Genomic DNA, 72,089 nt, shown 5'->3' on the forward strand with positions numbered 1-72,089 from the left:
TCAAACAGATAGATTTTTTACCTATTTTCAAAATTCAAATTACAATAATATCTTAAATTAATTTTAAAAATTCAAATTAATTTATTTCTGATAATTAGATTTGAAATATGAAAAGTAAAAATCAAAATACAAAACTACACAAAAAATTGGAAGTTAATTCCATGAAATAGCATGAAAAATCGAAGAAAACATAAAAAATTGCAAGTGGTACGGACATTATGCATTGCATACTTCCGCGCGCGCTCACTAGGTGATGTGCCGAGAAATCTCGGCGCAAGGCTCACCTTGCATGATTTCCGCATGCAGATAAGGAGTTTAAGACACCCCTGGGCGTGTCGCTCGGACAAAGCCCTGTCCGAACACGCAGCTGACCGAGGAACACTCGGTTCCGCACGCGTGGGCTTGGGTGATCAACATATCTTTTTTCAAATCTTCAAAAAATCATAACTAATTCAATAAAATCGATATTGAGTTCTGTAAAAAAGTAAATTGCTTAATTTTTTCCAAACTATCCAATAAAAATAATTTCAGAAACAAAAATTCAATTATTTTTCACAAAAATTAACAAACATCAATCAATCATCATATAACACATAGATCAACATGAAACCATCCAAATATATACAAATCGTTTAAAGTCCAAATTTCTTGCAAGCAAATCAATTACCATGGGTCTGAGGTAGTTGTTGGAATTTATTTTACCAGGATCTTAGATCTACTCACAAGTATGTTGTTTAACATCCTAAATATGAACTTTCTAAAACGATAATAAACACATATAAAGTTAAGGAAATCTTACATTGGTTGCAGCAAAATAATATGTCTCCTTCCACTCAGATCTCTAACCCTTGTATCCTTTCTGTCGCAGAGTATTATCAAGATCTGAGTCTGAATGTCCTTCTCTTTAATTTGGATTCTTCACGATCTTCCAGACTATGATTGAGGTACCACTTGCTGTGTGTGGGCACTACTCTTTCACTAGGGTAATTCGAAATTGTGAAGAGGAAAAGAGAAAGAGGAGGATCGGCTATAGAGAGAATGTAAATGGCTCAGTTTTCTGAAAAAAGGCTGTTTCCTGAATTATTGAATAATCTTTTTATAGGCAACTACTAGGTTTAGGTTAGTAATTAATTGGCATTAAAATAATAAAAATAATAATTGGAAAAAGCTATTCAAGTAGCTGGCCATGGTGTTAATGGGCCTCACTTGGAAATTTGCAGTTTTCACAATTCTCATTTCTATTTTCTCAAAAACGCCAATTTTCCAATTCTAACCATTTAAATGCCAAAACTAATTATTTAATAACTAAAATAGATTATTAAATAATATTGTCATTTAACATAATTATTAATTAGACATATAGAGTCTCTTAATTAATAAATAAACCTAGAATCTCTTTCCTTTACAATTTCCCCCCTGCTTAGTGAAAAATCACAAACTAGACATAGTCTAAGTTTAGAATTATAATTGATTAAATATAAATCAATTATTGAGTCTTACAAGCAGTATGGTCTCAACTAGAATGGGGACCATGGACCTATATTACTGAGCTTCCAATAAGTCGAACTAAATTTACCAAGTAAATTCCCTAACTTATTAATTCCTTGTTGAATCCACTCTTAGAACTTGGAATTGCACTCTCTGATTTATATACAGCGCTCTATATGTTCCACGATATAGATACGCTATCTCATTTAACCATCGTTATAATCTTAATTTGATCAAAGATCCTCTATATAGATGATTTACACCAAGAAGGGATAAATTTACCATTTCACCCCTCAATGTATTTGGCCCCTTCAAACACTTAGCTACATGCATGTAAATGATGTTTTAGTGAACTAAGATATAGTCACTAAAACAAGAGCTCATCCATTTACTTCTATTTAGCTAAGCTCGAAGGGAATCATCACTTGACTTCTATACACCAGTAGAAGCTATAGATTCCATATTTATGTTCAGCGCTCCCACTCAGTCATACTATCATGTTCCCAAAATATACGTATCACCCTGACCCAAAAGTAGGCTTAACTAATAAATCAAAGAACATGAATAACACTCCTGAGATTGAGCCTAAGCATTTAGATTCTTTTGATTTAAGATCAACTAGTGATATTGACTTGGAAATATACAACGGTAAGTTTATAATATCTTGACTAAGTTCAATATCGGTCCAGTCTAATGTATACTCCATACATTCAAAATTAGTATACTTTACCAATGTCCTGGAAAGAACATCAAACTTACTGCAATTGTAAGTATACTTCATCGTTGATTATCACATCAGTGTAAATCACAAATACTGATGAAATAGGGACTTGGTCTTTCAAATCATATAATCACAATCACATTCCACTGTGTTGACAATACTGTAATTGTTAATAAATATATGTTCTGGACTTAACTGATTTTGTGCATATATTAAATATAAATATTAAACCATAAGCATGAAAAATACATGTTAACATAAATCACTTCAAATCTCTCAAATTGATAACTAATCAGATTGTAATGGGTTTTATTTAGGGCACAAAACCCAACACCTAGTGCATGTTGTACATGGGTTGTACTTCTGTTAAGAACGCTCTTAATGCATATGGGCCTTGTAACTAGGTGTATGGCCACCTAGATACAAGTCGGTACTATGTTATATGTTTTGTACTTTTCTTACTGAGTCTATCAACTCACAAATATGTTTTATTTGTGTAGGTAAGGGAAAGGCAAAGGTTGAGTACCAATGAGTCCAGAGCTCGAGGACGGTTGTACATATTAGGATTGTTAAACCTGGAGAGTTCAGTCTCACGATGACTGGGGCCTTTATTTTGTAATCCCAAAGCAACATGGTTATACAATGTATTTTGAATATGATTGTAACTTTTAAAGACAAGATCCCGACTTTTAAGCACCTTTTAATGTTTATAAAAGTTCAAAGTTTAATGAAAAGTTTAAATTTGACACAATTTTTGAGAAACCCTTTGATTAGCAAAGGCGTGCACAACATGTAGAAAATCACTGTTGCGTGCCTAAGCAAGTAGGGCATTACACCGAAGGACAACACTACAAGGAAGGTTGATCCTAAAATTCTTGGAGCTTAAGAACCTCATAAGGACTAAGGGAAAGGAAAAGTATACGAAACTTAAAAGAAGGCTCCTCATGCTGAACAACAAAAGAAGTCTAAATCTTTTAGCCATCCTCAACAGAATAAGAAATGAAACCAAGTTTCACTACAGGATGACCAAATAGATTCTAGTGGCAAAGCTGCGCAAAAATACAAATCTAATACCAAAGCAAAAAGCCTACTGCCCGGTAACATACAAATAACATACGATGATTCTGTTAGTCAAAATGATGGTGTTGAAGAGGTGCATCCTTTGTCAGATAATAACAGTGGAAGCCTCTCCACACATGATCTTAAAGAAGACTAAATGCCAACGAAGAAAAGGCAAGAACAGAGAAAGGCAGACCTTGTGGAGATGAAATTAGGAACCATATCAATGATCGAGTTCGTAGATGAGAATCTTCAGACAATAAACTCAGTGTTTATAGCACATAGTCGAAGAGTTAATGAAGCTCACAAAAAAGATCTCCCAGAAGCAAAATGGAATTGTATCTAATTCAAAAGAAGAGTAAATGAAGCCATGAGTGAAAAGAATTATTAATGCACAATTACTGGAGGAAGAACGGACCTCAAGGACCATCTATCCAAATACAACCAAATGATGCAAGTGGCTATGGCCAGTGATGATGCAAAGTGCCTCTACTTTTCACTAATTCTGACAAAGTCCACAAAAGACAAGTGGAAAAGATTATCTCCAAGATTCGTCTGTAACTAGAGAGATCTACAGACTATGTTCAAAATGTTGGAAATTATTTTACCAGGATCTTAGATCTACTCACAAGTATGTTTATTAACATCCAAAATATGAACTTTCTAAAACGATAAATTAAACACATATAAAGTTTAAGAAACCTTACATTGGGTGCAGCAGAATATAATGACTCCTTCCGTTCAGATATCTAGCCCTTGATTCCTTTCTGTAGCAGAGCATTATCAATATCTGAACCTGGATCTCTTTCTCTGAATCTTTGATGCTGAAACCTCCTTCTTGCTAAAAGTCTTTCTTCACGATCTTCCTCACTATGATTGAGGTATTGCTTGATGTGTGTGGGCACTACTCTAATCACTAAGGATTTCGAAATTCAAAGGAAGAAGAAAGAAGAAGTGGTAGCTAAAGATAGGGAGAGAGAAGGCTCAGTTTTTCTAAATCAGAAGAAGTGTTTTTCCTGAAGCCTTCACTATCTATTTATAGCATTCCACTAGGGTTAGATTTGACTTATATGGCATTAAAATAATGAAAAAATCAACTTAAAATAGCTACATAGGTGGCCGGCCATACACTTAGTGGATTGGGCCTTGCTTTTTGCAATTTTGCAATTTTAACACCTTTTGTATCTGATTTTCTCAAAAATGCCAATTTCCTAATTCAATCATTTAAATGCCAATTCTAACTATTTAATAACTATAAACAATTATTAAATAATATTGTCATTTATCATATTTATTAATTGAACCATACAAAGTATCATAATTAACAAATATGCCCCTAAACACTCTTTCTTTACAATTTCGCCCTTACTTAGTGAAAATTTCACAAATAGACATAGTCTAATTTGAGAATTATAATTGATTAATCAAAATCAATTACATGAGTCTTACAAGCAATATTATCTCAACTAGTGGGGGGACCATGGGTCTATATAACCGAGCTTCCAATAAGTAGATCAAGAATTTAGCACTAAAATTCACTAACTTATTAATTCTTCGTTGAATCCACGCATAGAACTTAGAATTGCACTCTCAGTATATAGAATGCTCTATATGTTCCACCATATAGACACATCATTAGTTATCCATTGTTATAATCCTAATTTGATCAATGATCCTCTATATGAATGATCTACACTATAAAGGGATTAAATTACCGTTACACCCTACAATGTATTTATTCCTTAAAACACTTGACCCCGTATAAATGATATTTCAGCTTATGTGAAATGAGTACTCCACCATTTATGTTCATTTGGTCAAGCTCGAAGGAGATCATCCTTTGCTTACTATTCGCCAGATAGAAGCTATAGATTCCATGTTTATGATAGCGCTCCCACTCAATTGCACTACCGTGTTTCCAAAAAGTACGTATCACCCTAACCTAAAAGCAGGCTTAACTAACAATTCAAGGAACACGAATAGCCTTTCAAGATTGAGCCTAATCATAACAGGATTAAGATCATTTGATCTAGGATCAACTAGGCGATATTGACTTGAATAGATTTTACGGTAAGTTTAATTAAATCTAAGTCAAAGTTCAATATCGGTCCCTTCCGATGCATACTCCATGCATCCAACCTGAGCCTTACTTTAACCAATGCTCTGGAAAGAACATAGCACTTCTCCAAATGCAAGTAAACTCTGTTGTAGATTATCATATCAGTAAAACCCTATGTCTGATAAATCTAGGAAACTTTATTCACATAGTCATGTTTACTTTCCAATATGTTGACGGCACAATAAACAGGATCAAGTATGTGATAAGGGTTTCAGATGAATTTATACATTATGTACATATAATCATGAAATAAATCATGTGAACCATGCAACATTAAATGTTATTTCTGATCTATATTAATAAGTAAATCTGATTATATTGAAATGAGTTTTATTTAGGGCATAAAACCCAACACAAAAAGCAATTCATAGCAGCTAAGGATTTCAACTTGGAGGTTAGTTCCATAGCTAACATCAAGCAACTACAAGGAGAAAGCCTCAAAAGTACATTCAACGTATAATGGATAATGCTGCCAAGATAAAGTTTACTAATGATATGAAGATGGTGGCCTTAACGTTAGGAGAAATCACTATATCTTTGTTGGGGGACAAACTTGAAAGATTAAAAGCATATTCATTATCTTATTTCTTATCTAGAGCCCAAAGATTCATAAATTTGGAAGATGCGTATGCTCAGGTTTATGGAGTACTTCCATCACCATCAACAATCACTTATACAACTTAATCAACTGCTTTGGCTATTTTACCTTCGACACCTAAATTCACAACACCAATTGTCTATGGATTTGCTACTTTTACACAGCTAACTATACATTCAAGTTTCTTCAGCTTTGGAGTGGCACAAACCTGATATAATGTCGCTCCCAAAAAAATGAATCAATAGAATGAAGCACAAAAATCAAATGTAAGTAGTTCTTGGGGCAAAAGAAGTTCAAAAGTACCAAGTTGGAGCAAATCTGTGAAGAAAGGAAAAACCCAAGAACCAAGATACTCTGAGTACACAATCTTAATCGATATTTGGGAAAATTTATACAAAGCTACTAGCAACATGGTACATTACAAAAGGCCTCCACCAATGAACAATGATGGAAAGCAAAAGAGGGACCCTAATAAAAAGTGTGAGTACCATTTTGGTATTGTGCATACAACAAACTAATGTGACTATTTGAGGGATGAATCGAAGGATTAGTTTGCAAAGGCCACTTATACAACTGGGCATGAATTCCAATCGTCTATCTCAAACAACTAGTAACACAAGGACACGTTTCTATTCCTAAACAGCCAAGAGCTCTAAATTCTCCTCAAGGAGTAGGAATCCAACAAGCTTCTAGAATACAAACTCCGACTATATATGCCGCTTAGGAGGTACAAAACACCCCAGTGGCAAGACATGTAGTTGCTCCTAGGCCTAGAAATTCACACCCACCTGGAGTTGCTTTACCGACATTAGATGTGTTGGAATATTTTACAAGGATCTAGATTTACTACCATGTATGTTATTTAACATCCTAATATGAATTTCTAAAATAATTTTAAATAAACACATATAAAGTTTGAGAAACCTTACAGTGGGTGCAACAAAATTAAATGATTCTTTCCGCTCAGATCTCTAACCCTTGTATCCTTTCTGTAGCAGAGTATCACCAAGATCTGAGCCCGATTCTCCTTCTTGTTGATTGGATTCTCCACAGTCTAACATACTATGATTGAGGACCAACTTGATATGTGTGGGCACTCACTCTATCAGTCAAGGTATGAAAATATGAAGAGAGAAAGAGAGGGATAGGGTTTCGGCTATGCTATAGGAAAAGAGGCTCAAAATTTTACTGAAGGAATGAGATGTATCATCATCTTTTCCCTTAAGCCATCACTACCTATTTATAAGAAACCACTTAGGGTTAGGTTAGATTTAATTAGCATTAAAATATTAGAAAAACGAAAGTGGCAAATCCCATACAAAGTGGCTGGCCATGAGTTGGATTGGCCCGACTTTGCAATTATGCTATTTTCTCATTTTTCCATCTTATTTTCTCAAAAATGCCAATTTTTCCAATTTAACCACTTAAATGCTGTTGTGAAAATTGTATACGCAAGTGTACGCAATCATAACAAGTAATAAAGTGATAAATCGAGTATCATCTCCACAGGAATTGAAAATTGGAAATTAATTTATAAAACTAATTACTCAAAAATTGGTTTTAACAAAAATAAAATAAAGTGTTGAGAATATGTAAAAATTAACAAACACAAACTGTGAGAAAAATAAGCTAGAACTATTAAATTGGCCTAAAAATGCAAAGTTGATATAATGGTGCAAATGAGTATTGTTGTAAATTGATGATGTCAACTAGGAATTTAAAATGTCATAATCCTTTTTCCAAAGTAATTATGGTTTGATTCTCTAATTAATTAGCATATTCCTATGCCCAATTAATTTTAAGAATACCAATTTAAGCACAATTCCTTCAAGTCATACATGGTAAATAACATATTTCTATGCCATTTACAAATCACACTTTTCCAAGGTGATATTCATGCATCATTCAAGCAATTCCAATAACCCTATTTTTTCCAAAATCAAGATTAGCTACTACTTACTAATGGTGATCAAGCAAAAGTAAGCAATTGCACAATAAACACTCTTGAATGAACAAAATCAATTCACTAAACATAACAACAAAATATCAAATCAAAATTTAAGTCAACAAAATAATTCTAGCAAAATAAAAATTAACTCATAATAGATTGTGCAAAAATTACAAAGTTTAAAAGAAAAGAGAGATAGAAATAACAACCTATTTGGAGCTTGTCACAATACTCCAAGTTCCTCTTCCAAATTTCTCTTCTTCTTCCTTTGAATAATTGCCAATCTCCAAAATAAAAATGCTAAATTAAAACCCTAAATAAAACTCTCTCTCTCTCTCTTTTTTTTCTTTTTCTTTTTTCTCATTTTCTTCTCTTCGGTGTGAGGAGTAGCAGTCCAGCCGCCTTTTGCTTTTTTTCCAATCACCCTCCTCTTCTTTTTTCTATTCAATTATATGCATATATGATATATGCCTAATCCCTCTCTCACCTAGGCCCAATTACAAAAAGAAAAAAAATATCAAGCCCATTTTCTTTTTTCACTTGTTTTTTTCTTTTCTTTGTATATTTTTTTAAAACTTTATCACCCTAAAAATATATCAGCCTATTAATAAATACAATGAACTTTTGAAAAAAAGATATTTGGGTCTTAATTGGACTTTGGTAAATTAATCAACTACATCAACCACATAATTCAAATTGTTCTCTATTTTGACCATTTTGACACTTAATAAGTCCAAATTTTACACTTGATCTTTTTTAACAAAAATACACAACATTGAGATTAACACTTATAAAATGAGAAACTAAATAAAATTGATAAAATATTACAAAATTAATTACAAATTAATCTAAAATACTAAATTAATATTTATTGCAAAACTAAATAAAACCAAATAAAAGTTACTAAAATAAACTAAAAATACTTGAGAACAAAGCTAATTTAATGCCTAGAAAGATGTAAATAACTCTATTTTCATGGAGTTATCACACCCCAAACTTAAAACTTTGCTTGTCCTCAAGCAATAAGAAAAGAAATCATAATCAAAGTGAAACAACAAGCAATATGACACTAAAGTTGGTGATCTCCAAATTTCCCTTAAAGATTGATTAGTGAACATAACTTAGAGAAAAATAAAAGGATTGTCCAATGATTCTGAAAAATTTAAGCACAAGTTTCATTCCAATTTTGATTACTCCAAGTGTGTGTGTGAAATGCCTTTTATCAAAATATTACTTGCAATTTAGATCAATTTATGTAAATATGAATTAAGCACAAAATCTCTAAAGTGACAAATTCTCATAGGTTTATTTTTCATCTCTCTCTCCACTAATGTAGACAAACACAAAACCAAAGATCAAAAGGACTTTTTCAAGCTTGTAATGTAAGGCTTAGGTGAAAGTGGTTAAGAGAAGTCATTTTTGGCTCAAATCACCTAAAAGCACCTTAATTTTCCTAAGACCAAAATGAGACCTCACACTTACTTCCTCAAAGAATATCCCACAAAAAATTTGAGTATTAATATTTCCATTATTTATTGCCCCAAAATTTTTCAAAATAATGTGCTCCCAGGAGTTATAGCAATGCCTTAGCATAACATTTTTTTTCTGTGTCTCTGCTCCAGAATGCTGAAGCAATGCTATAACACCTGAGACTTCAAGCTTCTAAAAAAAAATCCTGCTCTTTTTTTTTTTCAAGGGGTGGCACACCTCAAACTTAAGTTTGAACACTATTTCTTTTTTTTTTTTCAAGGGGTGGCACACCCCAAAACTTAATTTTAAATATTCTTTTTTTTCACTTTTTTTTTTGAATAACTAACAATACAAATATAATAATGGCAATATACACAAAATATGGTAACTCTCCTCCAACTTAAAATTCAACATTGTCCCTAATGGTGAGAATAATAAAGTACCACAATGAAAACACTCACCCAATTACCACTCTACCAAAATTGCACCCCTCCCATCCCCTTCATGACACAACAAACAAACTCTTAGAGTAATAAGGTGCTCAAAAGGTATATGGTGGAAAAATTTGTATTTGGCTAGGCTTAAATGTTGTAAAAAAAATAAATAATAAAGGGATCAATTATGCTCAAAGGGGGTGACTAGGGATAAAATAATATCATGGTTGGCTAGAAAGGCTCAAACGGTTAAAAAAATGGCCTAAATCATGTCCTTGGTTTAGTGTAGTCTAGGATTTCGCCTCAAGAGAGAATCAAACAAATTCTAAGGCTTGTGAGATCACAAAATCTTATATTTACACAAACTTTCACCAAATCACACACAATTAAATGATCAAGACATTTGTGCTCAAAATCGGACATATCTCAATCAAAATGAAACTAGCACAAGAATTAGTCACAAGCTCAAGCAATATTTATATTTTTCAACAAGCTATGCACACTATCAATCATGTATTAGAATGCGGAAAATCACCAAACCAAGGCACATATGCCTCAATTTTTTTTTTTTCAAACAAGCAAAATAAAAGAGAAGAAAAATAAAATATTTAGTTTCCCAAAACATGTTTAAGCACCAAATTCTCAAATATGTGTAAGCAAGTTTAAAAATAAATAAAGAAGAGTTAAAGAAGAACTCCCCTAGTCAATGATGTGCAAACTTGATTGTGTCAACCTCCATAAGTGCGTCCAATTCCATTTGACTTTATGCTTGCATCTACAAGAGAGAAAAAGAAAAGAAAGAGAGAAAAAAAAACTACAATGCACTTGTCAAAATCATTTAACATTGCATATTTATTGAATTTAAAACAAAACAAAGACAAAGTTTAGAAAACTTGGGTTGCTTCCCAAGAAGCGCTTGATTTAAAGTCGTCGGCTTGGCTTTTTGAGAAGCACTTGTCAAAGAGCGGCTTCCGCCCATAGAGAGTGGCATATGCCCTCACAAATGGGTCTTTGTTGTTGACGCCCTTAAGCTTGGTGAGATATGAAATTGAATAGCCCAAATGTTCAACTTTTCTTGAATTCGATGAATGCACATGATGGATGCCAAGGTACCATGCCAATGGTGGAGGAGGTGGTGGCCAAAAAGGATCTTCATAAACATAATATTCCATTACCATGAGCTCTTTGACTTGAGGAATGCAAAAATGTTCTTGCTGAATTTTTTCAAAAACTGGGCAGCAATAAATGTTGACCAACTTGGAATGATTGCTTCCTTATCTTTTTTTTCACTACTTTGGATTGAAGTGAGCTCTTGTAATTGCTCAAAATTTTCCCAAAGTATCTCCAACTCATTACCACTCCTCAACATGACATTTTCACTTTCTTCTTTCTCCCTTGAATTTTTCATACCAATACCCAAAGTTAATTTCATGGGATTTAACACACAACTCATTGACCATAAGCTCAAGTCGGTTCTCCAATTTCCTCAAGGATGAAGCTTGGCTTTGAATTAAGGCATCATTTTTCGCCATGAACTCCATCATCAACACCTTAAATGAGTTTGATTGAGCCATTTGATGAGGATTTTCTTCTATGTTGAACTCTTGTAAATCTTCTAAAATCTCATTATTTGGTCCTTGAGTGTAAGTGTCAAAATTTGGCTCCAAATTATTGTAGTTGTCCTCCAAAACATGGTTATTGTTTGGACAATTACAACACCATTTGTTGTACTCCGCCATGTCTTCCAACATCCAATAGGCTTCATTGATGGATAGTTGGTAGAAATTGGTGGTACCATCTCCTCTTTCTACCCATTCCCTTGTGCTTGGATTCAACCCAATTAGGAAAATTTCTAATTGACACTCTTTGGACAACCCATGATATGGAAATCTCATTAGAAATGCCTTGTATCTCCACCATGCTTCATACAAGGGCTCCAAGTCATGTTGAACAAAATTCATAAGGACTTGTAGATGAGACATCTCAAGACCTTGCAAAAGAAACCAAAACAAGACAAACAAAGCGTAAAATAGAACAAGGAAAATAGAATGAACAAATAAAAACTAAAAAAAAACCAAATTGATAGTAATTAAGTTCCAAAAATAAAATTTCACTAAATCAATCCCCGGCAACGGCGCCAAAAACTTGTTGGGAAAATTGTATACGCAAGTGTACACAATCGTAACAAGTAATAAAGTGATAAATCGAGTATCGTCTCCACAGGAATTGAAAATTGGAAATTAATTTATAGAACTAATTACTCACAAATTGGCTTTAACAAAAATAAAATAAAGTGTTGAGAATATGTAAAAATTAACAAACACAAACAGTGAGAAAAATAAGCTAGAACTATTAAGTTGGCCTAAAAATGCAAAGTTGATATAATGGTGCAAATGAGTATTGTTGTAAATTGATGATGTCAACTAGGAATTTAAAATGTCATAATCCTTTTTCCAAAGTAATTATGGTTTGATTCTCTAATTAATTAGCATATTCCTATGCCCAATTAATTTTAAGTATACCAACTTAAGCACAATTCCTTCAAGTCATACATGGTAAATAACATATTTCTATGCCATGTACAAATCACACTTTTCCAAGGTGATATTCATGTATCATTCAAGCAATTCCACTAACCTTATTTTTTCCAAAATCAAGATTAGCTACTAATGGTGATCAAGCAAAAGTAAGCAATTGCACAATAAACACTCTTGAATGAACAAAATCAATTCACTAAACATAACAACAAAATATCAAATCACAATTTAAGTCAACAAAATAATTTTAGCAAAATAAAAATTAACTCATAATAGATTGTGCAAACATTACAAAGTTTAAAAGAAAAGAGAGATAGAAATAACAACCCATTTGGAGCTTGTCACAATACTCCAAGTTCCTCTTCCAAATTTCTCTTCTTCTTCCTTTGAATAATTGTCAATCTCCAAAATAAAAATGCTAAATTAAAACCCTAAATAAAACTCTCTCTCTTTTTTTTTTCTTTTTCTTTTTCCTCATTTTCTTCTCTTCGGTGTGAGGAGTAGCAGTCCAGCCGCCTTTTGCTTTTTTTCCAATCACCCTCCTCTGCTTCTTTTTTCTATTCAATTATATGCATATATGATATATGCCTAACCCCTCTCTCACCTAGGCCCAATTACAAAAAGAAAAAAATATCAAGCCCATTTTCTTTTTTCACTTGTTTTTTTCTTTTCTTTGTATATTATTTTAAACCTTTATCACACTAAAAATGTATCAGCCTATTAATAAATACAATGAACTTTTGAACAAAAATATTTGGGTCTTAATTGGACTTTGGTAAATTAATCAACTACATCAACCACATAATTCAAATTGTTCTCTATTTTGACCATTTTGACACTTAATAAGTCCAAATTTTACACTTGATCTTTTTTAACAAAAATACACAACACTGAGATTAACACTTATAAAATGGGAAACTAAATAAAATTGATAAAATATTACAAAATTAATTACAAATTAATCTAAAATACTAAATTAATATTTATTGCAAAACTAAATAAAACAAAATAAAAGTTACTAAAATAAACTAAAAATACTTGAGAACAAAGCTAATTTAATGCCTAGAAAGATCTAAATAACTCTATTTTCATAGAGTAATCAAATGCCAATGCTAATTATTTAATAATTAAAATTAATTCTTAAATAATATTTTCATTTAATATATTTATTAATTAGACTTAATAAAGTCTCTTAATTAATCAATCAACCTTAGAATCTCTTTTCTTCACATTTAAGTGATTGCTTAGTGAAAATTCATAAACTAGACATAGTATAATTTTAGAATTATCATTGATTAATTAAAATCAATTAACTGAGTCTTACAAGTAGTTTGTCTCAGTTAGTATGGGGACCATGGGCCTATATAACCGAGCTTCCAATAAGCAGACCTAGAATTTACCAATTATATTCACTAACTTATTAATTCCTCATTGCATCCACCATAGAACTTAGAATTGCACTCTCAGTTACATAGAACGCTCTATATGTTCCATGATATAGATACGTTGTTAATTATCCATTGTTATAATATCAATAATCAATAATCCTCTATAGATGATCTACATTGCATAAGGATAAAATTACCGTTACACCCTTTCAATGTATTTTATCCTTAAAATACTTGGCCACCTATAAATGATATTTTAGTGAAATAATATAATCACTAAAATGAGATCTCAACCATTTATCTCTATTCAGCCAAGCTCAAAGGAAATCATCGTTTCACTTCTAAATACTTATAGAAGCTATAGATTCCATATCTATGTTTAGCGCTCCCACTCAATTGTACTATCATGTTCCCAAAATGTACGTATCACCCTGACCAAAAAGTAGGCTTAACTAACAAATCAAAGAACACGAATAACACTCTTGAGATCGAACCTAATCATGTCATGATTAAGATCTTTTGATCTAGGATCAACTAGGTGATATTGAATTAAATAGATATTACGGTAAATTTATCATATCTAATCCAAGTTCAATATCGGTCCCTTCCAATGTATACTCCATACATCCGATACTGGTAAACTTTGCCAATGCCCTGGAAAGGACATAACACTTATCCAAGGTGTAAGTATACCTTTCGCTGATTGTCATGCCAATCTAAATCCAGTGAACTGACAAATCACGGAATTAAACTTTCTGAACATATAATCATGATTACATTCCACTGTGTTGACAACACTATAATCGTGAACAAATACATATGTTCTTGACTTAATAGAATTTATACATTAAAGATAATCATGAAATAAATCATGTGAACCATGCAACATAAAATGATTTCTAATCTTTATTAATTAGTAAATCTGATTACATTGAAATAGGTTTTATTTAAGGCACAAAACCCAACAAACTCCCACTTGCACTAATATACAACAAAAAGTGCAATTCAAATAATCTCAACACCTTGATATCCAAATCAAGTGTAGTATGTAGTATTCTCTTCGTAATAGGATCTGACAGGTTGTATTGAATACAACCTTTCCTCCACCATTACGTTTCCTTAATCACAAAATTCTTCATATTGTGAAATGCCTCTCTATATGTCTACTCCTCTAGGGATACTGGATTTTTTACTTTTTGGCAACTACTTTTGCGTTAGTCAAGAAGTAACACTAGTAGTTAATAAATGTTGGAACAATGCCAAAAAAATATAGAAAATTCCTTAAATTGAATAAGCATCTTTCCTGTAACTTTAACATTCAGTCTTTCTGGTAGACTTAGAGACTTCAGATAGGTTTTGACACTTCTCCAAAATCACTACTCCACCCCCAGAGTAATCACCATCTCATCAGCAGACTTTCATGCACTAAGGCAAGTCTAGAAATCTGATTTGGTGTAGTCTAAGAGTATTAAATACACACTTATTGACTAACATATAGTTCATCTTCTTGATCTTAAGATTCACTTGATTGTCTTCCAATGTTCCTTTCCTGGATTAATTTGATACCTACTCATTACTCCCACTCAACAACAGGTGTCTGGTCTAAGGCATAGGAAAGCATATCTGAGACCTCTCAATATTGATCCAAGCAATTCTTTCATGGCTTTATCTTTTTTGGAATAGTTGAAACTTTTCCTTAGATAAATAAAATCTATGTCGAGAAGTCGAGAAGCTTCTATAGATTGCTGTTGGGTTTTATGCCCTAAATAAAACTCCATTTCAATGTAATCCATTTTATTCAACATCAATAAAGAAACAGAAGTATTATTCATTCATTTGTGTATGTTTTGGTTCATCTTATCGATTGCTTGTCTATTTGATTTATAAATTCATCTGAAACCATTTTCACATACTTGATCCTGTTTATTGTGTTGTCAACACATTGGAAAGTAAACATGACTATGTGAATAAAGATTCCTAGATTTATCAGACACAAGGTTTTACTGATATGATAATCTACAACAGAGTTTACTTACATTTTGTATAATGCTATGTGCTTTCCAGAGCATTGGTTAAAGTAAAGCTCAGGTTGGGTGCATGGAGTATGCATCGAAAGGGACCGATATTGAACTTTGACTTAGATTTATTAAACTTACCGTAACATCTATTCAAGTCAATATCGCCTAGTTGATCCTAGATCAAATGATCTAAATCCTGATATGATTACGCTCAATCTCAAGAGTGTTATTCGTGTTCTTTGATTTGTTAGTTAAGCCTACTTTTAGATCAAGGTGATACGTACATTTTGGAAACACGGTAGTGCAATAGAGTGGAAGCGCTTACATAAATATGGAATCTATAGCTTCTATCTCGCGAAAAGAAAGTAAAGGATGATTTCCTTCCAGCTTGACCAAACGAAAATAAATGGTGGAGTACTCATTTCACATAGTTGAAATATCATTTATATGGGGTTAAGTGTTTTAAGGATAAAATACATTGTAGGGTGTTACAGTAATCTAATCCCTTTTACAGTGTAGATCATTCATATAGAGGATCATTGATCAAATTAGGATTATAACAATGGATAACTAATGATGTGTCTATATGGTGGAACATATAGAGCGTTCTATATACTGAGAGTGCAACTCTAAGTTCTATGCGTGGATTCAACGAAGAATTAATAAGTCAGTGAATTTAGGTTATAAATTCTTGATCTGCTTATTGGAAGCTCGGTTATATAGACCCATGGTCCCCCCACTAGTTGAGATAATATTACTTGTAAGACTCATTTAATTGGTTTTGATTAATCAATTAAAATTCTCAAATTCGACTATGTCTATTTGTGAATTTTTCACTAAGTAAGGGCGAAATCGTAAAGAAAGAGTTTTTAGGGCATATTTGTTAATTATGATACTTTGTATGGTTCAATTAATAAATATGATAAATGAAAATTTTATTTAATAATTATTGATAGTTATTAAATAGTTAGAATTGACATTTAAATGGTTGAATTTGAAATTTGGTGTTTTTGGGAAAATGAGATGGAGAAATTATAAAACTTCAAAAAATTGCAAAAAGTGAGGCCCAAATCCATATATCCATGGCCGGCCACTTTTATAGGCATTATCATCTGATATTTTCATTATTTTAATGCCAAATAATTCAAACCTAACCCTATGTGGAATGCTATAAATAGATAGTGAAGGCTTCAGGAAATATAACACTTTCACATTTTGTTTCCTTCAGAGAAAATCTTGAGCCTTCTCTCTCTAACCTAGCCGCCACCTATACCCTCTTCTTCTTCCTTGAATAATTTCGAACCTCTTAGTGATAGAGTAGTGCCCACACACATCAAGTGATACTTCAATCATAGTGAGGAAGATCGTGAAGAAAGACATTAACCAAGAAGGAGATTCATCACTTAAGAAAGGAGAGAAAGAGATCCAGGTTCAGATCTTAATAATACTCTGCGACAGAAAGGATACAAGGGTTAGAGATCTGAACGGAAGGAGACATTTTATTCCGCTGCATCCAATGTAAGGTTTCTCATACTTTATATGTGTTTAATTTATAATCGTTTTAGAAGTTCATATTTAGGGTGTTAATCAACATACTTGTGAGTAGATCTAAGATCCTGGTAAAATAATTTCCAACAACTGGCCTCAGAGCCATGGTAATTGATTTACTTTCAAGAATTTTGGACTTAAAACGATTTGTTTGTGTTTTAGATGGTATCATGTTGTTTTGTGTGTTGTATGATGATTGATTGATGTTTGTGAATTTTCGTGAAACATAATTGAATATCTGTTTCTGGAATTATTTTTATTGGATAGTATGGAAAAAATTAAGCAATTTACTTTTTTACAGAACTCAATTTCGATTTAATTTGAATTAGTTATGATTTTTTGAAGTTTCGAAAAATATCAGGGAGGTGTCCCTCACCTACGCGCGCGCAATAGGCTGCATGCAGCCTCCTGCGCCGGCGTTTCTCGGTCAAGTCCCCTGATGAGCGCGCGAGGACAGTATGCAATGCATACTGTCCGTACAGCTCGCAATTTTTTCATTTTTCTTCGATTTTTCATGCTATTTCATGGATTTAACTTCCGATTTTTTGTGTAGTTTTGTATTTTGATTTTTACTTTTCAATTTTCAAATCTAATATCAGAAATAAATTAATTTGAATTTTTTAAATTAAATTTTAGATATTAGTGTAATTTGAATTTGAAAACAAGTAAAAATCTATCTTTTTGCTTGATTTTATATCTTATTTTTAAATTTGATTATTTTATCTTATTTTGAAATTATAGGTCAGATATTAAATATATTTTAAATTAAATTTTTTTTAAATTATTTGACCTTATTTAAATTTAAAATAAGATTACTATAATCATGTAATTTTTAAATAGAAGTAAGATATTTTGCTAACTTTTAAATTTTGTTATTTTTTATTTAAATTAAATTATAAAATCTGAAAAATATTTTTTTTATTTTATATTTAATTTATAAAATAAATTTAAAAAATTTAAAAGGTGGTTAGCAATTATTATTGAAATGATATTTTGGTTAGTTAAAACCTATTTTTTCAAAAATTGTATGTTTAATTTTAAATCTTTTTTATTTTAATAAAAAACCGAATTTTTTTAATTATTTAAATATTTTTAAAAATTATTATTTAAAATTAAATAATTCCTATATCCAACTATCCAATTCATCTTGTTGCAGGAGTATGTGTTTTAGCTTGTTTGTAAGTTTTATAAAACCTATTATTGATTGATCTAAATTACCATGGTTAACTTGTTGACAGATCCAATGATCTGATTTTAACCCATGGTTCAATTGTCAATAGGTCAAGTAAATAATTTGTAACAGGTAAATTTTACAATCTTCTTTCATCTGTGTATGACCTAGCAACATGATAGGATCCATCCAAATGTGTGCCTGTGTGAGCTTATATGTTTAATTTTGTTATAGATGCATATAGGTTGTTGCTAAATAAAATATCATAGTTTTTGATAGATTTTATTTAGGCCCATTTAGTTTTGGGCCTATTCAATTAATAACAATTGTTCATTTTAAGGTTAAATTTCTCTCTTTTGGGCCTTGTGTGAGAGTTGGGGGCCATAGAAGTGGGTACGACATACTGAACCCAGCTCCCCCTCACATGAATTACCCCAATTGTGAATGCCCATTTGCCTAATTTGGATAACTGTGCTAGGTTAATTAAATTAGTTTAACCTAATAAAATTGATTAGCAACATAATTAATTTCATTTATTTTGAAATTAATTTAAGAAAAACATAGTTTAATGAATTATATTCTAAGCTAAACTATATGTATTTTCTTGTATTTAATTAAATATAGAATTATAACCAACTAGATTCTTTCTGAAGCTTAATTTAAATTTTTCATTAAATATTCCTATTTAAGTGGAAAATTAGTTATCTCTAACTAATCAACTTAGATCTGAATATCTTTTGAATTTCAAATTTCAAAATTAAGTTGAGGAATTTTAGGCATTGGTTATTAAGATTCTCTAGATATTTTTTAAGTTGATATTTTTTCAAATATTAACTTAAAATGGAATATTTTCAAATTAAGTGGTTACAACTTAATGTTATATTTAATTAAATCTAATTTGAAAGATATTTAAGTTGATTTTTTAGATCTTTCTAAACAACTTAAACAAGATATTTTCAAATTTGTTCCATTATTTTCTAATTTATTTTTCGAATTTAAATAATAATTGAAATTTAATTAAAGTTGGTTTTTTATTTAAACCAACTTTAATTTGTAATTTTTCATTATTATAATACAAAATAAATTATTAAATAAAATACATATTTTTTAAATAATGAGCTTTAATCAAAAGACATTCGATCTCCATTGTTGGTCTTACAATAGTTAAATTTTTTCAATATAACCTTGAGACGCTAGACTTCGTCCCCCTTATGGATGATTATTCGTTGAAAACTTTTAACACCGTAAGATTTCATTTGATAAGTGTTTTGTGAGTTTTCGTCTCTATTAGACTCTCCCCTACGGTGACTACTTAGAGATAAACTCATAAAACATGAAACAATAGTGGAAGCTCATAAAATGAGAATAACCTTGACTCTCGCCTACCGGGACAACGTTGGATTCTCATTTTGATCGAATAAAAGGTTGCTAAAATGGTTTTATTTTAGATGAGCTGACTACTCTATTCAAATAATGTTATCCTTGACTCTCGCCTATCGGGACACTGTATTTCATTATGTTGGAAACCTTGGAAAATAGACTATGTTAGATTTAGTATTTTTATAACATAAGTGATTATTCGTTATTTTCTGAACTTGTGTATGAATTTGAACCAAAACCTTACTTCTGTTTTATTGATGTATTGTAGTGCCAATAACACTCATCCCAATCCACTCCTAGTTAATATCTCAGCAAATGAACTTGAAGATATGAATAAAACTCCTGGTAAGAGTAATACTTCAAATGTGCTCATGATGAGCATGAAATTCCAGAAAGCAGGTAAGCTGGGAAATGTTCATTCTGAAGAGCAAATAGTTCATAACTCCATAAATCCTACTATTTCAAGCTTAGTTGAGAAGATAAGAGAAAGTGATTCCAGTTCCTCAAGTTATACTTCACAACAAAATGAACGAGCAAGAACAACAATTCACAAACGAATAAGCAGTGACGCTCTAGTCTTCGAATCATGTGTTTTAGAGAATGATAAATCCATTTGGATTCTTGATTCTGGGTCTACAAACCATGTAAGTTGTTCATTGCAATTGCTTGAGAAATGGAATTATTTGAAATCTGGAGAGTTGAAACTTAAGGTTGGTAATGGCGAAATGGTTTCGGTTAGAGCTAGAGGAAAAGCCAAACTCAAGTTTCAAAACAAAATTTTGGAATTAGACAATGTCATACATTCCAAATTTCAGTAGAAACTTGGTTTCTGTTTCATGCTTACAATTGCAACAATACAAATTAGATTTTTAGAGTTCTGGTTCTACCATTTCTCGAAATGACATTCATATTTGTGTTGCATCCATGGAACAGGGGCTTTATGTTCTTAGACCGGAAACACCATTTGCCCTACATAACGAACTTTTTAAAGTAGCTAAACCTAGAAAACACAAAAAGCAAAAGATCGATGATGATAATGAAACATATCTATGGCATTTACGTTTGGGTCACATAGGCTATGACAGACTAAATAGGCTAACCAAAGATGGTCCATTGAAAAATGCCGTCTTGGGTGAATTACCTGTTTGCGAGTCTTGCCTAGAAGGAAAGATGACCAAATGTTCTTTCTCTGCAAAGGGAGAGTGTGCCAAACAACCCCTAGGGTTAGTGCATTCAGATGTTTGCGGACCTTTGAATGTAAAAGCCCGAGGTGGTTATGAGTACTTTGTCACTTTCATTGACGATTACTCTAGATATGGACATATTTACCTTATGCATAAGAAATCTGAAACGTTTGAAAAGTTTCAGGAATTTTAAGCATTGGCTCAAAACCAATTGGGTAAAATGTTAAAGATCTTGCGAACTGATAGGGGTGGAGAATATATGGATATGCAGTTCAAAGATCATTTAATTGAACTTGGAATCCCAATTAACCGCCCCTAGCACTCCACAGAAATATGGAGTTGCAGAAAGACGGAATCGCACGCTTTTGGAAATGGTTAGGTCCACGCTTAGTTATTCAACTCTACCTACGTCCTTCTGGGGATATGCAATTCAGATGGCAATCGACATTCTAAATGTTGTTCCATCTAAATCAATCCCTAAGACACCTTTAGAACTATGGGATGGTCGTACACCTAGCTTACGCCATTACAAAATCTGGGGGTGCCCTGCTCATGTCTTAAGAAAGAAAGATGGCAAACTTGAAAAGCGAACTGAAGTTTGCATTTTTGTCGGGAATTCTAAAGAGACTAGGGGTGGACTATTTTATAGTCGCAAGGATGATAAAGTGTTTGTTTCCACAAACGCCACTTTCCTTGAAGATGACTATATAAAGAATTTCAAACCACAAAGTAAAGTAGTGTTGGAGGAAATGCTTTCAGATATAAGTCCTTCCAATGTTCCGTCCTCTTCCCCTTAAGAAGAGGATAATCCCACTCCCTCAGTCGAACCTACTGAGAAAACTACTGCTAAAGTTCCTGTTCAGAAGATCACCGCTCCTCGTCGTAGTGGGTGGGTTTCGATAAAACCAGCTCGTTATGGCTTGGATGGTGAAATCAATATGGTCGTTGGTGACTGTATTGATGATGACCCATTAACCTATAAACAGGCAATGGCTAGTCCGCAACGAAAACGATGGTCAGCCGGCATGGATTCAGAAATGGATTCCATGAAAAAGAACAAAGTCTGGGAATATGTAGACGCACCTGATGACTATCATCCAATTGGATGTAAGTGGGTTTACAAGAAGAAAAGAGGCGCTGGAGGCGAAGTCGAAACTTTTAAAGCTAGACTTGTAGCCAAGGGTTATACCCAAAGAGAAGGTGTGGACTATGAGGAAACTTTTAGTCCTGTTGCCATGCTCAAATCCATCCGAATTCTTCTCTCCATAGCTGCTGCTTTAGATTATGAAATCTGGCGAATGGATGTCAAGACTGCCTTCCTTAATGGGGTACTTGAAGAAACCATCTATATGGAGCAACCAGAAGGCTATGTTCTTCCAGGGCAAGAAAAGAACGTTTGCAAATTAAATAAGTCTATCTATGGACTAAAGCAAGTTTCTCTCTCATGGAACAAAAGGTTTGATGAAATCATCAAGACCTACAGCTTTCTTCAGAATGAAGATGAACCTTGTGTTTACCAACTCAAGGAAGACCAAGTAGTAGTATTTCTGGTCCTTTATGTTTACGACATTTTGATTATTGGAAACAATATCAAGGAAATGACTAACATCAAGGAATGGCTTAACACTCAATTCGATATGAAATATTTGGGTGAGGGAGCCTATGTTCTTGGTATTATGATTATCGAAAACCGGAAGAACAGATCTCTTGCTCTCTCTCAAACAACCTATATTGACAAAGTTTTAGAGAGATTCTCCATGAACAACACCAATGGGGCGAATATGGCTTCTAGATATGGTATTCGTCTATCTAAGGAACAGTCTCCTACTGATCCTCAAGAGATAAAGGACATGGCGAAAATTCCTTATGCTTTTGCAGTTGGAAGTCTAATGTATGCAATGTTATGCACTAGACCTGACATCTGCTATGCAGTTGGAATCGTGAGCAGGTATCAATTAAATCCAGGACAACAACATTGGAATGCAGTTAAGTATATTCTGAAATACTTAAAGAGTACAAGGAATCTTGTGTTAGTCTACAAGGGTGGTGCTTTAAATCCCATAGGCTATACTGATTCAGATTTCCAGGCATGTCTTGAAGACAGGAAATCTACATCTGGGATGGTGTTTACTCTTTGGGGTGAAGCAGTGGTTTGGAGAAATGCAAAACAAAGCGCGATATCGGACTCGACGATGGAAGCAGAATACATAGCTGCAGAAGAAGCTGCTAAAGAGCTTGTCTGGCTAAGAAAGTTCTTCACCAGTATCGGTGTCGTGCCTGGAATGGAAAAGCCTCTGGTCCTACTTTGTGATAATAATGGAGCAATAGTCAATAGTAAGGAACCTCGAAGTCACAAGAGAAGAAAACACATAGAAAGGAAGTATCACATCATCAGAGAGTATGTGGCAAGAGGGGATGTACTGGTTGAGAAAGTGGACACAGAAGACAACTTAGCTGATCCATTCACCAAAGTCTTGGCCGTAACAGCATTTGAAAAGCATCGTCAGAATTTAGGATTAATTGATATGTACTGATTAGTTTTATATTAGTGCAAGTGGGAGTTTGTTAGGTTTTATGCCCTAAATAAAACTCCATTTTAATTTAATCCATTTTATTCAACATCAATAAAGTAACAGATGTATTTTTCATTTATTTGTGTATGTTTTGGTTCATCTTATCAATTGCTTGTCTATTTGATTTATAAATTCATTTGAAACCCTTTTCACATACTTGAACCTGTTTATTGTGTTGTCAACACGTTGGAAAGTAAACATGACTATGTGAATAAAGATTCCTAGATTTATCAGACACAGGGTTTTACTGATATGATAATCTACAACAGAGTTTACTTGCATTTGGTATAATGCTATGTTCTTTCCAGAGCATTAGTTAAAGTAAAGCTCAGGTTGGGTGCATGGAGTATGCATCGGAAGGGACCAATATTGAACTTTGACTTAGATTTATTAAACTTACCGTAACATCTATTCAAGTCAATATCGCCTAGTTGATCCTAGATCAAATGATCTAAATCGTGATATGATTAGGCTCAATCTCAAGAGTGTTATTTGTGTTCTTTGATTTGTTAGTGCAATTGAGTGGGAGCGCTAACATAAATATGGAATCTATAGCTTCTATCTGGCGAATAGAAAGTAAAGGATGATTTCCTTCGAGCTCAACCAAACGAAAAATAAATGGTGGAGTACTCATTTCACATAGCTGAAATATCATTTATACAGGGTTAAGTGTTTCAAGGATAAAATACATTGTAGGGTGTTACAGTAATCTAATCCCTTTACAGTGTAGATCATTCATATAGAGGATCATTGATCAAATTAGGATTATAACAATGGATAACTAATGACGCGTCTATATGGTGGAACATATAGAGCATTCTATATACTGAGAGTGCAATTCTAAGTTCTATGCGTGTATTCAACGAAGAATTAATAAGTCAGTGAATTTAGGTTATAGATTCTTGATCTGCTTATTGGAAGCTCGGTTATATAGACCCATGGTCCTCCCACTAGTTGAGATAATATTACTTGTAAGACTCATTTAATTGGTTTTCATTAATCAATTATAATTCTCAAATTAGACTATGTCTATTTGTGAATTTTTCACTAAGTAAGGGCGAAATTGTAAAGAAAGAGTTTTTAGGGCATATTTGTTAATTATGATACTTTGTATGGTTCAATTACTAAATATGATAAATGACAATATTATTTAATAATTATTTATAGTTATTAAATAGTTAGAATTGGCATTTAAATGGTTGAATTTGAAAATTGGCGTTTTTGGAAAAATGAGATGCAGAAATGATAAAACTGTAAAAAATTGCAAGAAGTGAGGCCAAAATCCATATATCCATGGCCGGCCACTTTCATAGGCATTATCATCTGATATTTTCATTATTTTAATGCCAAATAATTCAAACCTAACCCTATGTGGAATGCTATAAATAAATAGTGAAGGCTTCAGGAAATATAACAGTTTCACATCTTGTTTCCTTCAGAGAAAAACTTGAGCCTTCTCTCTCTAACCTAGCCGCCACATATACCCTCTTCTTCTTCCTTGAATAATTTCGAACCTCTTAGTGATAGAGTAGTGCCCACACACAGCAAGTGATACCTCAATCATAGTGAGGAAGATCGTGAAGAAAGACATTCAACAAGAAGGAGATTCAACACTAAAGAAAGGAGAGAAAGAGATCCAGGTTCAGATCTTGATAATACTTTGCGACAGAAAGGATACAAGGGTTAGAGATCTGAATGGAAGGAGACATTTTATTCCGCTGCACCCAATGTAAGGTTTCTCATACTTTATATGAGTTTAATTTATAATCGTTTTAGAAGTTCATATTTAGGGTGTTAATCAACATACTTGTGAGTAGATCTAAGATCCTGGTAAAATAATTTCCAACAATTGCCATTAGGAAAATGCTCCAGCAACTTACTAAAGTAAGTTGCTTGGACTAGAGTAAGTAAATTACCAAGCATACCACAAGCCATAGGTTTAGATAATCTCAAACCTATAATATAGGAATAGGAAGTTTTGTTAAGTCCATTGAATAGACTTACTAACGAAATTTCCTTTCTTGTCCTTGTGATAGAAAACTTTTGGTTGTTCCATATGAATGGTTTTAACAATAGTTCTCTTGGCTTTTCTTCTTAGTTTCTTATTCTGACAATCCATTACTTGTGTAAACTAACAATGAATTTTCATCACAAGTGTCTTACAAGTCATAATAGGGTGAGTTCCTTGAAACTCTCCCACTACGACAAGGTACCGTGACTTTTGTCTAACAACACTAAATGGTATTGACCACTTCGGTTGTGTCAAAACAACAGAGGCGGTGTGTAACACCCTAACTAACTTAGGCGTATTACGTGATTTTTAAACGTACTGTGCAGCTCGTTGCTAATCAACGAGGTTTATGGAAAAACGTGATTAATTAAAATTTTGCTTTTTCATTAACTTATAAACCATTTTACAAAAAGTCACGGGATCCCGATTTATAAAATATTTACAAACGTTTTCACTGTTCAACTTTTACATCAAAATAAAGTCGTCTAACGACAATTACAAAATCTCAGCCGTGCTGTCCCGAGGATCGTACGCTCCAGGCCTAACCGCCCCGACATGTACAATCTCATAAGCTCGCTCACGGTCCATCAAAGAATCGCCTTGCCTTTACCTACACATGAACATAAACTGTGAGTCGACAGACTCAGTAAGAAAAGCATAATAATATCATACATAAAACTGACTGCCGTGTCCAACACGATACTGAGTCCCGCTACTGCCATGTCCAACATGGTACTGAGCACTACTGCCATGTCCAACATGGTACTGAGTTTTGAACGTTCAGGGGACGGTACTATTGACACGTAACAACCTGATCGGTCGAACCGGTCATACTCCGCCGCTGGTCATACTCCACTGTACCGACGTGTTACTATATCCTCCCGATCGGTCGAACCGGTCATACTCCGATTGGTCATACTCCAGCTCGTACCGACGGGATACGTCAATAGCGCGGAACCACCAACCAAGTGTCACTGACGATCGGTCAAACCGGTCATACTCCGCCGTTGGTCATACTCCGGCACTGTCGTACCGACGTGACAGGGTTGGATGGTTCGAAGCCTAAATACATATCTATTGTAATCTAGCAGGCTTCCTACATGCACGCTAAACATGTCATCTACATATGCATACTGTTATACTAATCTTACTCGGATTCCGATTTCGTGTGTGCCGGTCAACCCGACCGGAACCGAAGCCGAACGGCGGATTACATCGGCTCCTAAACCATAAAAATCACAACGCTATAAGTGACACGCTAAATCACTTCCCGGGGACTAAAACTCGAAACTAAAAGTTTCCCTATCGATAAAAAGCATGGCAATACCCCTAAAAACCCAAAAACGAGGAAAACTAGGGTTCGAAAAATCCCCAACCTACAGACGGTTGCCCAACCGAATTCCGGTTCTCGGGAAAATTCAGACCCCATCCGAATTCCGGATGCTCAACCGGAATTCCGGTTCCTCGCGAGCAAAGAACCAAAAATTCACATATCTTGACCAATTCGAACCCAATTGATCCCAAACTTTCCAGACCTCCTCTATAGGTCCCAAATAACAATTCTAGAGCAACAAACCTACCCAGAAATCCCACATGCAAAATTCACCATTGAAGCTCAAGCTTTGAGTTCCAAACTCAAGCTTGAGCAAAACCAACTAAACAAGCAATCCACTAGCTTAATTCAACATAACTAAGCATAAAATAATCTCTGCAAACTAACAAGAACATCCAGCAACATCACAGAATATAATCACAACATTTTCCTTCAAAAATCATACTTTTTCACATAAAAACTAAGAGCTTGAACAATCCTATCTAACAAGCATTCAAACAACTCAATCATCATCAAAATAATCATGCTTTGAACCCTAGAAAAATAACAAAATCACAGCAGCAACAAATACTAAAAACTCATGCATGCATCATCATTTTTCACATAGTTTTTCAAGAAATTAAAGGAGAAAGGGTTAGAATCACCTACCACAATCAAGAGCTCACAATTAGGATGAATTTAGCTTAGAGAAATGAAGAAAAAACCCAGCTTTGCACCCCAAAGTTCCCAGCCGAAAGTGAGGAAAAGAGAGAGAGAGAGTTTTTCTTTTGAAACTTTTCTAATTTTTCTAAGTGTAAAATGAAGGAGCTAAAGAATAAAGCCATATATTATCATTTAATAAATCCTTTTTCAGCCAAAAGCAATTAATTAAATAAACATTTAATTCCAATTAAAAGTCACATAAGACAAAATATCATTGGGGCAAAAAGACCATTTTGCCCCTCCATACAAAAACCACATAAATCATACTTAAGGGGTATTTTTGGGACATTCTAAATTCCCGGCCATTCCCGACATTCCCAATGTCTAAACCCGTCCCCAAAATACTAACATACTAAGTTGTGATTTCTACTGAGCCAAACGCCGCGTTCCATAATACCGGACACCGGAAATGCGAAACATAATAACTGCTGATAACATACTCATGCATATCTGAATTCCATAAACATCCATAATAAATTATTTAAATGGCTATAAATAATTTCCTGATTAACATAAATAACTGCTAATTTCCAAATTAACTAAGCGGGCTTTACAACTATCCCCCCCTTAAAAGGATTTCGTCCCCGAAATCTAACCTGAATAACTCTGGATATTGAGCTCGCATATCTGACTCAAGCTCCCAGGTGGCTTCTTCCACCTTACTGTTTCTCCAGAGAACCTTGACCAACGCTATGGTCTTATTCCGAAGGACTTTATCCTTTCTATCCAGGATCTGCACTGGCTGCTCCTCATAAGACATATCTGATTGAAGCTGAAGGCTCTCATAACTGAGTATATGAGAGGGGTCTGAAACGTATTTTCTCAACATTGAGACATGAAATACGTTGTGCACTGCTGATAAAGCTGGAGGCAATGCTAACCGATATGCCACTTGACCTATCTTCTCGAGAATCTCGAAAGGTCCTATAAATCTAGGGCATAACTTGCCTCTTTTCCCGAAACGTTTAATCCCCTTCATCGGAGATACTCGCAAAAACACATGGTCCCCTACTCGGAACTCAACATCTTTACGTTTCGGATCTGCGTAACTCTTCTCCGTCCGCTTCCGGGAGGCAAGCATTCTAGCTTTTATCTTTTCTATTGCCTCATTGGTCCGCTGAACTGACTCCGGACCTAGGTATTTCCTCTCCCCTGTCTCATCCCAGTGGATAGGGGATCTGCACTTCCTACCGTACAACAGTTCATAGGGTGCCATCCCTATCGTACTCTGATAACTGTTGTTGTATGAAAACTCTATTAACGGTAGGTATTTATTCCATGAACCCTCAAAGTCCATAACGCAGGCTCTCAGCATATCCTCTAATATCTGAATTGTCCTTTCGGACTGACCATCTGTCTGAGGATGAAATGCTGTACTGAATTTTAGCTTCGTACCCATTGCCCGTTGCAAACTTTGCCAAAATTTGGAGGTGAATTTCGGATCCCTGTCCGAAACTATAGACTTCGGTACCCCGTGAAGTCTCACTATCTCCCTGACATATAACTCTGCCAACTGATCCACTGTAAACGTTGTTCTAACCGGCGAAAATGAGCGTATTTCGTAAATCGATCCACCACTACCCAGATCGAATCATACATACCCGTGGTCCTAGGTAACCCGACCACAAAATCCATAGTAATATCCTCCCATTTCCATTCGGTAGGGTTAGAGGCTGCAACAACCCCGCCTGGGTCTCGATGTTCGGCCTTGATCCGTCGGCACGTGAGGCATCTCGATACGAATTCTACCAAATTCTTCTTCATACCGCTCCACCAGAAGTACGGTTTCAAATCTTGGTACATCTTGGTGGTGCCGGGATGTAGAGAATATGGAGTAGAATGAGCCTCCTCAAAGATCTCGTTCCTCAAGTCCACACTGTTCGGGACACAAACCCTGGCTTTATACAAAAGCACCCCACTATCTGACACTGAAAAGTCTTTGGCTTGACCAGCCAATACCTCATCTCGGATCTTCACTAACTCCGGATCTGTCGTCTGAGCAACCTTTATTCTTTCTAACAGATCAGATTGCAGCGTTAAGTTGTGTAGCTGACCTACCACAAACTCAATGCTGGACCTGACCATATCTTCTGCTAGCTGAGGTGAGATCTGAACCATGCTAGCTACCCGCCCGGACCACTTTCTACTCGGGGCATCGGCCACTACATTGGCTTTTCCGGGATGATAGAGGATCTCGCAATCATAATCCTTCACTAACTCCAACCAACGCCTTTGTCTCATGTTCAAATCTTTCTGAGTAAAGAAATACTTGAGACTTTTATGGTCGGTATAGATCTCGCACTTCTCACCATACAAGTAATGCCGCCAAATCTTCAGTGCAAAAACCACTGCGGCCAATTCTAAATCATGAGTCGGGTATCGCTGTTCATAATCCTTTAACTGACGGGAGGCATAAGCGATAACCCGATCGGCTTGCATCAATACGCACCCCAAACCCTGTTTGGATGCGTCACAATAGACCACGAACTTTTCCTCGTCCGAAGGTAAAGCTAGTACCGGAGCAGTAATCAACCTCTGTTTCAGTTCCTGAAAACTAGCTTCGCATTTATCTGACCAGATAAATCGCTGATTCTTCTTTGTAAGCTCGGTTAGGGGCATTGAAATTTTAGAGAACCCCTCCACGAACCTACGGTAGTACCCAGCTAATCCCAAGAAGCTTCTGATCTCTGTCACTGTCTTCGGTCTCGGCCAATCCCTGACGGATTCAATCTTCCCGGGATCCACCTTGATCCCGTCTTTACTCACAATGTGCCCTAGGAAGGACACCTGAGACAACCAGAACTCACATTTCTTGAACTTGGCGTAGAGTCTATGTTCTCGAAGTCGTTGCAGTACCATCTGAAGATGTAACTCATGCTCCTCTTCTGACTGAGAGTACACGAGGATGTCGTCGATAAACACAATTACACAGATATCGAGGAAATCCTTGAATACTCTATTCATCAGGTCCATGAATGCTGCAGGAGCATTGGTTAGTCCAAATGACATAACCAGGAACTCGTAGTGTCCATACCTAGTGCGGAAAGCCGTCTTTGGAATGTCCTCCTCTCGGATCCTCAACTGATGATAACCCGAACGGAGATCAATCTTAGAAAAGACTGTCTTCCCCTGAAGCTGATCGAACAAGTCATCGATCCTAGGTAATGGATATTTATTCTTCACTGTCAGCTTGTTCAACTCTCTGTAGTCGATGCACATCCTCATAGAGCCATCTTTCTTCTTCACGAACAAAACCGGAGCTCCCCAAGGTGACACACTGGGCCGAATGAACCCTATATCAAGCAACCCTTGGAGCTGAATCTTCAATTCCTTAAGTTCAGCTGGAGCCATCCTATACGGGGCTTTAGAAACCGGATCCACCCCTGGTGCCAAGTCAATCACGAAGTCAATCTCCCTCTGAGGTGGTAACCCTGGAAGTTCTTCGGGAAAAACGTCCAAAAATTCCCGAACCACACTGATGTCCTCTGGCCGAATGGTGTCTGGCCGAGTGGTGTCCACCACCACGGCCAGAAACCCTAAGCACCCACCGTGCAGTAATTCTCTCGCTGACATAGCCGAGATCACCGGGATCCGAGATCCCTGAACCGAACCCACAAATACGAACGGTTCTTCACTTTCCGGTTGGAAGACCACCATCTTCCTCTTACAGTCAATGCTCGCCGAATATTTAGATAGGAAATCCATTCCTAAAATAATATCAAATTCGACTAAGCTCATCTCTATCAGATCAGCGCTTAACTCCCTACCATCTATCCTGATTGGCATAGACCTAACCCACCTATTGGAGATAACCAATTCTCCGCCAGGTAACAGGGTTCCAAACCCTGACTCATATCTATCAAAGGGTCTACCCAATTTACTAAAGACTCTGGCCGCCACATATGAACGTGTAGCCCCAGAATCAAACAGCACTGAATAAAGCGAGTTGTTAATAAAAAGCTGACCTGTAACAACTGATGGGCTGGCATCTGCATCAGCCTGCGTGATCGCGAATACCCTGGCTGGAGTGGGTATCGCTGGAGCTCTCGGTGCCTCTGGCCGGAGCTGGGGACATTCCCTCTTGAAGTGCCCGGGCATGCCACAATGAAAGCATCCCTGCCCCTTGCACTCTCCTCGATGGTGCCTCTTGCAGATAGGGCACTCGGGGTAGGAGAATCGGGTCTCATTACCACCAGGACGACTCCCTTCCGTTCGGTTCCCCCGAACCTCTTGTTTTGGCTCGAGCCGCCGAAGCGATGGGTGCCCTCTTCCTCGATCAATGGCCGAGCCACTACTCCCCGCCGAAGCCCGATGCGGGAGGGGTAGGAGCTCCGCCACCAACCGAGTATCGGGCCGAATCGACATACACCCCACTGCGCCCTCAGCTCGCAGTGCCTTCTCCACCATCTGAGCATAGGTGGTGCTGTCGTCAGTGGTAATCATCAGGTCATGCCTGATCTTGGGATTCAACCCGTCCAGATACTTCTCCTTTCTGCTGAAGTCGGTCGGCACAATACCCGAGGCTAACCTCGCCAACCGGTCAAACTGAGTAGTATACTCAGTGACACTCATGTTCTCCCGCTGGGTCAGGTGAACGAACTCTTTCCTCTTGGCGCTTCTAACCGCCTCATTGTAGTACTTCGCGTTGAAGAGTTCCTGGAACCTTTCCCAGGTCATGGTGGTGACATCGTGAATCTGAGACACCATGTCCCACCATACCAGGGCATCCTCCTGGAACTGGAATGTGGCGCACACCACTCTGTCGTTGCCGGTGACACCCATAAAGTTCAGACTCGGTGATCACCGTAAGCCACCGCTCGGCTTTCGACACATCCGGACCTCCCAGAATACCGGAGGTGCACAGCTTCCGAACCGCTCATACAAAGGCTCCAATCGTGGGCCGCCACTACCATCTCGGCACAGGCGGCAGGGGCGGTGCCGCCGGAACTACCGGGCACCGGAACCGCAGGAGCACCCCGCCGTCTCAACCTCTCGAATCTCGAGGTCTTGCTCTTCGATCCCGGCTTGCATTTCCGCAAACCGCAACTCCCGATTCGGGGCTCCCCGATCGGCCGGGGAGCACAGGCAGCCCGTGGCGGGTTCTCATCACCCCGACCACGAGCCCCGCCTCGGGGACCTCGCCTCGGCCCCTAGCGGTGGGGGGCGAGCTCCCTGTCCCTGATTCGACCCTACGGAGTTGCCCTGACTCCTCGTGGTCCGCCTGGCGTCCATCTAGTTAGAACCGCCTGCGAAACCAAGAGTTGGCATATCAGGTCGTATTCAGGACGAGCTTACTAATGCCGCTTAATTTGGAAATTAGAAATGAAACATGCGCCTATTCTACTATCAGGCTACTAACATGCTTCCTAACAGGCTTTTCTTTTTCATAACTGAATAAAATAAACTACTAAAGCAATAAAGGCTTACTGAACCGTGAACCGAGCTAACTGCTGATGATGATTGTACATGTCGTGACGATCTTCGGAAGACAACACAGCGGCTACGATACCAAATTGTAACACCCTAACTAACTTAGGCGTATTACGTGATTTTTAAACGTACTGTGCAGCTCGTTGCTAATCAACGAGGTTTATGGAAAAACGTGATTTATTAAAATTTTGCTTTTTCATTAACTTATAAACCATTTTACAAAAAGTCACGGGATCCCGATTTATAAAATATTTACAAACGTTTTCACTGTTCAACTTTTACATCAAAATAAAGTCGTCTAACGACAATTACAAAATCTCAGCCCGTGTCGTCCCGAGGATCGTACGCTCCAGCCTAACCGCCCCGACATGTACAATCTCATAAGCTCGCTCACGGTCCATCAAGAATCGCCTTGCCTTTACCTACACATGAACATAAACCGTGAGTCGACGGACTCGCAAGAAAAGCATAATAATATCATACATAAAACTGACTGCCGTGTCCAACACGATACTGAGTCCCGCTACTGCCATGTCCAACATGGTACTGAGCACTACTGCCATGTCCAACATGGTACTGAGTTTTGAACGTTCAGGGGACGGTACTATTGACACGTAACAACCTGATCGGTCGAACCGGTCATACTCCGCCGCTTGGTCATACTCCGGCTGTACCGACGTGTTACTATATCCTCCCGATCGGTCGAACCGGTCATACTCCGCCGTTGGTCATACTCCAGCCCGTACCGACGGGATACGTCAATAGCACGGAACCACCAACCAAGTGTCGGCTGATCGGTCAAACCGGTCATACTCCGAATTGGTCATACTCCACTCGTACCGACGTGACGGGGGTTGGATGGTTCGAAGCCTAAATACATATCTAATGTAATCTAGCGGGCTTCCTACATGCACGCTAAACATGTAATCTACATATGCATACCGTTATACTAATCTTACCCGGATTCCGATTTCGAATGTGTGCCGTCAACCCGATCGGAACCGAAGCCGAACGGCGGACATCGGCTCCTAAACCATAAAAATCACAACGCTATAAGTGACACGCTAAATCACTTCCCGGGGACTAAAACTCGAAACTAAAAGTTTCCCTATCGATAAAAAGCATGGCAATACCCCTAAAAACCCAAAAACGAGGAAAACTAGGGTTCTGAAAAATCCCCAACCTACAGGACGGTTGCCCAACCGAATTCCGGTTTCCGGGAAAATTCAGACCCCATCCGAATTCCGGATGCTCAACCGAATTCCGGTTCCTCGCGAGCAGAACCAAAAATTCACATATCTTGACCAATTCGAACCCAATTGATCCCAAACTTTCCGTACCTCCTCTATAGGTCCCAAATAACAATTCTAGAGCAACAAACCTACCCGTAAATCCCACATGCAAAATTCACCATTGAAGCTCAAGCTTTGAGTTCCAAACTCAAGCTTGAGCAAAACCAACTAAACAAGCAATCCACTAGCTTAATTCAACATAACTAAGCATAAAATAATCTCTGCAAACTAACAAGAACATCCAGCAACATCACAGAATATAATCACAACATTTTCCTTCAAAAATCATACTTTTTCACATAAAAACTAAGAGCTTGAACAATCCTATCTAACAAGCATTCAAACAACTCAATCATCATCAAAATAATCATGCTTTGAACCCTAGAAAAATAACAAAATCACAGCAGCAACAAATACTAAAAACTCATGCATGCATCATCATTTTTCACATAGTTTTTCAAGAAATTAAAGGAGAAAGGGTTAGAATCACCTACCACAATCAAGAGCTCACAATTAGGATGAATTTAGCTTAGAGAAATGAAGAAAAAACCCAGCTTTGCACCCCAAAGTTCCCAGCCGAAAGTGAGGAAAAGAGAGAGAGAGAGTTTTTCTTTTGAAACTTTTCTAATTTTTCTAAGTGTAAAATGAAGGAGCTAAAGAATAAAGCCATATATTATCATTTAATAAATCCTTTTTCAGCCAAAAGCAATTAATTAAATAAACATTTAATTCCAATTAAAAGTCACATAAGACAAAATATCATTGGGGCAAAAAGACCATTTTGCCCCTCCATACAAAAACCACATAAATCATACTTAAGGGGTATTTTTGGGACATTCTAAATTCCCGGCCATTCCCGACATTCCCAATGTCTAAACCCGTCCCCAAAATACTAACATACTAAGTTGTGATTTCTACTGAGCCAAACGCCGCGTTCCATAATACCGGACACCGGAAATGCGAAACATAATAACTGCTGATAACATACTCATGCATATCTGAATTCCATAAACATCCATAATAAATTATTTAAATGGCTATAAATAATTTCCTGATTAACATAAATAACTGCTAATTTCCAAATTAACTAAGCGGGCTTTACACGGTGAAACCATCTCACACAGAATAAGATGATTGAACACTTTTGGAATCAAGAAAAATATCTCCTTTATTTTGCTACTTTGTTTTCAGAATTAGTCATTTCCTTAGAAAAGTTGTATTTGTTGAAACAAACACTTTCTTATCTATTGACTATGGGATGGTCCACCCCTAATCACTTAGAATAGCTAACAAACATGCAAACCTTGGTTAACAGTTCTAGCTTTTCTTCAAATCACGATTAGGTCATCCATGACTCTAGTAATGGTTTATACTAAGTACACAACCATTCCATCATTTTGAAATTTTCTTATCACTAGGGTATTTCCTTAGAAGGACTTAGGCAACGATTAGTAACTAATCATAGACCTTATACTATCATCAAAATGCAAATCGAATTTCTGGGGAGGCAAGTTTGGATATAATTCAAAAAATCAACTTAATGTTCTTTGAACTACATATCTACCAAATATTTCTCCACCCCTATCAGTTCGCAAGATCTTTAACCAGTTACCTTATTGGTTTTCCACCATTGCTAGAAATTCATGAAAATTTTCAAACACTTCAAATTTCTTTGCATAAGGTAAAATCTAGAGTGATTGTCTTAAGAACATAACGAAAACTCATATCCACCCCTGAATGTACATCCATATTTAAATATAGATGATTCACTTTCAGTGGATATTGGCATATTTACGCTTTGCAGAGATTGATCTTGTCAAAATAACTATGAACAAGATGCAAATGCCATAGATATCTATAAGAATGTAGTTGTGATCTTTTGATGAGTTAGGTCTAGTTACAATAAAGAGTTCTTAGAACAGTCCAAGTGGATTCGGTCACAGAATACTAAACTCATATTCCACTCTTTAACATACAGTTTGAATCCATTAACAGAAAATGGATATTAATCACTTGTGAAAGTTTAACTGTATTGTATTCTGGAAATAGAAATATAAAATTTCTATTTGGAATTTGAAATTTAAAGTCAAAGACTTAAATTTATACCAAATATACAATGAGTAATGATTCTAGCTTGGACCACCACTACTAATCTAACTCTAAGTCTAATTTGCCTAAAGTAAGCATATATAAGTAGGAGATTCTAAGATCGAGGATTATATCATTTCGAGATAGAATGTCGGGATTATAGTAATCTGTGCCATCAAATTTGTTAAGAGAAAATAGAATGACATTATATGCAGATGATTTATAAACCATTCATCCAATGATATATTATTTAAGCTAATTCGAAATGAATAAGCTAAGAGGAAAAATAAAGGATAACTTCGATTAAAATATGAATCCAACGATGTCCCGATTAGCGAAAGTCAAAGTTATTCTTATTTTTATAAACTTCTTCATTGTTTCATATTGTAAATACTAGTCTAAGGTGTCATCTATTGATGAGCAGCTAGATGTTACATTTACAAATATTTATCTATCGAGATCTAACACTATTATGTTTGTATAATGGATGACAATCCATTAGGGATTTCTCTTATTAAAAACAACAAGCCAAGTTAGACCAACAATGAAGATTCAAAATTTAAACTACAATTAATAACAGAAAATAACATTGTTCAATATAAATTCACACACAATTTAGAAATTATTAAGCATTTAGCAAATAGGAATGACAAGCGAAAATACTAAAACACACAATTCTAAATAATTTCCAATGTCTTCAACAAACTGATATCAATGTCCCGTTTAGGCGAGAGTCAAAGATACCATCCATTGAATAGAGTTGTCAGCTCATCTAAAATGATAAACATTCGAGCAACCTTTTATTTGATCAAGATGAGAATCCAGCGTTGTCCCGTTTAGGCGAGAGTCAAGGTTATTCTATCTTATGAGCTTTCACCATTGTTTCATACTTTTGTAAGTCTTACTAATAGTCGCCACCATTAAGGTGATCCATACTAGAAAAAAAATACTTACAAATAATACTTATCTTTCAAGATTCTACGGCGTTAAATTGCTGATGAACGTTCCTCCATTAGGCAGGATTACTCACTAAAACAAGAACTATGTAGAACCAACAATGGAGATCGAATATCCTAAAATAATAAAGCTCATTATTTAATGTATTTTCTTCTAATATTTATTTTCATCTATTTATTTTAAATATATATTTATTTAATTAAAATTTTCAATTTAGAATAAAATTCTAAATATAAATTTTAATTTAATATTTATAAAATTATACATCGATGGATATGAAAATAAAATGAATTATTTTCCATCTTACTAATAATTTTCAATAAATATTTAGAAAATTATTCAATTTAAGCTGTATTAAATTTAATTGAAATTAATTTACAACTCAAATTTAATTTTCTATAAATATATATTGCATTTCGAAAATTAATGTTTTTAAAATAAATACAATTTTCGAAAATGCTCTAAAATAAAATAAAATAAATCCTAAAAATTATTCTAATTTTATGTTGGTCCAAAATTAATTAATAAAAATTATTTTTTAACACAAATATAATTTTCCTATTTAATTAAATATTAAAAAAAAATATATTTAAGTACCACGATTAAAATCAACTTAAATATTAATTTTCTATTTAATTAAATATAACTAGAAAAAAACTTCAAGCAAACAGACAATATTTTCTAATTACAATATATTTTAGTTTATTTATTTTAATTAATCATTTAAATGAAAAATATAATGATTTTAGTTGGTTTAAAATTAAAATAAATAATTTTCAACTTTAATCTATTTTTTCAAGAAAAATTAAAAAATTTCTGCATTTAAATAAAAAATGTAATTTTGAATTTTTTTAAAAAAAAATTAATAAAATGAAATAAAACATATTTTGAAAATTATTCAAATTTAAGTTGTTCTGAAATTAAAATTTCCAACTTAAAATAATTTTCTATTTAATTAAATATTCTGAAAATAATAATATTTAAGTATCAAGAATGAAATCAACTTAAATATTTAATTTTCAATTTAATTAAATGTATTAAATAATCAAGTATAAAATAAACTTAATTATTAATTCTAATTTAATACTAGGAAAAATCTTTTTTAATTAAGTTGTTCTAGAATTAATTAGTTTTTAACTTAAAATATTTTCCTAATTAAATATTAGAAAATATAACAAGTCACTAGAAATTACTATCTAGAATATATTTCAATTAACTTAGTGTTTTTCAAAAATTAAGTTTAAAATATTCAATGAAAAAATAAATTTCATATATTTTAAAAGTTAATTATGTTGCTAATTCAATTTTAATTAGGTTAGACTAATATAATTAACCTAATACAATTATTTAAATAAGGCAAATGGGCCTTCACAATTGGAGTGGTTTATGTGAGGGAGGGTTGGGTTCAGTATGTCGTACCCACTACTATTGGCCCCCTAACTCTCACACAAGGCCCAAAGGAGATGAATTTAACCATTAAATAAATAATTATTATTCATTGAATAAGCCCAATTCTAATTGGGCCTAAATAAAATTACTTATGTGAAATTTTATTTGAGCAACCTAGTCCATTTAATTACTTAAAACTTAAATGGACTTCCTATATGCATCTAACCCCAAAAACAAACATATATGCTCACACAGGTCAAATGATTTGGATGGGCCCTATCATGTTACTAGGTTTACACAGATGAAAGAAGTACAAAATTTACCTGTTACAAATTATTTATAGGATCTATTCACAATTAGACTATAATTAAAATGAGATCATTGGATCTGTAAACAAGTTAATCATAGCAATTTAGATCAAATAAATCATAGGTTTGTAAAAAAAAAAATTGAATAAACAATATAAATAAACAAACAATGTTCATGTAACAGATGTGAAATAAAATATTAATATAATTAAATTATTATTTTAAAATAATCAACTAAATTTTGAAAAAAATTTAGGGTTGTTAAAACCAACCTTAAAAATCTCACCAAAATTTAAAATTCAAAAATGAAAACTAATTTAAAATATCTAGGTTTATTTGAATTATTTTATCAAATTAAATTATATATCAAATAAGATAAATGACTTGAAAAATAATACTTTCAATATCATTTTCTAATCTTATAATTTAATAAAATTAAAATAATAAAGTAAACCAATTTTAAAACAGATATGGTTAGGCAATTATTATTTTAAGAATAAAATAATAAATAAACAATAATTATTCTAATTATATATCAAAATATTTCAAATTAAGCATTACTCAAATTTCTACAAAAATATCTAAGTTATTTAAATATTTAAAATACAATTCATATCTAATAAGTAAAATGATATAAAAATAGCACAAATATTATTTTTCTTACTTATAATTTATAAACAATTAAATATTTAACAAAATAACAAATTTTTGAATTTGAAAATATTATGGTTAGAATATGTATAAAAAATATCTAGGTTAATTTTAAATTTATTAATTATTTAATTTATCATATAAGGTAATTTTAATATAATATTTCAAATTAAAAAGATAAAGATTTCTTTAATTTAAAATATCTATAATATTAAAATAACTAACCTTAAAAATAAATAATATATAAATATTAAAAAATTAACAAATTTTTAAATCTAACCATAAATTAAAAAATAAATTAATCAATTTTTAAATTTAAACCTCAAAATATCATAAAATTAATAATAATCTATTAAAAAATAAATATTGTTAATTTAAAAAATGATATTTAAGTTTAAATATATTAAAAATAATATTTTATTTTATTTTGGGGTTTGAAAATTGCAAAAATTCGAAATTTGGGGGAAAATCCCACAAAAATCGCATTTTTGCGTGATGCTGCCTAGTAGGGCTGCACGTGCAGCCACGAGAGGCTGCAAACAGCCCTATGCACGCGCGAAAGACTTGACATGGGCGAGAAAACAGGCGCCAGCAGGGTTGGCCCGGGCGGACGTGCAGGGTCACGTGGGCGTGCACATGGGCTCAGACAGGGGGCTGTCTGAAGCACATGCGCGCGGGGATCACCTTGTCCGAGTGCTCTGCGCGCATGGTGCTCGAGTGCTCGACACTCAATGCACCAAAATTTTCAAAACACCATAACTCTCTCATTTTTTATCGGAATTGAGTTTCGTAAAAATGAAAGTTGCTTAATTTTTCACAAGGAATCCAAATAAAATATTTTCATGGAAAAATTTCGTAAATCACATACATTCATCAAATAATCACATAAATCATCATGAAACCATCCAAATCAACACAAACATCGTTATAATTCATATTTCATGAAAGTAAATCATTACCATGGCTCTCATGCCAGTTGTTGGAATATTTGCAGGGTCACGTGGGCGTGCACACGGGCTCAGACAGGGGGCTCTCTGAAGCACATGCGCGCGGGGATCACCTTGTCCAAGTGCTCTGCGCGCATGGTGCTCGAGTGCTCGACACTCAATGCACCAAAATTTTTAAAACACCATAACTCTCTCATTTTTTATCGGAATTGAGTTTCGTAAAAATGAAAGTTGCTTAATTTTTCACAAGGAATCCAAATAAAATATTTTCATGGAAAAATTTCGTAAATCACATACATTCATCAAATAATCACATAAATCATCATGAAACCATCCAAATCAACACAAACATAGTTATAATTCATATTTCATGAAAGTAAATCATTACCATGGCTCTCATGCCAGTTGTTGGAATATTTGCAGGGTCACGTGGGCGTGCACACGGGCTCAGACAGGGGGCTGTCTGAAGCACATGCGCGCGGGGATCACCTTGTCCGAGTGCTCTGCGCGCATGGTGCTCGAGTGCTCGACACTCAATGCACCAAAATTTTCAAAACACCATAACTCTCTCATTTTTTATCGGAATTGAGTTTCGTAAAAATAAAAGTTGCTTAATTTTTCACAAGGAATCCAAATAAAATATTTTCATGGAAAAATTTCGTAAATCACATACATTCATCAAATAATCACATAAATCATCATGAAACCATCCAAATCAACACAAACATAGTTATAATTCATATTTCATGAAAGTAAATCATTACCATGGCTCTCATGCCTGTTGTTGGAATATTTTAGCAGGATCTAGATTTACTACCATGTATTTTATTTAACATCCTAATATGAATTTCTAAAACAATGTGAAATAAACACATTATCCTTTCTGTAGCAGAGTATCACCAAGATCTGAGCCCGATTCTCCTTTTTGTTGATTGGATTCTTCAGAGTCTTACATACTATGATTGAGAACAAACTTGATGTGTGTGGGCACTCACTCTATCACTCAAGGTATGAAAATATGAACAGAGAAAGAGAAGGATAGGGTTTCGTCTATGCTATAGGAAAGGAGGCTCAAAATTTTATTGAAGGAATGAGATGTATCATCATCTTTTCTCTTAAGCCATCACTACCTATTTATAGGAAACCACTTAGGGTTAGGTTAGATTTAATTAGCATTAAAATATTAGAAAAATAAAGTGGCAAATCCCATACATAGTGGTCGACCATGAGTTGGATTGGGCCCCACATTGAAATTTTGCCATTTTCTCATTTTTCCATCGTATTTTCTTAGAAATGCCAATTAGACTTAATAAAGTCTCTTAATTAATAACTAAAATTAATTATTAAATAATATTTTCATTTAATATACTTATTAATTAGACTTAATAAAGTCTCTTAATAAATAAATAAACCCTAGAATCTCTTTTCTTCACATTTAAGTCATTGCTTATTGAAAATTCGTAAACTAGACATAGTCTAATTTTAGAATTATAATTAATTAATTAAAATTAATTAATTGAGTCTTACAAGAAGTTTGTCTCAACTAGTATGGAAACCATGGGCCTATATAACCGAGCTTCCAATAAGCAGACCTAGAATTTACCAAGTAAATTCACTAACTTATTAATTCCTCATTGCATCCACCATAGAACTTGGAATTGCACTCTCAATTACATAGAACGCTCTATATGTTCCACGATATAGATGCACGATTAATTATCCATTGTTATAATACCAATAATCAATGATCGTCTATAGATGTCTACATTGCATAGGGATAAGATTACCGTTACACTCTTTCAATGTATTTTATCCTTAAAACACTTGCCCACCAATAAATGATATTTTAGTGAAATAATATAATCACTAAAATGAGATCTCAATCATTTATCTCTATTCAGCCAAGCTCGAAGGGAATCATTGTTTCACTTCTAAATACCTATAGAAGCTATAGATTCCATATCTATGTTTAGCGCTCCCACTCAATTGTACTATCATGTTCCCAAAATGTACGTATCACCCTGACCAAAAAGTAGGCTTAACTGACAAATTAAAGAACACGAATAACACTCTTGAGATCGAACCTAATCATGTCAGGATTAAGATCATTTGATCTAGGATCAACTAGGTGATATTGAATTGAATAGATATTACGGTAAATTTATCATATCTAATCCAAGTTCAATATCGGTCCCTTCCAATGTATACTCCATACATCTGATACTGGTAAACTTTGCCAATGCCCTGGAAAGGACATAACACTTATCCAAGGTGTAAGTATACCTATCGCTGATTGTCATGCCAGTCTGAATCCAGTGAACTGAAAAACTAGGGAATTACACTTTCTGAACATATAATCATATGATTATATTCCACTGTGTTGACAACACTATAATCATGAACAACTACATATGTTCTGGACTTAATAGAATTTATACATTAAAGATAATCATGAAATAAATCATGTGAACCATGCAACATAAAATGATTTATGATATTTATTAATTAGTAAATCTAATTATATTGAAATGGGTTTTATTTAGGGCACAAAACCCAACAAGATGGCCATGTAGCAACCATATCTAGAGGGCCCTATATTACCAAAAGCATAAGAAATAAAGAAAAGAGGTACCTAAATGAGCTAGAACAGGATGAAGCATGTAGTCTTGTACAATTACCTCCACAACGTCCTCTAATGATTAATCTTTTGATATCCTTTATTGAAGATGATGCCAAGCACGTACACTTTCCACATAATGATTAATTGGTGATAGAAGCCCAAATTACAAACAAATGAGTGTCTTGAGTTCTCGTAGATAACAGAAGCTCAATCAACATTCTCTTCAAAGAAGCTTTCAAAGCCATAGGCCTTGTGGAAACAAGTTAGACGTTCTGCCCAGTTCAACTCTATGGCTTTAATGGAGATACACTTGTTTTAATGGGAAAAATACAAAAACTAGTTACATTGAATGGAGATATTTCTGGAAGCAGCATGGTCTCATTTTTCAAAGACTATACTTATGTGGTGGTAGATTACACAATAACCTACAATTTCATCCTACGATGACCTGTCTTAATTGACTTCGGTGCTGTAACTTGGATTCACTAATTGTGCTTAAAGTTCCCATGTGATATAGAGAGCATTAGAACAATCAAAGGGAATCATAAGAGTTCATTGATCTACTACAATGTCTCTACAAAACCATTTTTGATGGTCCGAGAAAGAAGTTGTGAAGAATTCGGAACATCCACCTGGCCGACATTGGGGGTCGTCTATGAAGTAGATGAAGTAGATCCACATGTAGGTTTGAAAAGAAAAATTAAACCGATGGAGGAGATATAAGAAGTGTGCATCAATGATGAGGATTCCGTGACAGTCATGAAAGTGAGAAATAATCTACCTCCAGCTACTAGAGAAAGAATCATCTTTATAGTAAAAAAAAAAAAAACAGTGATGTGTTAGCCTAGAGCCATTCTGTCCTTACTGGAATCAGCCGTCAATTGATTTTTCATGCATTAAACACAGATCCCACGATTGAACAAATCTGTCAGGAGATAAGACCATTAGATCTAGTCTGAGCAGAAGCAGTGAAAGCAGAAGTAGACAAGTTGACCAATATATAGTTTCTCTAGGAAACTTTATATCAACTATGCTTTCCAATAAATTATTGGTCAAAAAGCCTAATGGAACTTGGAGAATTTGCATAGACTTCACAGACCCAAACAAAGCTTGCTCAAAGTACTACTTTCCACTTCCACGAATAGATAGAATAGTTAACACTACCTCAGGGTGTGAACATCTGAGCTTTATGGATCATACTCTCACTATAATTAAATAAAAGTACATGTGGCAGACGAGGAACATGCTAGATTTCAAATTGATAAAGGCATTTATTTCTATATGGTTATGCCATTTGGATTGAAAATGCTGGAGCCACATATCAATGCCTTGTTACTAAGATGTTTAAAGATGTTCTAGGGTTGAATATTGAAGTCTATGCATATGATATGCTAGTAAAGTCTAATAAGACCTCCATGCGCCACCATGAAGATTTACAAGAACCTTTCTCCATCATCCATAAGTATTGATGAAACTAAACCCAACGAAATGCACTTTTGGAGTTTCCTTAGGGAAATTTTTGGGTTTCATTGGCAGTTCTAGTGGAATAAAAGATTAAAGCTCTTCTATATACGCCTTCCATATAGAATCATAAAGACGTTCAGAGTTTAATTAGAAGAATTGCAGCAGTCAGCATATTTGTTTTCAAATAAATAAACCAATGCATTACGTTCTTCAATGTTCTCAATATGAAAAAAAAAATTGAATGGACAACTGAGTGTGAAGAAACCTTCTAGAAACTTAAAGAACATTTAACCAAGGCCCCCAATTGGAAAATTTTTTGTGTTAAGTGATGAGGGGCACAAGTATCGGGGTTCCAATTGTAGTCATTGACAGTATATAGTCCAGCAAGCATGAATTACATTTCTGCTATGTTGGCAATTGGTGGGAAGTTGGTGAATCATTCAGGGCCTGTAAATGACTTGTCAAAATGATAAAAACACTGTTTGGTAGTGTTTCCAAACTTGTGACAGAGTTGACACTGCACCTTTTGTCTTGTGTTATTGTTCTGACCGCGATTGTAGGAGGGACCACATATATGCATGTTGTTGGGGGAGGGACCACCGTGATTAGAAGAGGGACCACCACGTGACATGATGTATTGATATTGACCACCAATGATTCAGTTGGTTGAACCATTGAAACCTCTGCTGAAACCATAGTTGTAGTTGCTGAATCCAGGAGGCACAACAGGAGATGGATAGTTCGAACGCCCATAAGCAGCCAAGCCAGTGTTTCTTGCCTGAGAAATATTTGCCTCAGCTTTATAAAAGTCAAGGTTCTTGACATTTTTCTCGATTTGAACCGATTGAGCCATCAGCAAGGCTTCAATTTTTTCCACAGTGTAGAGATATTTTTGTTGGGTTTTGTGCCCTAAATAAAACCCATTTCAATATAATCAGATTTACTTATTAATAAAGGTCAGAAATAACATTTTAAGTTGCATGGTTCACATGATTTATTTCATGATTATATACATATAATGTATAAATTCTATTTAAGTCCAGAACATATGAATTTGTTAATGATTATAGTGTTGTCAGCACAGTGGAATATAATCTTAATTATATGTTCAAATGTTTATTCCCTGATTTATCAGTTCACTGGATTTAGACTGGCATGATATAATCAACGATAGGTATTCTTACACCTTAGATAAGTGTTATGTCCTTTCCAGGGCATTGGCAAAGTTTACCAGTATCGGATGTATGGAGTATACATCGGAAGGAACCGATATTGAACTTTGATTAGATTTGTTAAAATTTACCGTAATATCTATTCAATTCAATATCACCTGTTGATCCTAGATCAAATGATCTTAATCTTGATATGGTTAGGTTCGATCTCAAGAGTATTATACATGTTCTTTGATTTGTTAGTTAAGCCTACTTTTGAACAGTCAGGGTGATATGTACATTTTGGGAACATGATAGTATAATTGAGTGGAAGCGCTGACATAAATATGGAGTCTATAACTTCGATAGGAATTTGGAAGTGAAACAATGATATCCTTCGAGCTTGGCTAAGCAGAGATAAATAGTTGAGATCTCATTTCACTTCGCTGAAATATCATTGATACAGAGTTAAGTGTTTTAAGGATAAAATACATTGAAGGTGTAACGGTAATTTAGTGCCTATTCAATGTAGATCATCTATTAGAGGGTCATTGATCAAATTAGGATTATAACAATGGATAACTAATAGCGTATCTATATCGTGGAACATATAGAGCGTTCTATATGATTGAGAGTGCAACTCCAAGTTCTGAGTGTGGATTCAATAAGGAATTAATAAGTTAGGGAATTTACTTGGTAAATTCGGTTCGACTTATTGGAAGCTCGGTTATATAGGCCCATGGTCCCCATACTAGTTGAGACCATACTCCTTGTAAGACTCAGTTAATTGATTTTAATTAATCAATTATAGTTCTAAAGTTAGACTATGTCTACTTTATGAATTTTCACTAAGCAAGGCCAAAATTGTGAAGAAAAAATATTCTAGGTTTTATTTATTAATTAAGTGACTTTATATGTCTAATTAATAAATATATTAAATTACAATATTATTTAATAATTAATTTTTATTTATTAAATAATTGGAATTGACATTTAAATGGTTAAATTGGAAAATTGGTATTTTTGAGAAAATTGGATTGAAAAATGACAAAATGGCAAAATTGCAAAGTGAGGCCCATTATCCATATCATGGCCGGCCACTATGAAAGTATTTTACCATTTATATTTTCATTATTTTAATGCCATACAATTCTAACCTAAACCTAGAAGGCTTTCTATAAATAAAAAGTGATGGCTTCAGGAAACTAACACTTGCATCTTATTCCTTTCAGAGAAAAACCTGAGCCATAGCCGCCACCCTCTTCTTCTCTTTTCTTCTCTTTCATTTCGAAATACCCTAGTGATATAGTAGTGCCCACACACATCATGTGGTATCTCAATCATAGTGTGGAAGATTGTGTAGAATCTAATCAACAAGAAGGAGAATCAACATCAAGAAAGGAGAGAAAGAAATCCAGGTTCAGATCTTGGTGATGCTCTGCTACAGAAAGGAATCAAGGGCTAGAAATCTGAACGTAAGGAGTCATTATATTCCGCTGCACCCAATGTAAGGTTTCTTAAACATTATATGTGCTTATTTCATTGTTTTAGAATTCATATTAGGATGTTAATGAAACATACATGGTAGTAAATCTAGATCCTGGTAAAATATTTTCAACAACTTGTATCATAGCCATGGTAATGATTTATTTTCATGAAATATGAATTTAAACGATGTTATGTGTTGATTTGGATGGTTTCATGTGGTTTGATGAATGTATGTGTTGTACAGAATTTTTCCATGAATTTTTTTTCTGTGTCTCAAAATATTTTATTTTGATTCCTTGTGAAAAATTAATCAATTTTCTTTTTTACAGAACTTGATTCCGATGAAAATTGAGAAAGTTATGAATTTTGGAAGATTGGATGCCATGGATGTCGAAGCTAGGTGCACGCATGCACCAGGTGCTTCGGACAAGCGGGAGACGCGCGCCTGTGCCTCGGACAAGCTTTGTCTGAAGCCGTGCGTCACGCCTCCAGGACCCTGCAGCCGTCCCTGTTTCTGGCCCACTTCACGCTGCATCTGACCAAGAAAAATGATGCTTGGAGCCTCCGTCTCGGTAGTTGCGGTGTTTTCACGAAAAAAATTCCGATTTTCATGGGATTTTTTCCAATTTTAAAACCCTAAATTTAAAATAAAATCTTATTTTTAAATATATTTAAACTTAAATATCATATTTGAAATTAATAATATTTATTTTTCAATAGATTATTATTAATTTTGATATTTTGAGGTTTAAATTTAAAAATTGATTATTTTAAATTTTTAAATTATGGTCAGATTTAAAAAAATTTTAATTTCTTTAATATTTATATCTATTTTAAAATAATAACTATCTAACCATATCTATTTTAAAATTGGTTTATTTTATTATTTTCATTTTATTAAGTTATAAGATTTGAAAGTGATATTGAAGATTTTTTTTTCAAATCATTGATCTTATTTGATATTTAATTTAATTTGATAAAAATAATTCAAATAAACCTAGATATTTTTAAATTTAAATTTTGAGACTTTTAAGGTTTGTTTTAACAACCCTAAATTTTCAAAATTTAGTTGGTTAGTTTAAGAATAATAATTTAATTATATTAATATCTTATTTTCACATTTGTTATATGGACAATGTTTGTTTAATTTTATATTGTTTATTCAATTTTTTTTAACAAACCTATTATTTATTTGATCTAAATTGCTATGATTAACTTGTTGACAGATCCAATGATCTGATTTTAATCATAGTCTAATTGTCAATAGATCTTATAAATAATTTGTAACAGGTAAATTTTGAACTTCTTTCATCTGTGTAAACCTAGTAACGTGATAGGGCCCACCCAAATCATTTGACCTATGTGAGCCTATATGTTTGCTATTGGACTTAGATGCATATAGGAAGCCCATTTAAGTTTTTACTAAGTCAATAGACTAGGTTGCTAAAATAAAATTTGACATAAGTAATTTTATTTAGGCCCAATTAGATTTGGGCTCATTCAATGAATAACAATTGTATATTTAAAGGTTAAATTCCTCTCTTTTGGGCCTTGTGTGAGAGTTGGGGGCCAATAGAAGTTGGTACGACATACTGAACCCAGCTCACCCTCACATGAACTACCCCAATTGTGAAGGCCCATTTGCCTTATTTCTAACTCTATAGATAGTTAATGTCCCTTTTTTAAAATAATAAAGCAAATGTCATTTTTTACTTTTTAATACCTAAAATACCCTTTATTATATAAAAGGTATTATATGTTTTATTCCTTTAATAGAAATTATGAAAAATAATAAATCAAAACCTCTCTACTGAATTTTTGCCAACTATATTTTCATTATATAAAAGGTATTACATATTTTATTCTTTTAAATTTTGCTGCTGCTGTTGTTGTTGTCTAATATGTTATTTAACCATATAATTAATTTTTTTATTAATATATCGTATGATATACAAACAATATACCTTAAACCAATATACATATATCACAAACTTAAACTAATATACTATTAAATGAATTGTTTTCCACAATATACAGTAGCTTACATAAGCAAATATACCATAGTCAAAAATTAATATACCACTAGCATAGTGAAAAAAAAAATTTACAAAAAAATTAATTTAATATTCCACAAGTTTTTTTTTCTTGTTCTTTCCTTCATGATATACCAATGGACATAAAATCAATATACTTCAATCAAATATAACTATACCTCATACTTAAATTAATATTTAATAGTTTTTTTTTTCTTTATATCCTTCACGATATACATATCACATACGATATATCTTAGACCAATATAAATATACCATAAACTTAAACTAATATACTATTAAATCATTTTTTTCCACGATATATTATAGCATATAAAAACTATATTCTGCATTAATAAGCATAAATACTATAGTAAAAAATTAATATACTGCCAATATAGTGGAATATATATATATATACTAAAAACTTAATTTAAGATTCCATATATTTTCTTCTTTTTCTTTCCTTCATGATATACTAATGAACATAAAGATAATATTTCCTAGTGAAATATAACTATACCTCAAACTTAAACTAATATTTCATATTTTTTAATTTTCGTCTTTCGTTCATTATATACCATAGCACATTAAAATAATATACTACAATCTTAAACTAATATACTACCTTTCAGTTATTTAAAAAAAATATATATATATACTACCTTTCAGTTTCTTTTAATATATTATTGCTCATAAAAATGATATATTATTGTGCAAAATAACTATACCAAACACTTAACTATTCAAGGTTATAATTGTAATTTTATCATCAAATTTTTAACTAAAAGGACATTTTGTTAATTTTTTTAAAAACTGGACATTTATTAACTTAATTGTTAGATGTAGGGCCATTTTACATCTTGGCCCTTTAAATAATTGTATTAGGTTCATTATATTAGTCTAACCTAATTAAAATTGAATTAGCAACATGATTAACTTTTAAAATATATGAAATTTATTTTTCATTTAATATTTTAAAGTTAATTTTAGAAAAACACTTAGTTAACGATATATATTCTAGATAGTTATTTGTAGTACTAATTATATTTTCTAATATTTAATTTGGAAAATATCCTAGATTGTGAAATTAATTGTTTAATAATAAATTTTGGTACAATCTAAGTTAAGTATATTTTTCCTAGTATTAAACTAGAATTAACAATTAAGTCTCCACTATACTTAATTATTTATTTCTTGAATTTAATACATTGAATTAAATTGAAAATTTAAATATTTAAGTTGATTTTCATCATGATACTTAAATATTATTATTTTCATGTTATTTAATTAAAAATTGAAAATTATTTTAATTGTTGAATCTTATTTGAGAATAACTTAAATTTGAATAATTTTCAAAATATATTTTATTTTATTTTATTAATCTTTTCCCGCAACTTCGAAATTGTATTTCTTCAATGCAGAAATTTAGAATTTTATTTGAAAAATAGATTAAAGTTGAATTTTTTTTTGAACCAACTTAAATCAAAGATTTTTTCATTTAATGATTAATTAAAATAAATAAACTAAAATATATTATAATTAGAAAAAGAATTAATTAGTCAATGACAGTCTAGATAGATATTATCTGTATTGCTTGAAGTATTTTTCTAGGGATTTTTAATTAAATAGAAAATTAATATTTAAGTTGATTCTTAATCATGATACTTAAATATTTGAAATTTTTCTTAAATATTTAATTAAATAGGAAAATTATATTTTTGTTGAATATTAATTTTTATTAATTATATTTTTGAAATGCAATATATATTTTCTAAATATTTATTGGAAATTATTACTAAGATGGAAATAATTCATTTTATTTTCATATCCATCAAAGTATAATTTATAAATATTAAATTAAAATTTATATTTAGAATTTTTCATTCTAAATTGAAAATTTTAATTAAATAAGTATATATTTAAAATAAATTGATTAAAATAAATAATAGAAGAAAATACACTTTAAATAATGAGCTTTATTATTATTAGGATGTTCGATCTCCCACTACTACAAAAATTAAAATTAGCAACACTTATTCAACAACACTTAATGAAAAAGTGTTGCTAACCTATTTATTTTTATAATTTAACACACTTTCAAAATAAGTGTTGCTAAATAACTTTTATATTTTCAAATTTATATTTTTAAAATAAATAAAAATAAGCAATAGCAACACTTTAAGGTAAGCGTTGTTAATGATTATGGATAAATAAAGAATGGTAACACCTTTTAGATAAGTGTTGTTAAATGTATAATTGTAATTAACACTTTTTTTATTCCATAATTTAATTCCAATTAATATGAAAGTCACTTTATAAAGTTAGTGGATTGTAACTTCTCTCATTAACTTCTTATATCCAATCGTGTGAGACAAAAATGATGATGAAAAAACTATCAATCTTTAGAAAATTACTATACATATCAAGCTATCTTCCACAAAACCAACACTGCATTTATTATGATAATTTCAAGAATTCACATCAATATTGGTATTGGTTCGTACATTTTATGCTCTAAAGATAGGTTTGAACCATTATATATGTATATTTTTCTCTTTATTTTGTGTAAATATTTATTTTGAGTTTGTATAATGATTAATTAAATTTGAATTGTGCCACCACTAACATATAAGAAAACATTTTTTGTTTTATCTTGCAGTAATACAAACAAAGCTCGTTCACTGGTAAGCTTTCTTCATCATATTTTGTTATGACATTGAAGACTATGATACTAAATTATAAAATTTTAAGAATATACATATAAAAAATACTAAATTCTATGTTATACATATATAATTTTTTTCACTGCTACCAATGATAATATGGATATTGTAATAAAAAAATTTATATTGTTGCCATTTTTTTTTCTTTTTGCAGTGTTCATGAAATGACAACTATATGGTGCACAATTTTTGGAGTAGTGAATAAAGATGAACAACTTCTAGCTTTCATGGAGAATTAAAGTTTTAGAAAATCATATCTTGTATTTGTACAAACAATATTTTGATAGAATAATGAGAATTATATACTTGAATTATATGTTTTAAACATATTTTTTTTTATGTGCGTTGTAAACCTAATTTTTTTTTTTTGAGAGAGTTGTAAACCTAAATTTAATCAAATGTATATGTATATTTATTATTATTTCTAAAATTTATAAATAAAATTAATTTGAATCAAATAGATATAAGTAAACATAAAATTGATTTTAAAAAATAATGATAAAATAGGAACATTAAATTTATTTTAAAAAATAATGATAAAATAGTGATTAGTATCGATAATTAAAATTATATATATATATACAAATATATATATAATTAATATTGCTATAATTGGCAACACTTTTATTGAAAATGTTGCTATATGTATTTTTCTATTAGAAACATATGGTAACACTTTTATAAGTGTTGTTTTTTCTTAATACTTTTGGCAACAGTTTAGGAGACAACACTTTTACAAGTGTTGCCTTTTAATTTTCTTTACTATTAAAAAAGTGTTGCTAATAGTGTTTTTTCTAGTAGTGTCCATTGTTGGTTCTACATAGTTCTTGTTTTAGTGAGTAATCCTCCCTAATGGAGAAACGTTCATTAGCAATTTAACGACGTAGAATCTCGAGAGATAAGTATTATTTGTAAGTGTTTTATATTAGTATTGATCATCCTAATGGTGGCGACTGTATTTGACTTACAAAAGTATGAAACAATGGTGGAAGCTTATAAGATAGAATAGCCTTGACTCTCGCCTAAACGGGACAACGCTAGATTCTGATCTTCATCGAATAAAAGGTTGCTAGAATGTTTAGCATTTTAGATGAGCTGACAACTCTATTCAATGGATGGTATCACTGACTCTCGCCTAAACGGGACACTGATATCAGTTTGTTGAAGACCTTGGAAATTATTTAGGATTGTATGTTTTAGTATTTTCACTTGTCATTCCTACTTGCTATGTGTTTAATAATTTCTGAATTGTGTATGAATTTATACTGAACCATGTTATTTTCTGTTATTAAATTGTAGTTTAATTTCGAATCTTCATTGTTGGTCTAACTTGGTTTGTTGTTCTAATAGAATAAATCCCTAATGGATTGTCACCATTAGACAAACATAATAGTGTTAGATCTCGAAAGATAAATATTGTAAATGCAACATCTAGCTGTTCATCAATTGATGACACCTTAGACTAGTATTTACAATATGAAACAAAAAGATTGTATAAATAAGATTACTTTGACTCTCGCTAATCGAAGCATCGTTGGATTCTTATTTAAAAATGAAATTATCCTAATTCCTCTTAGCTTATTAATTTCGAATTAGCTCAATAACATATCATTGGATTAATGGTCTATAAATAATTTCTTGTCATTCTATATTTTCTCTTAAGAAATTAAATGACGCATATGATTATATTCCCGAAATTCTATCACAAAATCATATAAATCTTCAATCTTAGAAATCTCCTACTTGTATGGGCAAATCAGACTTAGAGTTAGATTAGTAGTGGTGGTCCAAGAAAGAATTACTCATTATACAGTTACACTTTCACAAGTGTTTAATAACAATTTTCTATCAATGGATTCAAACTGTATGGAATATGAGTTTAGTATTATGTGACCAGGATCCACTTGCACTATTCTAAGACCTCTTTAATGTAACTAAACCAAAGTCATCAAAAGACTACAACCACATTTTTTTTAATCTATGGCATTTGTATCTTGTTCATAGTGGTTTTGACAAGATCAATCTCTGCAAAGAGTTAATATGCCTATATCCACTGAAAGAAAGTTCATCTCATTCAAAGATGGATGTACATTCAGGGGTGGATATGAGTTTTTCGTTATATTCTTAAGACGATCACTCTAGATTTTACCTTTTGCAAAAGAAATTGAAATGTTTGAAAAATTTCATGAAGTTTTAGCAATGGTGATAAACCATTAAGGTAAGTGGTTAGAGATCTTGCCAACTGATAGGGGTGGAGAAATAGTTAGTAGATATGCAGCTCAAAGATCATTAAGTCGATTTTGAATTATATCCAAACTTACTTCCCCAGAAATTCGATTTGCATATTGATGATTAGTTACTAGTCGTTGCCTAAATCCTTCTATGGTAATACAATTTCAGAATGATGCAATGGTTGTATACTTAATGTAAATCATTACTAGATTCATCGATGACCTAATCAAAATCTTAAGAAAAGCTAGAACTGTTAACCATGGTTTGCATGTTTGTTAGCTATTCTAAGTGATTAGGGGTGGACCATCCCAAAGTCATTCGATCAGAAAGTGTTTGTTTAAAGAAATGCTACTTTTCTAAGAAAATGACTAAGTCTGAAAATAAAGTAGCAAATAAAGAAGATATTTTTTTTTCTTGATTCCATAAGTATTCTATCGTCTTATTCGATACAAGATGATCTCACTGCCTCTGTTGTCTTGACACAACCGAAGAGGTCAATACCATTTAGTTTTCTTAGACATAATTCACAGTACCTTGTCATAGTGGGAAGGTTTCTAGGAACTCACATTCTTATGACTTGGAAGACACTAGTGATTAAAATCCATTGTGAGTTTAAACAAGGAATGGATAGTCAAGATAAGAAACTAATAAGAAAAGCCAAGAGAACTATGGTTTAATCCATTCACATGGAGTAACCTAAAGTTTTCTATTACAAGGACATGAAAGGAAATTTTAGTTTATAAGTCTATTCAATGGACTTAACAAAACTTTCTATTCCTAGTATTATAGGTTTGAGTTTATCTAAACCTGTGGCTCATGGTATACCTGGTTAATTACTTACTCTAGTGCAAGAAGCTTACTTTAGTAAGATGCTGAAGCATTTTATTTTCTAATGGAAATCTGTAGAAGCTTCTCAACTTCTAGACGTAGATTTTATTTATCTAAGGAAAAGTCTCAACTATTCCAGAAAAGATAAAGCCATGAAAGAATTTCTTAAATCAACAGTGAGAGGTCTCAGATATGCTTTAGTATGCCTTAGACCAGACACCTGCTGTTGAGTGGGAGTAATGAGTAGGTATCAGATTAATCCAGGAGAGGAACATTGGAAGACAAACAAGTAAATTTTAAGAAGAGGAACTATATGTTAGTCGATAAGGGTATGTTTAAAACTCTTAGACTACACCAAATCAGATTTCTAGACTTGGCTTTGTGCTAGAAAGTCTGCTGATAAGATGGTGATTACTCTTGGGGTGAAGTAGTGATTTTGGAGAAGTGTAAAAACCTATCTGAAGTCTCTAGGTCTACTAGAGAGAGACTGAATGTTAAAGATGCAGGAAAGATACTTACTCAGTCTAAGGAAAGTTATATACATTTGTGGCACCGTTTCAACTTATCTTAACTACTAGTGTTATATCTTGATTAACCAAAAAGTAGTTTCCAAAAGTATAGAATCCAGTATCCCAAGAGAGTAGACATATAGAGAGGAATTTCACAATATCAAGGATTTGGTGATTAAGAGTAATGGTGGAGAAAAGGTTGTGTCTAATTCAACCTGTCAAATCCTATTACGAGGAGTATACTACTACTACACTTGATTTGTATATCAAGTTGTTGAGATTATTTGAATTGCACATTTTGTTTTATCTTAGTGCAAGTGGGAGTTTATTGGGTTTTGTGCCCTAAATAAAATTCATTTCAATATAATCAGATTTACTTATTAATAAAGGTCAGAAATAACATTTTATGTTGCATGGTTCACATGATTTATTTCATGATTATATACATATAATGTATGAATTCTAGTTAAGTCCAAAACATATGAATTTGTTAATAATTATAGTGTTCTCAGCACAGTGGAATATAATCTTAATTATGTGTTCGAAAGTTTATTCCGTGATTTGTCAGTTCACTGGATTTAGACTGACATGATATAATTAACGATAGGTATTCTTACACCTTGGATAAGTGTTATGTCCTTTCCAGGGCATTGGCAAAGTTTACCAGTATCGGATGTATGGAGTATACATCGAAAGGGACCGATATTGAACTTTGATTAGATTTGTTAAAATTTACCTTAATATCTATTCAATTCAATATCACATGTTGATCCTAGATCAAATGATCTTAATCTTGATATGGTTAGGTTCGATCTCAAGAGTATTATACATGTTCTTTGATTTGTTAGTTAAGCCTACTTTTGAACAGTCAGGGTGATATGTACATTTTGGGAACATGATAGTATAATTGAGTAGGAGCGCTAACATAAATATGGAGTCTGTAACTTCTATAGGAATTTAGAAGTGAAACGAAGATATCCTTTGAGCTTGGCTAAACAGAGATAAATGGTTGAGATCTCATTTCACTACGCTGAAATATCATTTATACGGAGCTAAGTGTTTTAAAGATAAAATACATTGAAGGTGTAACGGTAAATTAGTGGCTATTCAATGTAGATCATCTATTAGAGGGTCATTAATCAAATTAGGATTATAACAATGGATAACTAATAGCGTATCTATATCGTGGAACATATAGGGCGTTCTATATGACTGAGAGTGCAATTCCAAGTTCTAAGTGTGGATTCAATAAGGAATTAATAAGTTAGGGAATTTACTTGGTAAATTTGGTTCGACTTATTGGAAGCTCGGTTATATAGGCCCATGGTCCCCATACTAGTTGAGACCATACTGCTTGTAAGACACAGTTAATTGATTTTAATTAATCAATTATAATTCTAAAGTTAGACTATGTTTACTTTATGAATTTTCACTAAGCAAGGGCAAAATTGTGAAGAAAAGAGATTCTAGGTTTTATTTATTAATTAAGAGACTTTATATGTCTAATTAATAAATATATTAAATGACAATATTATTTAATAATTAACTTTTAGTTATTAAATAATTGGAATTGACATGTAAATGGTTAAATTGCGAAAGTGGCATTTTTGAGAAAATGGGATTGAAAAATGATAAAATGGAAAAATTGCAAAGTGAGGCCCATTATCCACATCATGGTCGGCCACTATGCAAGTATTTTACCATTTATATTTTCATTATTTTAATGCCATACAATTCTAACCTAAATCTAGATGGCTTTTTATAAATAGAAAGTGATGGCTTCAGGAAACTAAGACTTGCATCTTATTCCTTTCAGAGAAAAACCTGAGCCATAGCCGCCACATTCTTCTTCTATTTTCTTCTCTTCAATTTCGAATACCGTAGTGATAGAGTAGTGCCCACACACATCAAGTGGTATCTCAATCATAGTACTGAAGATTGTGTAGAATCCAATCAACAAGAAGGAGAATCAGCATCAAGAAAGGAGAGAAAGAGATCCAGGTTTAGATCTTGGTGATGCTTGTTGGGTTTTACGCCCTAAATAAAACTTCATTTCAATGTAATCCAGTTTATTCAACATCAATAAAGAAACAAAAGTATTTTTCATTCATTTGTATGTTTTGGTTCATCTTATCAATTGCTTGTCTATTTGATTTATAAATTCATCTGAAACCCTTTTCACATACTTGATCCTGTTTATTGTGTTGTCAATACTTTGGAAAGTAAACATGACTATGTGAATAAAGTTTCCTAGATTTATTAGACACGGGGTTTTACTGATATGATAATCTACAACAGAGTTTACTTGCATTTGGGGAAATGCTATGTTCTTTCAAGAGCATTGGTTAAAGTAAAGCTCAGGTTGGATGCATGGAGTATGCATCGGAAGGGACCAATATTGAACTTTGACTTAGATTTATTAAACTTACCGTAATATCTATTCAAGTCAATATCGCCTAGTTGATCCTAGATCAAATGATCTTAATCCTGTTATGATTACGCTCAATCTCAAGAGGCTATTCGTGTTCTTTGATTTGTTAGTTAGGCCTATTTTTGGGTCAGGGTGATACGTATATTTTGGGAACACGGTAGTGCAATTGAGTTGGAGCGCTAACATAAACATGGAATCTATAGCTTCTATTTGGCGAATAGTAAGTAAAGGATGATCTCCTTCGAGCTTGACCAAACGAAAATAAATGGTGGAGTACTCATTTCACATAAGCTGAAATATCATTTATACGGGGTTAAGTGTTTTAAGGATTAAATACATTGTAGGGTGTAACTGTAATCTAATCCCTTTACAGTGTAGATCATTCATATAGAGGATCATTGATCAAATTAGGATTATAACAATGGATAACTAATGCTGTGTCTATATGGTGGAACATATAGAGCATTCTATATACTGAGAGTGCAATTCTAAGTTGTATGCGTGGATTCAACGAAGAATTAATAAGTCAGTGAATTTAGGTTACAAATTCTTGATCTGCTTATTGGAAGCTCGGTTATATAGACCCATGGTCCCCCCACTAGTTGAGATAATATTGCTTGTAAGACTCATATAATTGGTTTTGATTGATCAATTATAATTCTCAATTTAGACTATGTCTATTTGTGAATTTTTCAATAAGTAAGGGCGAAATTGTAAAGAAAGAGTTTTAGGGGCATATTTGTTAATTATGATACTTTGTATGGTTCGATTAATAAATATGATAAATGACAGTATTGTTTAATAATTATTTATAATTATTAAATAGTTAGAATTGGCATTAAATGGTTGAATTTGAAAATTGACGTTTTTGAGAAAGTGAGATGCAGAAATGATAAAATTGTAAAATTGCAAAAAGTGAGGCCCAAATCCATATTGTATAGGCCAGCCACTTTTATAGGCTTTATCATCTGATATTTTCATTATTTTAATGCCAAATAATTCAAACCTAATCCTAGTGGAATGCTATAAATAGATAGTGAAGGCTTCAGGAAATTTACACTTAACTTTCTACTTTTTCCTTCAGAGAAAAACCTGAGCCTTCTCTTTCTAAACCCTAGTCGCCACTTCTTACTCTTCTTCTTCCTTCATAGTTTCAAACAACTTAGTGATTAGAGTAGTGCCCACACACAGCAAGTGATACCTCAATCATAGTGAGGAAGATCGTGAAGAAAGACATTCAACAAGAAGGAGTTTCAGCACTAAAGAATCAGAGAAAGAGATCCAGGTTCAGATCTTGATAATACTCTGCGACAGAAAGGATACAAGGGTTAGAGATCTGAACGGAAGGAGACATTTTATTCCGCTGCACCCAATGTAAGGTTTCTCATACTTTATATGTGTTTTTTTCATAATCGTTTTAGAAGTTCATATTTAGGGTGTTCATCAACATACTTGTGAGTAGATCTAAGATTCTAGTAAAGTAATTTCCAAAAACTTGGCTCAGAGCCATGGTAATTGATTTGCTTGCAAGAAATTTGGACTTAAAACGATTTTTTTGTGTTTTGGATGGTATCATGTTGTTTTGAGTGTTGTTTGATGATTGATTGATGCTTGTGAATTTTCGTAAATAATAAATGAATATCTGTTTCTGGAATTATTTTTATTTGATAGTATGGAAAAAATTAAGCAATTTACTTTTTTACAGAACTTAATTTCGATTTAATTTGAATTAGTTATGATTTTTTGAAGTTTCGAAAAATATCGGGATGGTGTCACTGCCCCACGCGCACACATGAGGGGCTTCCCTCGGACAGCATGCTTTTGCAGGCTTTGAAAATACTCGAGCAGCAACGAAAGCCTATATATAAGTTTCATGGCACCTCGCCTTTTACTGCAGAAGTGCGACAGGCTCAACTCCAAAAGGGTTTCGTCTATCCGAGTCCCTCAAATATAAAGGTACTTCTAACCCCATAGACTGTCTAGAAAAATTTAATACTATAATGGAAGTAGACCAGGTACCACAGCTCGCAAAGTGTCGCATTCTTGCGGCAACACTCGAGGAAAATGCCCATGATTGGTTCACCCAATTACCTGAGGCATCGATATCGACGTGGGAAACCTTCGTCGACCTATTCCTCACACATTTCCAGGCCACAATGACGTATAGGCCACCTTATACGACTCTGGCCAACATCAAACAAGAACCTGGTGAGTCTTTACAAGACTATTTCAAACGCTTTAACGCAGAAGTAACAAAGGTCGAGAAGGCCCCCGAGTCTTCGCTTGTTTGCATGTTGATAACAGGTATCTTGCCGAGGACCGACTTTTGGAAGGAACTACATGCTCGAAGGCCCGAGTCCTTAGTAGAGTTCTTCGCCATGGCCGAACCTCACAAAAGAATTGAGAATTCTCTAGCGGAGTTAGAGAAGGGGAAGGACAAGTGCCGGTCACCCATACCGCGGTCACGATCTCGCAGTCCGCGAGGGAAGAACTCCAGGGGCCGAAGCCCAAGAAGACGCAGCCCGCGAAGACAGCGAAGTCCGAAGCTGGCCAAGTCTCCTCCAAAGAAGGAGTCCTCGCCAAAAAGGAAGGGTGGACCTTGCTTCGTCAATTATACTGAACTCGCAGTCCCTCGAGACCATATCTATGCAATTGAAGAAAGAAACGGAGTCTTTAACAAGCCGCCCCCCATCAGGGGAAATCGCGACAGGAGGGACCCTAAAAAATTCTGTAAGTACCACAAGGACATTGGTCACACTACTTTAGAATGTTGGGTCTTGCAGGATGAAATAGAGGAGCTAATCCGGAGAGGGAAATTCGACAAGTACAAAAAGAGCGAGGAAAGTCGTCCCCAAGCGGATGACAAAGGAGAAAACCAGAATGCGAGTGGCTCCAGAACACCTCGCAATATCCTGACTATAATTGGAGGACCTCACATCGCAGGCGACTCTCGCAAATCACAAGAACGATATGCCAGAGAAGCCAAGGAGAAGCCGCTTACCAATGTGAATAATCTTGGTGAGCGGCCCGAGAAGCTCTTTAAGAAAGAATGCGACGACATCACCTTTATGGAGAGTGATGCGAGAAGGGTTCATCACCTGCATTCTGATGCACTGGTAATAGTCGCCAATATTGGTGGGGACAACGTCCATCGCATACTGGTTGATAATGGGAGTTCAGTGAATCTGCTTAATTTCCAAGCCTTCAAACAAATGGGGTTGCAGGAGAAGGATTTGCGACCTATGACATCGAGCATTTATGGCTTTTCAGGAGATGTCATAGCGATTAAAGGAATGATCAAACTCCCAGTCACTTTGGGAATCGCCCGATGACGCCCAAGTCAATGGCGTATTTTGCGATGTCGACCAGCACTCAGCGTATAACGCCGTAATTGGTCGACCAATCCTGAAGGAGATGAAGATCATAACTTCGATCTATCATCTGACAATGAAGTTCCCCACTCCCGCTGGAGTAGGTTCGGTGCGGGGAGTCCAATCCGAATCATGAGAATGTTATAACGCAGCCGTTAAACTCGCAGAAAAAAGGACGGTAAATGTTATCTACCTTTTGGAGGCACCACCTCCTCGCCAGGAGATCCTCAGAATCGAGGAGGTGCCGCACATAGACGAACCAGACTTGGATCCAAGAATCTTCGATCACACCGCCGCAGCCCAAGCCGCGGAAGACACAATTGAGGTACCTATAGATCCTGTAGATAATAACAAAGTTTTAAAAATTGGTTCTAAATTAAATTTACATCTGCGAGAACAATTAACGACCTTTTTAAAGCAAAATCTTGATGTCTTTGCCTAGAAACATTCAGATATGGTCGGGATATCTCCGCAAGTCATGTGTCATCGCTTGAACATTGACCCCAAAGTGCGAGGTGTCCAACAAAAGCCCCGCAAAATGGACCCCGCGAGGTACCAAGCGCTAAAAGAAGAAGTCGACCGCCTCCTTGCCTGCGGCTTTATACGAGAATCGTTTTACCCCAACTGGTTAGCAGACCCCGTACTTGTGCCAAAGCCTAATGGCTCATGGCGCACATGCGTTGACTTTACCGATCTAAACAAAGCCTGTCCCAAAGACAGCTTTCCCCTTCCTAGCATTGACCAGCTTGTCGATGCCACTGCAGGTCACGAACTCTTGAGTTTCATGGATGCATACTCGGGATATAATCAAATCCCGATGTATGAACCAAACCAGGAACATACCTCGTTCATTAGTGATCGAGGATTATACTGTTACAAAGTAATGCCTTTTGGTTTAATAAACGCAGGTGCGACTTATCAAAGGCTAGTGAATATGATGTTTGCAGATCTCATTGGAAAGACCATGGAGGTGTATGTTGACGATATGCTCGTAAAATCACAACATGCGAAGGATCATATTGCCCACTTACAGGCCATGTTCGATATATTGCGACGATATAAGATGCGTTTAAATCCACTGAAATGCGTCTTTGGAGTTGGCTCTGGGAAATTCCTTGGTTTCATGGTTAACCAGCGAGGAATAGAAGCCAATCCTGCGAAGATTAAGGCATTGGTGGAAATGCCATCACCGACCAAGCCAAAGGAGGTTCAAAGCCTCACACGTAAAGTCGTAGCTTTAAACCGCTTTATATCCAGATCTTCTAATAAGTGCAAGGAGTTTTTTCAGATTTTGAAAGGCAACAAAAGGTTCCATTGGAACGAAAAATGCGAGCAGGCCTTTCAAGCTTTAAAAATGCACTTGGGGCAGCCTCCGATCTTGTCGAAGCCATTGTCCGGAGAAGTCTTGTCCATCTATTTGGCCGTCTCAGAATATGCGATCAGTTCGGTACTAATACGCGAGGACCAAGGACGCGAATACCGAGTGTATTACGTCAGTAAGCGATTACTGGATGTCGAGACGCGTTATCCCCAAATGGAGAAATTGGCTTTCGCCTTGATAATATCCTCAAGGAAATTGCGACCTTATTTCCAGGCTCACAGCATTGAAGTTTTGACGAACTTCCTCTTAAGACAGGTTCTAGCGAAACCAGAAGCATCGGGGAGATTGCTAAAATGGGCGATGGAGTTGAGTCAGTTCGACTTCAAGTAGAAACCGAGAACTGCGATCAAGGGGCAAGCCTTAGCAGATTTTATACTTGAATTCACTAGCACCGAGGTGGCAATCATAGAGAATAGAAGCGACATTGCTATAGCAAGTAGAGAGACATGGACATTGTACGTCGATGGAGCCTCAAATAGCGAAGGTTCTGGTAGTGGGATCTTGTTAATCAGTCCCAATAATTTTAAGGTACACGCTACTTTACGTTTTGAATTTTCTGCATCTAACAATGAAGCCGAGTATGAGGCTTTAATCACAGGATTGAAACTTGCCCTCGAGATGAAAGTTGAGTATCTTCAAGCTTTTAGCGACTCCCAAATCGTGGTATGCCAGGTGAATGGAGAATACCTAGCAAGAGGCGGGAGATTGGTTAAATACTTAGCCATTGTTCACGAAATAATGCAGAAGTTCAAAAATGTAGTCGTGTCTCGAGTACCCCGTGCTCAAAATGCACACGCAGACACATTGGCCCGTTTAGCCTCAACTAGAGAAGCCGAATTGCTCGATGTAATTCCGGTAGACGTATTGGCTCACCCAACCATAAATCAAGAAGTAATCATGGAGATAGATGCCGTTCAGGAGATTACCTGGATGACTCCTATCCTCGCATATCTAGAAAAGGGGCTCTTACCCGGTGATAAAATAGAAGCAAGAAAGTTGCGACAGCGAGCCGCCCGTTATGTAATATATGACCAAAGGTTGTATCGCAGAAGTTTTAGTCAACCGCTTCTCAAATGTATCAGCGGAGAGGATTGTGGTTACATACTTCGTGAAGTACACGAGGGGATTTGTGGCAATCATTCCGGAGGTAACTCCCTTGCGTTAAAAATCATGCGGCAAGGGTATTACTGGCCAACATTGCGACAAGATGCTCTCGCGTTTGCAAAGAAGTGTGACAGGTGTCAGCGAATAGCCACTTATACCCACCAGCCTCCGAGTAACCTCCATTCTATTACAAGTCCATGGCCCTTTGCAATATGGGGAATTGATCTAATCGGCGAGTTACCCAAAGGAAAAGGCGGAGTCAAATATGCGGTAGTCGCAGTTGATTACTTCATAAAGTGGGCCGAAGACAAAGCACTCGCAACCATCACAGCAACAAAATTGCGCGAGTTTGTCTATACCTCCATCATTTGTCGCTTTGGCATCCCGCATAAACTCATTTCAGATAATGGAAAACAGTTTGACTGCAAAGAGATGCGACAACTATGCGACGATTTGGGAATTAAAAAGGCTTTTTCCGCAGTTGCTTACCCGCAGAGTAATGGACAAACTGAAGCCATTAATAAAATAATCAAACACACCATAAAAGGGAAACTAGAAGATCGCAAAGGAGCTTGGCCAGACGAGTTACCGCAAGTCCTATGGTCTTATAATACAACTCCTCGATCTACAACTGGCGAAACACCCTTCTCACTTTCTTATGGGTGCGAGGCCATGTTGCGAGTTGAGATTGGGGCAGGTTTCCTACGCACAGATATTTTCAACATCTCGCAGAACGACGAGAAGCAACTGTTCTGCCTTGATCTTTTGGAGGAAAAGCGTGACCAAGCGCACTTAAAAAATGCGGCTTACCAACAGCAAACTGCAAGATACTTTAACTCCAAAGTGAAGGTAAAAGCCCTGCGAGCAGGAGACTTGGTCCTTAGAAGAGTAATGCCAAATACTAGAAACCCGTCACATGGGGTCTTTGGGGATAATTGGGAAGGACCATACCTCATCGCTGAAAAAATTGGTGATGCCACTTACCGACTCGCAACACTCGATGGAACTGCGATTCCACGAGCATGGAATGGCGAGAGTTTGAAATTTTATTATCAATAGTACTCGCATTATTTGACTATGATCACTCTTGTACTTATACTTAGATATTTTTTCATGCAAGGAAAAAATCCTAAGTATAGGGGGGTATATATGCTCGAATGTACTATTGATTATATGAATGAAATTTGTTAAATTTTCAAAATTTTATCAGCCTTGTAAATATTTCTACTTATTACACCAAGCTGTAATTAAAGTCGCAAATATATATATAGAAAACGCGAGTACCCGTGTACTGCGAAAATGTTAAAGGATAATTAGACACTGCCTGATCAGACACTGCCTGATCATACTGCTTCTTCCCATTCTCTTTCTCAGTCTCCAAATCGCGGGTCATCTCCTCGATCGTCGCCCGCGAGTTCTTGACCTCAAGCTCCGCCTGCTCCTTAGCCTTGCTAAGCTCTTCGAGCTCCTTCTCCTTCCTAGCCACTTCTTGCTTCAGCCTTTTTATGTTCTCCTGAAACTGGGCATTTTTCCTCTTCAACAAGTCGGCTTCCTTCAAAGGAGTGGCAGCAGCTTTTATGAACAGGGTCATCGACTGCGCAACCAACTCAGCAGAGCGCGTAAGAAGCTCCTCAGAAGGGATCTCGGCCAGGAACTTCTCCTGCATGGCTAAGAATTCGCGAGCTCGAACAGGTGGATCGATTACGACTTTCTTCCCCTTGTCCTGTGCGGTCTTGGCCAGCTTCTTGGAAGAGTCTGTGGCAAGGGTAGCCATCGCATCGCTCTTCCTCTTTTGGGAGCCAACGGGCGAGGTCGTCGTTGCTCCACCCTTCGACTTGATCTTCAGGAAAGGTGTGGACTTCAAAAAAGTCATATCTGCGAAGATAAATGAAAGATAAGTATAAGTCAAACTCTATCTATTAGTTTATAACAAGAGATAAATTACCTGAGATTGGTCGAGAAGTTTGCTTGGAGAGGCGTTTGTCTATTCGCTCTTGTTGCCTCTCGGATGGTTCTTTGTATACTGGCTCCCTTTGAAGACTTGCGTTCTCAGGAATCAGCTGGTGTTCTCGCAACTTCGCAGTTGTACACAGTAATCGCCAGTCGCGATCTTGTACCGGAAGGCTCCCGAGGATTTCAGCTGTCTCTCTGCGAGTCCCGTCAAGTGCCGGTCGAACTGGTCTATCTGCGAGAGCAAGAAAGAGCGAGTAAGCAAAAGATCTCAAAAGTAATTCAGAAAATGTCTAAGTTAAAAAATACGCGACATTCTAGGTCTGCGATTAAAGTCAGTTCTAATCCCAGGGACTTTAAAGACATAAAACCACTTCGATTTCCAGTCCCCCATGTTCGATACCATTCCTTCTACTCCATTGATCTCAGAAGTCACCCATTTGCTAAAACAGTAGAAGCCATTATGAAGACCTACGCTTTTTATGTCGTAGAAAAAGCTGAACTCTTCTACTGAGGGGGCCCTATGAACATATTCCATGTACATCGCATAGAAGGCTAGGGCAGTGCGATAGCTGTTTGGAGTTAGCTGAAAAGGTGATACATCATATCGCCTGAGAATAGCTACGATGAAGGGATGGAAGGGGACCGATACCCCACACCAGAGAATGGGTATTGAGACTACCACATCCTCTGTGGGAATAATCGCAGGGTTAGTAAATGGAAGATGCGCCCTCTGGGACGGTTTAGGTCGCTGAAACGCGAGTCGCAACAAATTTAACCTCACAAAGGTAGTGAAATCTGATTTGGAAACCCTCGAAATCAGATCCTCACACGCGAAGGGCTCATTCAGCTGGGTATCGTCAACCGAATCTGTCCCACTCCCTTCCGCCTCCTCTTCGTCCTCACCTGACTCGCGAACTGGGGTCGTCCATTCATCATCCATCTCCTCGACCTCGACGTCAGGAGTATGCCTTGAGTGTATAAGGTAGTCGCGGGCCGACACCGTGGACTCGCTGTCTCGAATGTCGATGGTCCCAGGTTTGGCGAGTTCCTGCACCACCCTTTCGATGTCCGCAGAAGACATCGGGCCTAGCTCTATTGGAGCGGCCTCCTCTTCGGAAAGTGAGGTTCGGAGAAAGTTGTCCTCCTCCTGGTCAACTTCACCGTCAAATGCACGGCCTCCAGAGCCGAGCTATTGGCTATCTGACAAGTCGCTCATCTGAAAGATAGAAGATCTTTTCAGCGTGATGGATGTGTGAAAAGCAAAATAAGTGATCTCACCCGCATTAAACTATAAAGTCGCACTCCGTAGAATGGTCAGCATCCTTGCGAATACTGACTGCCCCATCAATATGCGAGTAAGAGATAATACTTTCTTTGGCGAGTAATTCACGCATCCTGGGCCAAGCGATATACCTCCAGAAACGACTGGGAGAATCCCAGTGACTCAAGGGGCATGCGTTTTCAAGCATAACCCTGAAGTTACTGGGATACTCCCACCATTCCGAGACTACCTATCAGCCAAGGAGTACGATCATTTAAGTATCATCGCATATTGCAAATGGCTGGGTGTATCTCAGTATCTCAAGGGGCATATAATCGCATATATGACCATTAGAATACTGAGACACACCCACCATTTGAAATAGCGATTGATATCCTTGCAATTCAACCCACGACATATAAAAATCCTAAAAGATCTAGCTATCAATCAAAAGAAAGTAAATCTTGGCAATACGCGAGTATTCGAATTGTTCATCTGAATACCCGCGAGTATTCGAGTTGTTCATCTGAATACCCGCGAGTATTCAAGACGTGAAACAGTGCCTATTCAAGTATATCGTGTGCGGGCATGTCAGTTTACAGGTCATATTCTATGAATTTACCCAGGTTCTTACCTAAAACACATAGCCTCATAAACATTCATCCTTACACAACCCTCATGCACACTGAAAACCCAAAAAATATAGTCCCCACTCAAAAACAGAAAACGAAGCATGGTGAAGATTCAAAAAAAAAAAAACTAACCTTTTACTTTGATGAATCTGTTTCCACGAATCGCCCTTGACAGCAATGTAGAATCAAGGAGAATCCACGAATAAAGGCAAAAATCTGGGCAATTTATGAAGATTTTTCGTGCTGTTTTCTCTGAGAGTGAAAAAATAAGGGAGTTGAAGGAAAGTGAGGGAAAATGGGGACTTTTGTTTCGAATCAGGGGGTTTAAATACCCAAATGCCTCATTCATTGGGATCATGACACGTGGCAGTTGGAATGCCTAGAGTCGCCTAATCCAATGGCCAGAGATGACCACGCCTACACAGAAACTGAAGAGTTTTGTGACGTGGCACCATAAATGCAATCAAAATAATGATTATAGTCGTCATTTTTCGAAACCCTCGAAGGGACAACCAAAGGTCACCTCCTTGTGACAACCTTTCACCTGTCTCTCGAATATAGTTTCCCTTGTGACCGCACCTGTCACGTCGCGAAACTAGGGGCATGTGTTATAGTGAGATTTCTCTCACCTAGAAACTCGAGACCAGACCCCCATTAGAGAGGACAGGTATACTCAGTTTTTCCACAGAAAGCTGAAATGTCCTTGAGGGACTCCTCGTAGTTTCAAACCTCGCTTAAGGTATAGTCAGCGAGAGGTGGCGAGCATGACTGAACTCTAACCGCATATTCATGACAAGAGAGTAGATCGCATATATCGAATATATGCGATCATCCTCCTCTTTGTCCTTGTATCAACCAGGAGAACAATTCTCTGTAAAGTACGAGTTGATCTTAGGAACCCTATAGCCTTTTATAAAGCGATTTAGACTCGCATGTCTAGGTTCTATTAGCTCAACACACGATGTCTAGAAAAAGCGACTACTTAAAAGGCGCAGACATAGTGATAACCCTGCGAGTTGTACATCGGAATATGAACAGTCAACTCGCCGGTATGGAAGACGCATGCGTTGATGAACTTAGTAACTGTCATTCATTTATTAATGTTAACGTTGCTTAGTTTTATTATTGCAATTCAATGTGTAAATAATGGATTAACAATGAATGTGATCCTTATGTAACCGAATGGAGACCTGCTTTGTATATAAAGGGGTGATCCACCATGAAATGGCACCTACGAATCCTTTGCTACAGTGGACTAAGCAGATCACAATCTGACTGAACCACTATAATTCTCTGTCTTACTGATATTTTCCAGTTTTGTTGATTGTTTTCCCATTCCCAGTCGAGTACTCGCCGTTCTAGGTTGAATACTCGCACTTGTCGTTTATTTGAAAATTCTCTTTCGTATTAGTAAAATAATATAATTTGGTGTTGCGAAATTCACTCGACAACAGTGAGGAATCCTCCCTAATGGAGGAACGTTCATTAGCAAGTTCGCACCGTTTCATCTCGAAAGATAAGTAGCTTTGTAAGTGTTTTATATGGTATGGATCACCCTAATGGTGGCGACTGTATTTGACTTGGAAAATATGAAACAAGGGTAAAAGCTCATAAGATAGAATAGCCTTGACTCTCGCCTAAACGGTACAACGCTGGATTCCAATCTTGATCGAATAAAAGGTTGCTAGAATGTTTAACATTTTAGATGAGCTGACAACTCTATTCAATGGATGGTAGCTTTGACTCTCGCCTACTTGCTATATGTTCAATAATTTCTGAATTGTGTATGAATTTTTATTGAACCATGTTATTTTCTGTTATTCAATTGTAGTTTAATTTCGAATCTTCATTGTTGGTCTAACTTGGTTTGTTTATCTAATGGGATAAATCCCTAATGGATTTTCACCATTAGACATACATAATAGTCTTAGATCTCGAAAGATAAATATTGTATATGCAACATCTAGCTGTTCATTAATTGATGACACCTTAGACTAGTATTTTTACAATATGAAACAAGAAGATTGTATAAATAAGATTACTTTGACTCTTGCTAATCGAAGCATCGTTGGATTCTTATTTATAAACGAAATTATCCTAATTCCTCTTAGCTTATTCATTACGAATAAGCTCCATAACATATCATTATATGAATGGTCTATAAATCATTTAATGTCATTCTATTTTCTCTTAAGAAATTAAATGACATATGATTATAACCCGAAATTCTATTCCACAATGGTATAAGTCCTCAATCTTAGAAATCTCCTACTTGTATGGGCAAATCTGACTTAGAGTTTAAATTAGTAGTGGTGGTCCAAGAAAGAATTGCTCATTATATTTGGTATAAATTTAAGTCTTTGACTTTAATTTTAGAATCCAAACAGAAATTTTCTTATATTTCTAATTTCGGAATACAATAGAGTTACACTTTCACAAGTGTAAAGACCGCTTAGTTTAATTTGGAAATTAGCAGTTTATTATGTTTAATTATGAAAAATTATTTATAGCTATTTCAATAATTATTATGCTGTTATTATTGAATTCTGAAATGCATTATATGTCATATAGTGATTTTCATAATTTTGCATTTCCGGTGCCCGGTAACATGGAACTCGGTGTTTGGCTCAGTAAAATCACAACTTAGTATGTTAATATTGTGGGACGGTTTAGTAGACATTGGAAATATCGGGATTGGCTGGGAATTTAGAATTTCCCAAAATACCCCTTTAGTGCTCTTTATTCTATTTTGGTGGAGGGGCAAATTGGTCATTTTGCCCCATTCTTATTTTGTCTTTTAGTGGACTTAGTAGTTGGAAAATATGTGTTTTATTATGTTAATTGTTGGCTGAAATAAGTGCTATGTTTACATTATCTCATTATTCAAGATTTCAAAACTTAGCAAAAAAATTAGAAATTTACAAAGCTCTTTTCCTCTCTCTCTCTCTCGGCTGGTATGGTGTACTAGGGCTTGGATTCCTTTGATTTTCAAGCTCTTTTTCTTTCAATGTAAGTGTTCTTCAAGTGCTTGGTAAGACCCTTGTATCTTACTCTTTAAGTTTCTTGAATTTTGATGAAAAAGATGATGTTTTGCATGCTTAGTTGAGTTGATATTGCTGCTGTGTTTTTGATGTTGTTTCTGAAGTTTAAAGCATGATTATTTGAGTTAAATTGAGCTGCTGGTAGTGCATGTTAGTTAGCTTGTTTAAAGTTATGGATTTTCTTTTCAAAAGCTTAAGTTTCAAAGAGAAATTTTCGAAATTGGTGGTTGTAGTTGTTGCATGAGTTAGAGATTGTTTTTGCAGCTTTGTTATGCATGAATATGTAATTTTAATCATGTTTGATGCTTGTAGGTGAGCTTTAGCCAAGTTTGAGTTTGAAACTCAAAGCTTGGAGCTCACATGGCATTTTTAGTATCTGTGTGTTCTGGGCTATTTTAGTGCTTTGGATTTGTTCTTTAGGGTATTTTGAACAGGTCTGGAAGTTTTTGTATGGTTTGGAATTGATTTGAGCAATGTATGATTTTTTGAAAGTAACCTGCGAGAAACTGGAATTCCGGTTGTGCATCCAGAATTCTGGATGGGGTTCAGGAATTTCCAGAACCGGAATTCCGGTTGAAAAACCGGTCTACCGGTTGGGGAATTTTCAGGAACCTTAGATTTTCTCGTTTTTATGTTATTTGGGGTATTGCCATGCTTTTTGTGGATAGAGAAACTTTTAGTTCCTAGTTTAAGTCCCTGGGAAGTGATTTAACGTATCACTTATAGTGTTGTGATTGTTATGGTTTAGGAGCTTGTAAACCGCCGCGCAGTTCATTCCAATCAGGTTGACCAGCACACCTGAATTCGGAATTGATGTAAGATTAGTATAACAGTATGCATATATATTACATGTTTAGCGTGCATGTAGGAAGCCTGTTAGATTACATTAGATATGTATGTTGGCTTTGAACCATCCGACTGCGTCACATCAGTACAGGCTAGAGTATGAGTAGCAGCTGGAGTATGACCAGTGTACAGAGTATAGGCTGACACTATATCACATCGGTACAGGCTAGAGTAGGACTAGCATTTGGAGTATGACCAGTGTACCGCGTATAGGCTGATACTAGGGTTAGTGGTTCTGTACTATTTGACGTATCACATCGGCACAGGCTAGAGT

The sequence above is a fragment of the Cannabis sativa genome, chromosome 7, assembly GCF_029168945.1.
Source record: "Cannabis sativa cultivar Pink pepper isolate KNU-18-1 chromosome 7, ASM2916894v1, whole genome shotgun sequence".
Classification (NCBI taxonomy): Eukaryota; Viridiplantae; Streptophyta; class Magnoliopsida; order Rosales; family Cannabaceae; genus Cannabis; species Cannabis sativa.